Raw genomic sequence first — 72,089 nt, forward strand, 5'->3', positions numbered from 1 at the left:
ATCAACCAATTGAGCTTGCCAGAATCATAGAAAAATGCAATGAAGAATTAGGTAGAGACAGCTTGGGTGGAAAACCAGTAAAGCCCAAACTGCTCGAAAATCCTGAAAAATTATTTATTAAAAATAATTCAAACACTCCTAAAAAGAGTTGGGATGGAAATAAACAATCCACTCCCAAGGAAAAAGTTTTCCAGTCCAGAGGAAGGTCTCCTCGACGGAGGGAAAGAACTACGACTCGAGAACACCAGTCTCCCCAGAGGGAGCCCTCTGAGAAAAGATATAACCTTAGAAATAGGGATAATTTGAAAAAGCCTGATAGATATCAAAGTATTGATACACGTCCCTCTCGATTTTTTTCTCAGAAATCGGAAAGAAGAGGACGGTCAGACCCAGGATAGCACACCAAGTCTAAAGACAAGGAACCTGCTCAGAGTAAAAAATCTCAATTCCCAAAAAAGAAGGTAGCAAGTATTAGAGTAATCGAACATGCCGAGAATACTGAGGACACAGTTGAAAAACGGGGAGTGGGCACAGACAATGCTAGACAGTGCAGCAGAAATCAGTATAGCCCGCAAGATCCTGATGAGTCATCTGGAGACAGTGGACACGAATGAAAATACTCAGGTTGAAACTGCCGACACCAGAGTTAGCGAGCCCCATAAGATATACGAAATAACACTGCGTATAGAGGGTGATAAGACTAGGAAAATAAGGGGTCTATTTTGGGATAAACTCTCGAAAGGCTATGATATCCTGTTAGCTGAAAAAGATTGCCCCCCAGAGTTTGTCAGGGAGTGCCCTCGTGGCAAAGAAATGATTATGCCTGCCTTCTCGAATCACATTCCGATTCACAAAAAATATACATATGCAAGGAAATGGGCAGTAGCCCAGGCACCAGCATTATATAAAAATCATGTAGGATGGGATGAGTCTCTCCTCCTCACAAAATCCAGTTAAAAAGTCAACCGACTGCACAAAGGCAGTATCCCATTAAGCAAGAAGCTAAAAAACAAGTCAGGGAGATTTTAGATCAACTTGAATACCAGGGGGTGATTGAAACATGCACCTCTCAAATGAACAATCTTTTGTTTCCTGTCTCCAAACCAGACAATTCATATCGTCTTGGACTACAGACACCTTAACGCATGTTGTAAAACATTTGCAGTACAGAATTCGCATAGTGCTGCACTAATGAATAACATAGTTAGAAAAAATATAAAACGACATTAGACATATCTAATGGTTTCTTTTGTCAAAATATTGCACCAGAAAGCAGATATTTGACCGCTTTCTCAGTAATGGGGTCACAGAAAATTTCTGTAGGCTCCCACAGGGATTCAAGAACAGCCCAGGACTATTCTCAGCCAGAGTAACAGAGTTACTGCAAATGTATGATGATGAGGCATTATCTTACGTAGATGATATCTATCTCACAGACGACGACTTGGAGACTCACTTGAAAAGAGTGAACACCATTATACTTGGGTTCGCAGCAGAGGGTTACAAATTCAACTTTAAAAAGTCTCGAATTGCCCATCTGACAGTATTATTTTTAGGATACGAATTATCAAGTGAAGGAAAAAGCCTAGCGGACAACTTCTTAGAGAAGTGCGCTGTACTCCAAGCTCCAAAAACGCTGAAAAACTTACAATCGATTCTAGGCTTCATGAATTTCGGTAGAACTTCCATTCTAAATTACGCAGAGAGGGTTAAACCTCTCTACGAACTAATTATACCTAATTTTAAACCAATCACTTGGACTCAAAAACACACAGAAATTTTGAGATCACTGCAAACAGACATGTTACAAAAACAAAATTAGATACACGTGACAACACACAAAATCTTGTAATCCGAGTCATCCCAGGAAGATGCGGATTCACGTACCTAACCTCTAATGAGGGAGAAAAGGTACCAATTTAAATTAAATCTCACTTGTACACACAAGCAGAAAAAAACTTCAGTCTCACAGAAAAAACAGTGAAAGCAGTGGAAATTGCATTAGCGAATGAACGAGAACTAGCACATGGCAAAAGGATCAATATCCTCACAGCGAAATCCGCCTTCGAGGCGCTATTCAGCCCAGTAAACCTGCCTACAGTGTCACTGGATCCGAAATGGATACAGTGTGTAAATTCTCTTGGAGCGGAAGATGTGAAATACTATTTCACCCCGCAATTCGAAAAACTGAATGATTTAGAATATGAAGAAGAATATCCTCTGCCAATCGAACTTCTGCCTCTCCCACAGTACACCTGTATAATCTATACAGATAGATTTGTACAGCATTTCAACGTAGAGAACAAATCCTACGATGCAGCATACGCGATTGTTAAAGGTCGTTGGCTGTGCGGTAAATTCAGACCGAAAATAACAAAAACTGAATCAGTGAGGTACTGTTCAGCTCAGCGAGCTGAAATCAGATCTTTAAAGATGGTGCTTGAAAATGCAGAACGTGAATTCCCGACACTTATCGTGTGCGATTCGCATTTTTGCGTCAACTCTTACAATAACAAGTTACAGAGCTGGATTGAAAATGATTACAAAGATGACACAGGTGCCACAATAAAGCATAAAATGTTTTGGAAACAGGTAGCTCTTTTACAGAAAGAACTACAAAAGACTCACGTGATACACACTCTGAGTCATCAACGTGATGGCGTTCACGTTGCAGGGAATTCATTGGCTAATACAGCCACAGCGGAAGCAACTAAACCGGCTTCCGTAGCCACAAAAAAGCGTTCAGAAAAACACATAGACGGGGAAACCATGCTGGCAGTAAAAACTTCCGTAAAAGGCGACTGTGCATCACTACCCGTGAACTATCCACTCAATTAGGCATACGTAATCGATGCAAACTCCGTTCCTTTTGCTCGAATCCCTGGAGTGGGGGATAGGTTAATTCCAAACATGAACAGGAGAAGTTTCCTATTGCAGGAAGCACATATGGGGTTGGGTCTGAGACACCAAACAATCAGGGACTCTCTGAGAGAATTGCAATCAGAGTACTGGTGGCCGGAAATGAGTGAAGGAATTCATGATTTTGCAAAAAACTGTGAAGACTGCAACAGAGATCGCAGTGGAGAACCGGCCAGTGTAGTGTCAGAAATCCTAATAGAAAGCATAAGGCGATCTATCCGCGCAATCAAACAAGAGAAACGCGTCCCATTGTACATCATTAAGGCTAAATCCACTTAAAAAATGTGGCCCCAGCACTCGGCTGATGCCAGAACGGTTATAAAAGATCTGCGAGTCTTTATCGGCACATACGCAATTGCCATGTTCCATTCTGACCAGGGTCCTGCTTTTAGCTCTCGAGCTTATAAGGAGGCCATGGCCAGCATGGGCGTTGGCTTGCGGTATTCTTGTCCGTCACACCCTGAAGGGAACAGTGTGGTAGAAAGAAAAAACCAGGACATAAAGCAATCTATAACAGCGAAGGTATTAGGTTCGGGTGCTGGGTGGGTCAAACATTTAATTAGTGTCCAGTTAAGCCTAAACAACTTGCCAAGAAATTCTCTAAAAGGTTTCAGCCCATACGAACTATTGTTCGGAACTAGAATGCTAATTCAGGACTTAGATAGTCAGGTATCAGTGGTAGAAGATAAGAAACCAGACTTTGACATCAAAGATCGTTTGGCTGTTTTACAGGACTTGAATGAAACAAGAAAATCCTTAAGCAACATAAAGTTAAAGCAACAGCCAACTACCACTGACGAGGCACCTCCAGCCCCAGCAAGGCCTGTCTGGATTCCAAAGATTGGGGATCTAGTCAGAGAAAAAATAGCGGTGAAGAAGGAATTTGGGCCTTCTTACAGAAAAGCAGCACCTGTCTTAGCAATCAACGGAACAAGATCAGTAGTACTACCGCCCCTTGCTGGTAAAAAGGAGAACAGAGTTGTATCAATCGACCTGGTAAAACCACAAGCATGTGGCCTATAATCAACAGTAGGCCCAGTGGACTCCCGAGAAGCAACAGAATACCCAAACTTGCAACAATCCAAGAGGTTCAATCTGAAAGACTAATCACATTCGATCAGCCTGCAGTGCACAGAGAGGGACTACGCAATAATGCCATGGAACTCGTGCCTCTTGAAACACAGATTGAAACAGTTCGTCAAGAAACACCAGTCTACAATGATGTGGCATCAGAATGTGCTACCGAAAGACAAATTGAAAGATCAATCCCAACAATTGACAGAACTGCCTTTGGCTACTTCTTCAACTTCGTTAACTTTTCTGAGGATCAAAGCAACCCCGAAGTGATGCCAGAAACAAAAAAGACTTTTAAAGAAAAAGCAACAGAACTCTTTCATCAACTCAAGGAAATTTACCTTATTTCTCCATGGTTAAAGTTCTGGTTTGGTCTAGGTGTATTTTTTCTCCTGCTTTGACTCATCATGGTACTTTGTTTGGGAAAATTCATTGATGGAAAATATAGTACAATGGACACAGCAAGTCAGAACATCAACTTAGTCCTCAAACCACACAGATCATCCCACGTGAAGAAAAGAGAACTGTCAACAGTAAATGTCACAGCCATTCCAATACCCGGTGGGGTAGTATGGGAGAAAACTGACTATGAAATATATGGTCCGGTCGAAATCCTTAAGTATCCTCATCAATTCAAGGTTTCCTTAAGTGACTTTGTAAAACCTAGTACATTCTCTGATGATTGGGACTTTGAAAGTATTAATAATATGATGTCTGTTTTAGTAATGTCAGCTAGATTCACAGATCATGATTATTTACAAGGTTCGTCTAGTTATGAACAGATGTTCTGCTACACACACTATGGTGATCATTACTTGCATAAATCTGCACAGCCTAGAAATGTTTATAAGTATAACCAATGGGAACATTGTGCTACTCCACCTAAAAGCAGTTCTAAAACATTCTATGAGAAATGTCAGTACTTCTCAGGGTTTAACACCAGTGATGCAGAAACGTTTTATTATAAACTGTTAGATAAAACAGGGTTGAAAACAATGCTGACAAATACTAAATTGATATATTCAGAAGCATTTTATGAAAAAATTATGACATTTAGTTTTGATTATTGGAAAAATAACATTGAAACAAAAACAATCTGGGGTACAAAAGATTGGCAGGTACAAGGCATAGAAGCACTATTTCGAGCCTGCATGATCCCAGAACAAATAATGTTTTTAAATGAAACAATTCAACAAACAACCTGTCTTGGCCTAGCTAAGATCAAGGACCTTAACAAACCGTCTATTCCAAAGTCAATACCTGATATTGCAACCACAGATATTGAAATAGACGTATCTAAAATTTTACATCTAAACAGAACACATCCTGATTGGAAAAAGTGGTTAATCTGGCCTACTGACACAAACAACTGTCAAGATAGATTCCTGAATAAAACACAGGGGTTAACAATGTCCAGACCAGACCCTAGATACTCCCAGAGACAACATCCAGGGATAGTAACAACATTCAGTGCAGGGAAGCTGTGCCTTGAATGGCTAGAATCATCCACACTGGCTGAAATTAAGCAACACTTATCTTTACTTCAAGATGGTGCTGATTTGCGCGATTTTATTATGGGACCACGCAAACAGCGTCAAAAACGATTCATAGCGGCCAGCATCTATGCTGCATACAACGAGGCTTGGAAAGTCACACAAATTGAAACAGCTGAAAAAATACGAGAAATTAATCGTATTAATTTGGAAAAATCACTTTCTGTTGTGGACAATGGGTTAATGACTCTGTCCTCCAGAATATATTCGTTGGACAATATTGTATCATCTGCCAAAGATATAATAGATAAAGACTTGCTAATGTTACAGCATGGCCAGTCGCAATTGCGTTCTATTGTACAGTTAGGCTGGACGCTGCAAAATCTTCGTTCAGGCTATGTGCCTTGGCGTGTAATCAACACAACGTCATTGTTTTCCATCTTTAACCTTACTGATAAACAAATCAGCTTGGCACAGAAAGGAGCAGACTATACAATCCTGAGCATCGAAAAACTTGAGAGATTACCTTTGACAATGTCAGAAAGTCCTGTCATTGAATGGATAATACACAGGATTATCACAATTTCGATAACAACTTTCCGATGTAAAAATTGCCTTGAATACATACCTACTGGCCAGTATGAACGATTGGGTAAAGAATACATTAAGTCAGCAACAAAAATGTATTTCTTAGTGGTGAAAACTGTAAACATTCACTAAGGGGTATACTTTTGTGCCAGGGTATTAATTTACACGGAGCCTGTGAAGGAAATTCTAACAACCTTTCATGCCACCAACATGTCACACCTGCAACGCAGATAGAGCCTTTCTTTATGCAACTCGCAAATGGGAGTTACATTCTAATAATGGATCACAGATGTTGTGGCCTTTTGCCAGGAAAAGCCTATCTCGTAAGCGTAACATCCATGGTCAAATGCTGTATGCAAGCATTGTTTCCAAACGGCCCTGGAGACACTGAGACTCCCATTTGGCCTCGTTTGAATTTCTCTTCTATACGAATTGATTCTTTAAGCAGAATGAAGTCTGTGCTTTTGCAGACAACAGTGCCCATCACGTCATCAAAAGAGACGTATGATCTCCTAGTTGCAAGGACGGCTACAGAGATTCATGACCTTTTATCAACAAATTGCCCCGTGCATTTCACAGAAATGCTTAGCCAACTCCTTAACATGTCTAGTGCCACAGGCATCCCAGGCATATTTAGGACGATTTTTACGGGACTGCTAACACCATTTCAAGCAATTCTGGGAATCATTCCTAATTTTGTCCATTCAGTCTTTGGCGGCATACCGCTATTTTTGGGACTTGTAGCAGGCATTTTATTTTTGACCCTCCGGCTCCGATATGGCAAGCCAAAGCTCAGGCATGACTCCTACAAGGATGGAAGAAACGATCCTAGCAGTACGCTACCGGGACCGAATAACTAGAGTCCTTGGATTGGCCAGGCTGAGAGATCTGAACATGACCTGGTTTCTTTCATTCAGACCTATATGGCAGACCTGCATCTTACCTGTGCTTCGATGTATGCTATGCGGAGATGAGTGCGTGTTGGACATCTGTCTTGCACTTCCATCAGCAGTACCAATGGATATCGATACTTTGCTAAGTCCTATAATGGCCCACGCATTGTGTTGTCCCCAGCGGCTACCAATCCTGATGACGGCATTCGTTGAGACTCCTGTGCTACGACTAGGTGGTGACAGTGGAGCGAGAAATAAAAGCAACATCACCCAGGTACGACCTTCTGTGAGCATTGCTGATCCAGACTTTGATGATAGCAATCATTCTCACACCTGCCAAGTTACAGCACTATCGAACTTGGTCGAACTGTCACCTGATTTTGTAGACCAATTTTTTGAGAGCCTGTCTGATATGATGTTCTCACCCGAACAGAAACAATAATTTAGAAAAGCATTCCGACACACAGCGTTCCCATGAACTCTGAATTCGGCCTTCAGTTTTGATAAACAAAAACTGCTGAAAAGCGTTGGAACTCTATTCCCCCGTTCAACAAGAATTTTTTTTGAATTGAACACTTTTTAAAAATATTGACCTTTTCTGGCACGAAAGTCTTTGCTTAAAGTAGACCTATTCATAAAGAACAGAAGCTTCTATTTTTAGATAAATCTAGAGACATAATAACTTTACATCAGCCTCTAGCACATAAAAAATTATCTCGCCTTTCTTTTCTGTATTAAGAGATATTTCATGTGTAATTTTTTTCGCAAAATCGTTCACTGATTACATATGCTATAATTTTGAATGATTTCTATGCTTAAAGACGTACAGTACATCCATGTATTTCAAATACGCCATTTCAAATGCATATATGTATTTTGGGGTGGGTAATGTTACACATGCATCTTTTGCTATAGTTTTAGTAAATTGATGGACATAAATTCGTGGAGTGTGTGTCGCGTTCTAATCTAGGACCCCGATCAATACTGTGACCTTATGCCCCTATACGGCTATAATCCCTTTGTACCCCTATATTGGCATAACCGATCAAATGCAATATTCAGAAACTCGTCTCTGGCCTCACACGATCAGAGCCACATTTCAGAATCTCTTCCTCTGCAGCTTCCTCTGCAGCTCATTAGAGCAAATGACACAGCAGAAGCCACTATCTAAGATTCCTAGATTACACTCCAAGTTCTTCAACAAGATAAAAACTCAGCAACCTGGGAAAGCCCCGCTTGCTATGTTTTGATTAGTAATAGAACTCTAATGAGCACTGAGAGACGATCACTTCCTAGTGACATCTTTATTGACGTCTTATGTCCAAAAACTTACGTCAAACAAGGCACCTTTCAGGTATAAATATTACCAACGTTGCCTTAAGCAAACGCTGCCACGCTGATACTGATGCTATCGCTGCCTCAACGACATCGGCGAACGATGGTGTGGTGAACATAGGTGTCCCCTGCAAAGCCCAGCAGATACAAGCTGCCCACAGACGCTGCCCCTCCTCCTCTTCCTCGACGCGCTGAGAGAGACGCTGTCTTTTCTCCTGCCGAGAAAATCAAGCTCCGGCGTTTCCAGCTTACTCTTGCGAGTGACTGGGATATCGAGTCCTGGAAGGAGATACCAGACCTCCAACATTCTATTCCAGAGGTATGGTGTTGACTAAACCCTTAGAGAGAATTCTTGAAGCAAACCTTGGCAAAACCAACTTAACTTAAAGCTACTTACTTACTCCTTCCCAAGTATTAGGCTTAGGTCAGGTACACGGGGGTAGGCGTAGTTAGAAGCACCAGTTGAGTACGTTAGCCTAATGTATATATGAATGTATATATGTTTTATTCATTTTAAACCATTGTATGGCTAAGAAACCATATCAATGCTTTTACAGTATTATTTCGCAATCCTCATTTTACTGTACGCACTTTTTATAATAATTAGTCTTGCAATTGTGGCAATTCATTTCTCTTGTATGAGAAGAAAGACTGTTCAATAAATAATACCTTTTTATTGAAAACGCCCGTCTCTCTATTCTCTGCGTATTGGTGAAAGTAATCTGCACAAAAACTGACTGAGTAAAATAACTGTCTATTGTTTCACACGACTCTAGAGATTGACTCTTATTCTAAGGAGCAAAGTTGTCATGTTTATGCGGTTGTTGGAAAACTGAATCCCTTCTTGTCTGTACCAGGGAAGCTGATCACTTCCTATTCAGTCAAGAAAGTTTCCAGTGACCTCTGAGCTAGTTGGTAACAAACCCAATTAAGTTTATCATAGTCAGTGGAGACCTGGAAGATCCGCACTTCTACGTCCATACTACTGTTTATGTTATTCCAAGGCACAGGGCCTATTGGGAAAATAGGACCTACACTACAAAATAGCCCCGGAAATGCAGGCACTAGAGCGCTAACCGCTCCAGTGCTGAGAGCTGCCCTGAAAATACCGTCCCCCCCTCTCAAATCAGGTTAGGGAAGGTGTTTGGCAAGAGCGCGATTTTATATAGCGTGATGCAAGCTAGCACAGGTCAATTTACAGTTTCAAATTATTTCCAGTTTTTAAAATCACAAACAGATAACAATTTTTAAAATATCGTAGGCAAAGCATAGAGCACAAATTTAGGCACCTTGGGCGAACAAGCGGGTCGGATGCCTATTCCAAGTCCAGCGAGAGGCCCAACGGCCTAGCCAGAACGGGGTGCAGCGGGAAGACACAAGTCTTCCTCTTATTAACACGAAGGCCAGAAAGCTCAGCAAATTCCTCCAAGATACATAGTACCAATGGAAGTTTGCGGGTCCCATTTCCAAGATAGATTAGTACGTCATCTGCATAAAATGATACCATGTGGCATGTCCCATCTAGGGTCAGCCCCAGCCTATCTCCCTCCCGTTGAAGGCATTCTACTAATGGTTCCATTGCTAAGGAAAATAGCAGGGGTGACACGGGACATCCCTGACGGGTTCCTCTGTTGATAGGATAGATAGTTGACACCACAGTACCCGTTCGCACTCGAGCTCTCGGGTTTTCGTATAGGAGTTGAACCCAAATTAAACATCTCCATCTTCTCCATCACTGCCAGTAAAAAATCCCAGCGAAGGGAATCAAAGGCCTTTTTGAGGTCTACTGCCAGCACGACCGCATCAGGATAATTTCCTAGGTCTCTGTGAAACAGGACACTATATAGTCTCCTCAGGTTGGTAGACGTGGAGCGTGCAGGGATAAAACCGTTCTGTCTGCCTGAACTAAACGCTGCATGTGTGGTAAGAGCCTAGACGCTAATGTTTTGCTTAAGATCTTGGGTCTACGTTTAGCATTGCCAAGGGTCGAAATTCCGTCACTCCTCGTCACTCCTGCATGTTCTTTTTTAGTCTTAGGTAGAGGTATCACTAGAGGCTCCCTAAGAGAAGTCGGCAACTGCTTCTCTTTGAATGCTACTGCATACATGTTCTCTAATCTTGGGGCTAAAATGTCCACAAAGCACAGCTGAGTATGTATATATTATATAGTAGCTGTAGGTTTGTTCAAGCTTGAAGGCTTATAGTTCCCCACATTGTGCAAAACCTTATCTCTTTGCCTTACTATTACCTCCCAAAATGTCTGTCACGGGAGATGGCATTGCGAATGCAGGGGAAGAACATCAGGAAGTTGTTCTTAACATTACAGAAAATTGCAGACATGCAATTACTATGAAATTAATGGAATACGGCCTCCTGGCAATGGGTGGTAGTGTTACCTTCATGATTGAGACATACAAGTCATTCAGAACAGAGGTATTCAATTCAAATTCAAAGTCCCAGCTGCAGATGCACTTCCACATTTGTTTCATACTTACATTGAAGATGACAAACTTGAAGAAAACGTTCCATACATGGACGTTGAAGTCCTGTTAACATACCAAGAACATATTCATTGGTTTACAGGTGCCCTTTCCCACACAACAGAAAATGTGAGACTCGGTTCACTCAGCAGAGATGGAGTGACCTGGCCAGTCCTAGATGCTTAAACAACACATCCAAAGATAGATACACTGCAAGCAGCAGAATTAAATACACTTTACAGAGACGTAATAAAACTTTGCAGAAACCTTATCAGTTTGTAATGCGAACACTTACAATTGCAACCTGCAAGGGTTATTCAGGCTGGTCAACCTCAAAGGACTACAACAAATATCAGCCCACAAACGCTGAACGCAATTATGGGAAGAATGTCCACTAAACAACAGCAAATGCCGTTCTGGTTAGCACAGAAAATAGCACAACTTGAAGCAGTATTTCCCCATATAGGCACGCAGGAAAAACACAGAATTCTATCAATTTGCTAGCCCATGGGAATAGCTACCCCGATAGAAGGATTGTACAACGTGGAGTACAGTTTTCACTGCAATTTATACCAGAACTCGTGTTACCCCCTCAACAGCAGTTATACTAGATGTATTAAAACAAATACAGAATGAGTGCAGTGCAGATCCTGCCCTGGCTTTAGCGATGAAACTGATAGGCAATTTTGCCCAGGTATTAGCAATTATGTTAGGTAACATAAAAGGGGAGGCAGCAGCTGTGGATATATGCAAACACCTCAGGAGAGTCACTCCTACACAGCAGGAGCGAGAACTACCTAAGATTATCGAAGAACCTATGCTTCACTGGGTAGAAATAACTTTGGAGCTAAACCTGGGAACCATAAGTGACGGGTAATCCCAAAAAGGGTAACTAGATGCAAGCACCCGATTCTTCTAAAAATAAATGGGATATCAAACAATCAAAAAATAATAAGCAGAATGCATCACAATCACGGGGTGGGCCTCCTCAACAGGAGCCCTCTGAAAAAAGATATAATCTTAGAAACTGTGATAATATTAAACAGCCTGACAGGTATCAGGATACTGATACACGTTCCTCTTGTTCCTTTCAGAGTTCATCAAAACACTTGGCGAGGGAGAGACTGACAGAACACAGATCAGAAGAGCGAGTCAAGCCAAAAGACACACATCGCACTTCAGACAACATTATCTTTTTTTTTGTTTTAAATAGATTTTTATTGTTTTTTTCTTGACAAGATAAGGATATACATATAACAATCAGAAAGATTTGCAGTTGCATTTGGCATACATAAATTACATAAAAGCGTTTGGTAGCTGGTTGTTGAATGGCTGTTTGAATGTCCCGGTGGGCTAGCGGCCTTTATGGCTTGGTTGCATAGGACCCCTTTTCTTCCAGTCCTGTGCCTAGTTTTAACACATAACGTGAACATTAAACATATAGGCATTTGGCAGCTGTTTGTGGATCGACCGTCTAACACTGTGGATGGTTTTCGCGATTTTGCTTTCATCGGCTGTCTAAGGTGGTTTGTATGGGTCTAGGAAGCTATCTAAGGATGACCACATCTCTCTGTTGGGCTTTCTCCATTGTGTGTGTCTTAGTGTAGTACTGTCGGCTCCTCTTAGGTACGTTACCCAGTTCAGCCACCCTTTGAAAGCGACCTTGGTGGTATCTTTCCACTTGGCTAGCACTGTCTTTGTTGCACTAGTTAGGAGGAAGATGAGAAGGTTCCTGTCTTGTTGTGAGGTAACATCAGTATTGAAATGTGCTGTGGTTATAGTGCCGAATTCTTGTTTCAGGGTGCAGCCTAGGACCTTGTTAGTAAAGTCGAACACCTTCCTCCAAAATTTGCTGACCTTGCTGCAATAGAAGATGAGGTGGGCTAGGTCTCCTCTTTCTCTCTCACAGTTGCAGCAGCGGTTATTCTCTCTAAGACCTAGCTTCGCTAGTCGAACTGGTGTCCAGTATGCTTGATGCAGCAGCCAGAATTTTGTTTGGGCTAGTACCGGTGATGTCATGTTGCGTGTCGGGGACATCCACATGGTATGTAATTCTTGTTCTGTGAGTTTCGAGCCTATCTGTGTTTCCCAGTAGGCTGTGCTTTTCACGTTGAGCTGTGAGGAAGCTGGGCGGAGGAGTTTGTACAGGTGAGATACTTGGTGACCGGTCTTGTTTATGTTTACCATATATTGGAATATTGAGGGAGTCAGTCTGTTTTTTTAAATATTTATTTTATTGAAATTTGCAGGGTAAATATACAGCAGTTCTCACAGTAGTCAATACATATTCATAAGGTGATAATCACAGTAATATCAACTGCATTACATTTCGAAAGGATATGATATTTTTGTAAACTAACAACAAAAGAGGCAACAGTCAGCACAATTGAGAAACACAATCGATCTGTCCTGCACGGATAAGCAATTGAGGGAGTCAGTCTGTTTAGTTTCGCTTTTGTGATGGCCGATTTTATAGCCAGAAAGTTGTATAGTTCTAAGTCTGGGAGGGCGTCCTTTTCCTTCATGTTGTTGAACGTGAGGGGCATGCCCTCCTCCTCCAGCTGGGCTGGGTGCGAGAGGCCTAATTGTTTTCATGTTGTTATATCTAGTGGTCTGCCTCTGTATTTGATTTTGGGGTTTGCCCAGAGTGCTACCCACAGTGAGTTTTTGATGCTTACCTCTAACTTTTGGTCTACCTTGGCCTGTTTCGTTATTTTGAATATCGGGTTCCCTTTTAGTGGCTGTTTGTTGGTGGTTAGAAGGGTTAGTGGGTCAGTGGGTCAGTGTTGCCAAGGATGGCTCTCTCTAGTGGTAGCCAGCTAGGAGTATATTGCTGATTTTGGAGTATCCAGTGCATCCCTTGCCTGGCCACAAAGGCAGTCTGGAAGGTTCTCAGGTCTGCTACATTGAGGCCTCCTTGTTCTTTCCTCAATCTTCGTTACGGGAGGTCTATTCTCAGCTTTTTGTCTCTCCAGATGAATTTGTTAAGTGTTTGGTCTATTTTCTTGTGGAAGTCGTCTGTTAATGCTAGGGGAAGCATGCTGACTAGGTAGTTGACTATTGGGGTGATCATCATTTTAACTGTTTCTATTCTTCCCCACCAGGTGATAAACTTGGGCGACCAGTTTTCCAGCAGCCCTTTTATCTTGTTTAGGGTGTTTTTCTCGTTTTGTTCGAGGGTGATTCTTAAGTTCCTCCCGAAATAGATTCCTAGGTATTTGACCGATCCCGTTTGCCAAGCTAGCCCTGAGTCTCCCAGTACCTCTTTAGTTGTGTGTGTATATTCAGCGGCATACACTCTGATTTGTCTCTGTTTAGTTTGTAACCGGAGTGAGATGCGTAGGTGTCAATGGTGTGCATGAGAGCTGGTATGGACTTGCAGGATCTTTTGTAGTAATTAGCAAGTCATCCGCGTAGGCAGCTAATTTAGCGGTGGTGTTGTTGATGATTATGCCTGCTATGTTCTTGTTTTCCAGGATGTCCCTGATCAGTGGTTCTAGTGTTAACAAGAACAACAGTGGGGATAATGGGCAGCCTTGTCTAGTCCCTCTTTGGAGGTTAAAATGGGTCGAAGTCGTTCCGTTGATAGCAATCTGTGCTTTAGGATTTGTGTATAGGGCCATGAACTTCCTAGTGAATTTGTCACTCAGGTTGTATGCCTGCATGCATTTCTCTATGAAGTGCCAGGAGGAGACTCTGTCGAAGGCCTTTTCTGCATCCAGAGTGATTGCGACTGCTGAGTTATATGAATGCGAGCAGTGATCGATGACTTGACAGAGGAGTCTTGTGTTGTCACATGACATTCATTTTTCATGTATCCTACATGTGTGTTCCGTATTAGCTGTGGGAGCATTCTGTTGAGTCTTGTTGCTGGGATTTTGGCGTATATTTTGCAGTCTAGGTTTATGAGTGAAAATGGCTGGTAGTTTTTCGACCATTGTGGGTCTTCCCCTTCCTTGGTGATGACTATGATGTTAGCTGTGACATCGTCTCTGTTACTTCCCCTTCCCCCCGCAGTGATTACAAACTTTCATTAGGATTGGTTCTAGCTGATCTTGGAAGGATTTGTAGAATGGTGCTGTGTATCCGTCTGGTCCTTGGGCCTTGTTGTCTTTTAGGGCCTTAATGGCTGTCCTAACTTCGAAAGTTTTGATGTCTTGGCCTAGCACCAGTGCTTCTTCTGTCAATATCTTCGGTAATTTTAGGTTCTCAGGGTAGGATTTTGTTCCCTCTGTGTCTAGGTTGTCATCTTTGTTGTAGAGCTCCTTGTAGAATTCCATGAAGGTGTGAAGGATGTCTTTGTGACGGGTGTGCGTTTTGCTGTTATTGTCTGTGATTGATGTGATGTAGTGTTGCCTTTGCTTGTGCTTGAGGTATGACGCTAGAGTTTTCCCAGCTTTGTTTTCTTCGCATAGGTGGATTTGTTTATATTTCTCAATCCATAGCCCTGGCCGTTCACTGAGTATTCTGTTGAATTCGTATTTTGTCTTTGTGAGTTCTGTCAGTAAGAGTTGGTTTGTGGTGTCTCTGATGTGTTGTGTTTCTAGCAGTTTGATGTCTTTTTCCAGCTGTGACAGCTGAGCCTTCGCTTCCCTGTCCCTTCTGGCCTTGATTTCTATTAGTACACCTCTGATGGTTGCTTTGAGGGCCTCCCACAGAGTTTTGGGATCTACGTCCGGTGTGTCATTGTCTTTGATGTAGTCAGTAATGGCTTTCTGGATTCTACTCTTGTCTTCTTGTTTGGCGATGGTTGTAAAGTTGATTCGCCATCTACGGGCTGTATGTTCATTGTGTCTACCTGTGAGGTGTAGGCTGATGCAGGCGTGGTGCGATATTGTTCTGGCAGCAATGTTTGTGTGTTCTATTAGGTGCGTGTGGGTTCCTGATATGAGAATGTAGTCTATTCTGCTGTATGAGTTGTGTGGGCTCGAATAGAAGGTGTAGTCTCTGGTCTCTGGTATATGGGTGCTGTAGTCACCATGGGTCCACTAAGTTGAATCTATTGCATAAGTTTGTTAACGCCTTGTGGGACGTCGGGGTACGTGCTTGGGTTTTTGATTGCTTTTCAAGGGTTTGGTCTAGCACCATGTTGAAGTCGCCCGCCACAACCGTCATGTTGTGTGAACTGTTGGTCTCTAGTTCTTTAGCTACCCCCTCCTATTTATTTATTTATTTAATTTATATGGCGCGTTATAACCACCGGGGTCTCTAAGCGCTGTTTGTCCAGATTTACGTGGTGAGATATTACATTCACTTGAAACCACCTGTGCACCTAAGATCTGCTCCATGCTTGTTTAAACAGTACAGTTTTTAGTTTTTTTCTGAAGAATAGTAAGTTACTTTCCTTCCTGAGTTCTGGAGCCAGTTTGTTCCATAAGGCTGGGAGCGTGTTGGAAAACGCACGACCCCCCACCGTGGTCAATTTGAAGCGGGATTGGGACAAAAGAGTAGCGTCCGACGAACGCAAAGTCCTACCCGGTGTGTAGGGGGATAGTCGGGATTTCAGATATGTTGGTGCTTTGCCATACAGAGCCTTGTGAGCGATAAACAATCCTTTAAAGACAATCCTCTGGCGAATTGGGAGCCAGTGCAGCTCCTGCATCAGGGGAGAGGAATGAGCAGTCCTGGGTTTTTTATAGATCAGCCTCGCTGCATCATTCATAACCCCCTGTAGTTTGTCCAGCAGCCGCTGGGGCAAACCTATGTATAGGGAGTTCCCGTAGTCCAGCCTAGCCAGAATTGTGGCTGAGACCACGTGTCTCAAAGTAGGGAATGAAAGTAAGGCAGAGATCTTCCTTAGTTGTCTTAGAAGGCCTATGCAGGTACCCACTACCGTGGTAACTTGTTTTTCCATGGATAATTTGTTATCCACATATAGGCCTAAACTTTTGACTGCGGATGCTGGTTTCGGTGGTGTACCCAGCTCCATAGGCCAAAATTTCTCACTCCAAGGGTTGCCCGAGATAGAAATGGGCAACACTTCCGTCTTATCCGGGTTGACTTTCAAGGAGTTCTCGGACATCCAGTTGACCGTGGCTTTCAGTATGTCCTGCAGCCTAGTGGATGCTCCCCGGCCATCATCCAACCGGATGATTATCTGGGTATCATCGGCATAGTTGTACACTAGGCAGTCCATCCTATTCAGGAGAGCAATTAATGGCTGCAGGTAGATATTAAAAAGTAGGGGTGACAAGGCAGAGCCCTGTGGGACCCCGCAGGTGATCGGAGCAGAGGTGGAAAGTAGATCTCCCAGCTGTACTTGTTGTGTCCTACCCTGCAAGAATGATGTAAGCCATGCATGTGCTGTACCCATGATGCCAAAGGATCTCAACCGCGACAGAAGCTGTTTGTGACACACGGTATCAAACGCCGCGGAGAGATCCAGTAGTATCAGGGCGCTCGGTGTTTTTACATCAGCCCGAGTTCTTAGCTCATCTAGGATAGATAACATGACTAGTTCCGTGCTATGATTAGCACGGAACCCTGCCTGATTGGTCTCCAGCAGGTTGTTACTCTCTAGATGGCCCGAGAGTAGAGCTAACACATGCTGCTCAATCACTTTAGCCAAAAAAGGCAACTGAGAGATGGGCCGAAATTTTTTCAGACATTTCGTGTCCGAACCAGGTTTCTTCAGTAAGGGAATCAGACGAGCCTCTTTAAAAGCTAGAGAGATCTGTCCTGTACGAAGAGAAGTGTTCAATAGATGCAGAACCTCTTCCTCAATTCCTGGTATTGCCAACTTGAATACGTCAGGAGGGCATGGATCAACCAAGGAACCCGATTTAACTCGGCCTATGATTTTAAGTAGTTCCTGTTTAGAAATTGGGGAGAACTCAGCTAATGGTGGGATATTTAACGGGGCGGTAAGGTCCGGTAGGCAAGGACATTCGAGGGGTGTAGTTTCCGCAATTTCGTCCAAGATATCGGATATCTTCTTTACGAAGAAGTCCTGAAACCTCTGACAGTCCTCCTGAGTGAACTCGGGACTTTGCTCTTTATTTACCCTGAGCTCCGCCAGGACCCGAAAAATTTCCTTTTGCGGATTTCTTGCTGCAGCTATTCTTTCCTCGAAGAACGCAGCCTTCCTAGATTGTATGGCTAGTTTATAATGAGCTAAGGATAAGACGTATTCTTGCTTGGCAATGGCATCATATTTTTTACGCCATGCCTAGAATGACGTGTTGTCGGTGTTTGGTGCATAGATGTTAGTCACTAGTCACTAGTATAGTCTTCTCTCCTCTTTTCAGCTTGCCTTCGTTGCCTTGCTGCACATTTTCGATGGTTATGTTTGATTTGCTATTGGTCAGGGTAATGACCCCTCTCTTTTTGTCCACCGCCGGTGAGCAGGCGACCTGACCTATCCATCTGGCTCTGAGCTTGCCTGATTCAGCTGTGGAGAGTTTGGTTTCTTGCAGCAAGATAATGTCCCCCTTATTCTTGGCTAAGTAGTCTAGTACCTTTTTCTTCTTGATAGGGTGGTTAAGACCTTTAACGTTGAGGGAGATGATATTAATGTCTGCTGACAGTGTCTTGTTATTAGACTGTGTCATTTTTAATACTGCAGTGGGCTAAGCCTGGTTTGGCAGTGGATAAACTATCTCTGATGGTTCTGTGCTGTGAGCTAGCTTCTTGTTTAGGGTCTGGTGTTCTCAGTGTTGTCGGCGATCTATCCAATGTATTTGTGTTGGCAGCGGCGTAGACATGGACAGGACGTACACGACGAACAAGACATACCTGACAGACAGGACGAACACCCCCCCCCCCTCTCTTCTTACCCTCCTCCCATCCCTCCCTCTCCACCCCCTCCCCCTTCCATTACTACTTTGTACTGTGGGTGTGTGACAGCAAGGTCCTACTCACCCCGTCTTGACCCTGGGATATTAGGGACACATCGTCTTTCTAGAGCTTGCATCTTAAAGGATATAACGTTCTGTAGCGCAGTGGATTATCTCCGAGGTAGATTTGTTGTAAAGTCTTTCGCATTTATAGAATGAAAAAATTAAGACATTGTTTTTTATTTCCAGATCTTTGTTCATTCCCCTCCCAGTCAACAACCCCCAGCCCTGACGAAGGTGTGGCCCTTCTGGCCTGTCACCGAAAAGCGCGTCGGCTTGTGTTTCCAGAAATACGGCACACTGTTTTATAATCATTATAAGCCATATTAATGTCACCTATCTGGAATAACATTTTGATTTATGTAACAAATTTACCATCTTTGTGTTACATACGCCAAGACGATAGGAATGCATGAATGCATGGAAGAATGAAAGTTGAATGAGAGAATATTAGGTAGGTTATTTTGGAAATCTGTGAACATGAGAGTATGATTGAAGTATGTTTTGTTACTGGGTAGGCTCCAAAGCAAGATGAATTTCTCTTATTTTTATCCTCTTTTTGCACTAATGTATGTTGTTTGATACTTTGTGGATTTAAAATGTTATCTATTTTTGTACGATCTTTTTTACATCAATTCGAAGAATATATAAAAAAATAAAAATATATATATATTTTCTAAATATCTTTTGTTGAGTATAATTGGATTGACTAAATTTTGTCATGTGCATTGCTAAACCCCTAGATTAATCACCCCATATATATTGGGATCCTATTGTTAGGACCATCACATCATTAGGCGGGGTTGCATTCTTTGTTCTATTTTCTGTTTTCTCCCCCTCACGGCCTGCCTACATCCTTAAAAACCCACTGGGGAACCCCCTTCTTTCATTAATTTCGCATTGGTAGACTCTTTATGAGGTAGTCTTGTGCTTTTTTCTTTGTGAGTCATCTCTTGTGTCCGTGCATCGAATTGCTTGTGTTTTCAGACCACGGGTTCGGACAATATACTACTACTGCACGGTTTACCTTAGTCTGGGTCTTCGAATGTTAGCGTGACCCCCTTGTTGTATATTCTGAATCTTGTAGGGCCTGCAAAGGAGAAGGTGATGTTTTCTTTTCTCAGCCTGTCCCTCTGAGCTAAGGAGCCCTTTCTGATATCGACTGTGGCTTTTGAGTAGTGCTGCGTGAGGATGATCTTGTGCCTGTTCCACTGCAATTTGGGGTGCTTCCTCGCTACTCCGAATATGGCGTCCATTTGGTGTGAGCGTAGTGGTTTACATGAGGTAATCTAAATTTTATGGTCAAGTTGTGTTCCCTAGCGAGTACCCCACCGACTCCATGTACGAGTTAAAGTGCATGTAACTTCCCTCCTGTGTCAGCCATGAAGACGCAAATACATTTGCGTCCAACGTTAACATGTCCTCTTTCAGACCCACCATGAATGGGTCGAATGGTCCGTTCCTAAGTATGCTATGCCAACGTCTTTTCTTAGTGTACTCCTACGTTTTTCAGCTCTGGCTGAAGTAGGCCCTGAATCTCTGCCACCGAGCCTCTTTTCTGGCTTCTGACTCCGAGAAATCTCTGCCCAGGCAGCCCCTGTACTCGTGAACTCTGACTTACTTTCAGCGCGGCCCCTCGCGCTCGGCTCAGCCTGCTGCCTGCCAAGATTGACTATAACCTTCGAGTTATCTGTTTCCCTCCCCGAAAATACATTCCTGCCTGCTAGCTTCAGTAAACATCCTTCCTCAGCTACAGGGCTAAAGGGCCGACCTGTCTCTGTGCAAGTAATTCATAGCTTCGTTGCCATGCTTCCATGGAAGGCCCCATGCCCCCACGCTTCTCTTACAGACACCCAGGCGCTTATACACGCACTCACAGCCAGTATAGAATAGCTTCTGCTCTAGAGACCTTTCCGCCCAGATAGCTTAGTTCCTAAAACATCAGATATCAGATATGATAGAAGTCCAAGTTGATCTGACATGCCAGACTTTTGTCTCTTTCCGTCAGTGTAAATGTCAAGTCCCCTGCACCCCTCCAATTACACGTCATACAGCTGCGTGCGCATCCAAGCTTCCGATTTCTGCTGACATTGCCACATTTTCTGTTAGTGCCACCCCTTTGTGACACCTATCAGTGACGTTTCCAGAACACACCTCTAGTTCACGCCTCTTGATTACGCACATGTACCACGTGTATATTGTTATCTTGTCTTCTCTCAGCTGTTACGCCTTCTATACTATTTTCAAGACTTCTCCCGTTCCGCCAGCCCCGCCGCTTCCTGTACTAAAAACTGACCTACCGAAACCACGTTTGCCTGATCCACCTAAACGACAAGTTCAAGTTCAGCTACAGACTCCGCAGGGAGGTAATGCACAAGCGTCCGCTTCAGGAGGTGCGACCGCGGGTCCTCAGACCCCGCCACCTACTCACAGATTCAATATCAGAGGTATGCAGAGTCCTCTTATGTACAGATCTCCCCATTCCTCTAATTCATCCCGCCTTGACGCATTAAAAGAAAACATGTCAGTTTGCAGATATGATCCAGTACCCGGAAGGGACGATTTAATGATATTGGCATCATTACGGTTAAGATCTGCTACTGATAGCTTGTTATGCTATGCAGGAATGAAGGAGCGTCTAGACAGAATATATGAGTTTGTTCAGACAGGAAAGGACCCTGACAGTATTAAGGATGCCATGGAGAAACAGAAAGTTGGCATGCAAGCGCTGATACTACGATTTTTTATAAATTGTCTAATAAGAGAACGAGACAGGCCCGGAACAGATCAGAGTGAATTAGATGCATTGAACAAGTGGGGTCAAAATATAGCTGATGGAAAACATGACAGACAGAATTGCATAGACTCTATGTACAAGAAAATTAGGAAAGCAGTGATAGCCGTACACCAGAAAGAAAAAGAAGAGGCTCCCTCCGAGGAGGAAGAAGAACAGGAAGAACCCGAAAGAAATGTAGGCACCATAGCATATGTAGGTAAGGGAACTTACCTTAGGAAGGGTATCCGTCCAGAGAGCAAGAGAGTTTTCTTCTCTGCCTTGACAAATCCGAATTCTGCTGAGCATCAGTTCCAGGAAACTGATAAAAGACTCCGAGACCGAGTTGGGTACCATGTACTCAATTCTATGGATGAACAAGAACTAGCCCGATCGGCTGTATCATGGGCCGAAAATGCAGACATATATAATGATGACACAATAGCACAGACATTTCTGAACCTCTCCCCCGACGAACAGAAATTGGCAGGTGTATACATGATTCAGCACCTTCTCATCAAATACAGAAAACATTATTCTGATCCAGGTCCCTTACACGAGACACTAGAAGCACTACTGATGGATAGATGGAGAGGTCTAAGCACTAAATTAATTCAAATAATTCTAGAACAGCGACACAGATATGATACCTTTGTAAGCTCTGAATATGTTCCCGCCCCACCTCCAGAAAGGAAAATGTACCACATGCAATGCGAGGGTGGTATTGAAAGTCAGAACCCCTTACGAGAAGTGCACCCTGTTATGGGTGAGGATAAAACTTTGAAACGCGTGTATGTACACACGCCTCTGACTAAATTAGAACTGTTAGAAATGAAGAAACTAGTACCATGCCATGATAAAGACCCTGCAGGTTTTCATAGAGAGCTTAAAGACATGTTATTAATGGGGGATTACACGTATGATGATATCATGAAAATGTTGAAAGTATTATTGCCTACGGGTATATTCGAGAAATTAAAGGAAAAGGAATGGGAGGTGGGAGACACAAAGATTGCCTGGGCAGAAATAGAGGAAGAAGAAAAGAAACGGGTCCCAGGGTTAGGCCTTGGGGACAAAACTAAAGCATTACCAGGTTTGATAGTACAGGTCCTGCCCAGATTATTGACAACTAGAAAGGAGGATTGGGATGCAATATCGTCCTGTAAACAGAAACATGATGAAGATACTAGTGACTTCTATTCAAGATTCGAGAAATGTTTTATTATTAATAGTGGCCTCCAGCCAAGTAGCGAGTCGTACCCGCATCTTTTTGTGTCAAAGTTAGTTGAGAATTCCTTACCGTTAGTTAAAAATCGAGTGTACAAGGTCGAGAGTACATGGCAAGCAAATACGCCATCCCAGATGTTACAAATGTTACAATATCATCAGAACAGAATCAGAGAAGAACAAGATCAGGAACAAAAACGCATGAAAGACACAAAGATGAAAATGTTAGTAGCTCAGACGGTCCCATCCGATGGTCACAGAAAGGGTGGGACCCAGACAAGTCACACTGCAGCTCCCGTTAAAGGGACATGCAATTATTGCAAGCAGCCAGGTCACTACGTACATGAATGCCCAGTTCTGAAACATAACATAGCGACAGGTAAAACTAAAGAAAGACCGCATCCGCCTAGACAAGACCATAACCAGCATCAGTCTTCACAGAATACACAGGGTACACAGCCTATGCATGCTTCCTCGATTCCAGCACAGACCGTAGCAGTACCACAGCCACAGCCTATTGCCGCAACTCAGCAAGTTTCACAGCAGATGTACCAGTATGCCCAGTCCGCTTACCCCGAATATTCCCGATATACATGAAACAGCCTAGAGAGGGAAGGTGGCTTGCCTCTTATTGAGATTCCTGTAGATCAAGAAGGTCCTTATGTACACAGTCAAGTATTGGGAAAAGACAGAAAGTTTTTAATCGACACAGGGGCAAGTCGCACTACAATCAGCCATGATGAAGTTCCAGGGGCACCCCTCTCAGGCTCACAGAATGTTTCCCTGGGTTTTTCAGGACAGCCTATTGTAAATGAGGTATCAGAACCAGTTCCCCTGGCCGTGGGTCCATTATCACGTGTTACAGACCTGTTACTCACGAAATCATGTCCAGAAAATCTGTTAGGAATTAAAACATTGAAGGCTCTAGGAGCTATAATATGCTGTTCCCCGGAGGGGGTTAGACTCTTTTTGCGGGACTTCAAGGGTCATTATGTTCTGCGTGAATTTGATGTCAGATTGAAAAATGTACCAGATTACTTGTGGGCAAAAGGCCCAACTGATGTAGGCTGTATGCACATTACACCATACCGCGTTACACTCAAGGCAGGTGTTGTATTACCCAGAATCAGACAATACAAGTTACCATCCGATGCTGTAGTGGCTTTACTGAAAATCATTGAAGAGCTCATTGCCCAAGGAGTGGTCGTCGAGACCGACTCCAATATCTGCAATTCACCCATCATTCCGATTCTTAAACGTACTGATCCCAATGCACCGCCAGTATATCGGCTGGTGATTGATCTTCGAGAATTGAATAAATGCATTATTCCACAGTATCCTGTGGTCCCCAATATCTCCTCTCTATTGACTGCTATTGATTCAGAAGCAACGTTCTTTACTGTAATTGATCTCAAGAACGCCTTCTTCAGCGTGCCTATCGATCCAGAGAGCCAATATCTCTTCGGATTCAGTTTAAATGGACGCAGCTTCAAATTTTCGCGCGCACCTCAAGGATTCACAGAAAGCCCCAGCATCTATAGTCAAGCACTGAAAAGACAACTAGATTGTATTCAAATGCCAGTTAACACCGCTTTACTGCAATACGTCGATGATCTGCTGATCACCGCACGAAGTGAGCCCGAATGTGAAAAAGCATCACTGACAGTTTTACACTTCCTGGCCGACAAGGGACACAAGGTGTCCCCTTCGAAGCTACAATTCTGTGTTCAGCAAGTTGTGTACTTGGGTCACTTGCTGTCCAAAGTGGGGAGACAGCTCACTCCCGATCGCATTCAGTTAATTGCAAATATGCCACAACCCCAGACACAAAAGGAAGTGCGGGCCTTCATAGGCCTCACCTCGTACTGCAGACAATGGATTCCCCAGTATGCATTTCTAGCCAAGCCACTCATCCAGTTAACGACACAGGAGGCAGCGACTTCGACTGCCCTCCCTTGGACTCAGGAACATACACAAGCTTTTGAAGACTTAAAGAAAGCCTTATGTCAAGCACCAGTTTTAGCGACACCATGTTACAGCAAACCGTTTACACTTTTTGTTACAGAACGTGATGGTACAGCGTTGTCTGTCCTCACCCAAGATCAAGCAGGTTCACATAAGCCTTGTGCTTATTTTTCTAGTACATTGGATTCAGTAGCCCAAGCACTCCCTGCGTGCTTGAAGTCAGTAGCAGCAACAGCATTAGCAATTCGACAGAGTGATTCAATTGTTTTAGGTCATCAGTTAACAGTTCAAGTACCACATTCTGTAGAGGTTTTGTTAAACAGAACCCAGACTCAACACTTGACTATAGCACGACTGACAGGTTATGAATTAACACTATTCCAGCCACACATAGAAATCAGACGCTGCAGTATCCTGAACCCCGCAACACTATTACCAACAGTTATGACAGATCCAGCCCCACATGATTGTATAGGAATCATTAATGCAGTAACAAAGCCTAGACGAGATTTAACAGATGTTCCATTGACGAATCCAGACCTGACACTTTATGTGGACGGTTCATGCATGAGAACAAGTACAGGAGAATTAGTGGCCGCATATGCCGTGACCACTGAAACTGAAGTTAAAGAAACACATCGTATTGACACACTGTCTGCTCAAGCAGCAGAGCTCATCGCTCTGACCCGAGCTTGTATTCTAGCCAAGAACAGAAATGTTAACATATACACTGATTCCCGTTATGCCTTCGGGGTTGTACACGACTTCGGAGTCCTCTGGCAAGAACGAGGTTTCCTGACCTCTCATGGGGCCAAGATTCAACACGGTCCCCTCATTCAAGCGCTGTTAGAAGCAATACATTTGCCCTCGGGCATATCAGTCATGAAGTGTAAGGCACATACTAAAGTTACAGATTCTGTTTCCCAGGGTAACGACCTGGCAGACCAGACAGCAAAACATACAGCACTGACTCACATCCAGATTACTGATGTGACAAAGACAATAGTACCGATAAAGTGTATGGCAGTTAGAGATCCCGCCCTAGACGTAATCGACATTCAGACACATGCTACGCCAGATGAAATAAAGAAATGGACTGAACTAGGAGGGATTCAGACAGATCAAGGTTGGATAACGAAGGAAAAATCTATATGGTTTCTCCCTGACTCAATGGTTCAAGTCATGATAAACACAGCACATAGCCCGGCACATCTAGGAGAGAAGGCGATGTTAGACAGTTTACAGAATCTCTGGTACAACAAACACTTACGAGCAGCAGCAAAACAGAAAGTGCGTACTTGCATGATCTGTTGTCAGTTCAATCCAGGTAAAAGTGTCCCCGTAGAACAAGGTGGATTTCATCCTCCCGATCACCCGTTTGAAGTCCTCCAGATGGATTATATCCAGATGAACAGTTGTCGAGGTTTTAAATATGTCCTTGTAGTTGTTTGTGCTCTGTCCCGCTGGACCGAAGCATACCCAGTTCCAGACTACACTGCTCCGACCACTGCCCGACAGTTGGTTCGTGAATTCTTCCCACTGTACGGTTTGCCCCGTGTCGTGTATTCAGATAACGGACAGCCATTCTCGTCCGAGTTGATGAAACAGGTTTCCCTTTTGCTAGGATATCAGTGGAGGTTCCACTGTGTCCGACATCCCGAAGCAGCAGGCCTTGTAGAAAGGCATAATCAGACACTAAAAATACGCCTTGCAAAGATCTGTCAGGAAAAGGGGGTCGACTGGATAATCGCCCTGCCCGTGGCACTATTCTACATGAGAATGGTCGCCCATTCAAGATCAGGGCTATCCCCGTACGAAGTGGTCTTTGGCAGACCACCGAATATGTGGGGGACGCCCATTCCGAAGAAAATAACTGATGTTGATTGCAATATGTTGACAGATTACCTTGCTTCCTTGATGTCTGCACTCCAATCATGTCGTTCACAGGTTGCCGCAGCCTTCCCTGACAACACCGATGTAAAGGCGCATGAGGTCCGTCCTGGGGACCTGGTACTCGTCCGGAATTTCGACCGGAAAAGTCCGCTGGAGCCCCGCTGGAAGTCCCCGAAGACCGTTCTTCTTACAACCAGGACCGCCGTGAAGATAGAGGGGAGAAAGGGGTGGGTCCACACGAGTCACATCAAACTTTGCAATGAACTAAAAAACGGACTAAAACAGGACTCTGACTCGTCCACCCCCACCAAAGACTGTGTTGAAAGAAAAGACGTTACAGTGTCTGAACGAGAAAAGACTCCCCAAGAACTATATCGTATGAAACTCCGATCTAGCAAGTCAGACAGTTTAATTGTTTAAGTCCTCCCCTAGGTGAATCGGTTAAATAGTTTCTGACATGTATCCCCTAGATCGAGATAGAGAGAGAGAGAGAGAAGCAAAGAAACGTACATACTGTAAATCACTGCGTAGTCACTGTATAGTGACGTTGTTAATAATGTTTTTTCTAAGTATTCTAATTATTATTGCCAGCATTCTGCTACCTATATATTGGCCTATTTTCAGGCGTGAACAATCTGTTTACAATGCCTCTGCTGAACACACTTTTAGTGAACTTCCTGCACATGAACTCTCTTACAGACTTGCGCTGCGCAACAATACATTCATTAGTATGTTACACCACTCCCATCAGACAAATAATGCTACCGACTGCTGGATATGTGGCCGACTCCCTCCCTACCAGAATTACAAGGGAGCTCTGCCCCTCTTTCCGTACCCGTTCACTCACAATGGCTCCTGTGGGGCCTGGTTTAAAATAATTAATTCCTTAGATCCTGATATTGCTGTTTTCGATGGGGGCTGGGTTTGGGGAAACTTGAACTTAGTCCTGCTCGACGTCTGTTATCCCGATAAAGAGGGACTTCCCACTCGAATAGGAACTGATCTAGAAAATGAAGTATATGGATTAGGTAATTACACAATTAGCCTTATGATCCTTACTGTAGAATCCGAGGATGCTCCAGTTCTGCCCCATATGTTAGTATTACCAGTCACAGGTGAATTATGTGTTAGCAAGAAAGGTTCAGTACACGTAGGTCATAGTAAATGCACTACTGTGGTCGAATTCAGTGATCATGGTAAATCGTCTTTCAAAGCTATCAGTCACTCCTATTTTGTTTGTGGTCATACCGCATACATACGTTTACCTCCAGATTGGGATGGTACCTGTTACATTGCATTCCTTCTGCCACCTGTTTTTCTAGCTCCCCCAGATTACCATAGAAATACGAATCTAGTACCGAATAGACCCAAAAGAAATATTCCACTTGTCGACTACACAGAAACGGCATGGGAACAGTACACTGATTTCAATAAAGGATTCTTTTTCTTTCTAGGACCTGTCCAAAACAGTAAACTAATACGTAGATTAACTAGAACACTTGAAGCAGTAGTACATGAAACTGCCTCCGCCTTAGGTAACTTAACAGAGGAGCAATCTGCTATGCGGGTTGTTGTCCTTCAAAATCGTCTTGTTATTGACGTCATCTTGGCAGATAGAGGTGGAGCCTGTAAGGTCATCGGGTCAAGTTGCTGCGTTTTCATCCCACAAAATGCACCATCTGTCTATGAAGCTATTACCCGTCTGCATAAAATTGCGAATCAGATACATCAGAATCCAGGCACCTGGACTTCGTCCGGTTGGTTCTGGACAACGTTAACAGCTTGGGGTTGGAAGATCTTATCCTTCCTAGGCATTGGTCTTGTTATAGTATTCAGCTGCTGCCTGTGCCTACAGTGTGGGCCAGCGATATGTGGACTGTGTGCCACATCGTGTATTGAACATTCCAGTTGTCTCTCAAATCGTCAAAGAAAGAAAGATGAACATATAATGTTACAAGAACAAACCGATCGATTTATGAGGATCGATATATCATGAAGGGTCCGTAGGGAACAAGGAGGGAATGAGGTAATCTAAATTTTATGGTCAAGTTGTGTTCCCTAGCGAGTACCCCACCGACTCCATGTACGAGTTAAAGTGCATGTAACTTCCCTCCTGTGTCAGCCATGAAGACGCAAATACATTTGCGTCCAACGTTAACATGTCCTCTTTCAGACCCACCATGAATGGGTCGAATGGTCCGTTCCTAAGTATGCTATGCCAACGTCTTTTCTTAGTGTACTCCTACGTTTTTCAGCTCTGGCTGAAGTAGGCCCTGAATCTCTGCCACCGAGCCTCTTTTCTGGCTTCTGACTCCGAGAAATCTCTGCCCAGGCAGCCCCTGTACTCGTGAACTCTGACTTACTTTCAGCGCGGCCCCTCGCGCTCGGCTCAGCCTGCTGCCTGCCAAGATTGACTATAACCTTCGAGTTATCTGTTTCACCCTCCACGAAAATACATTCCTGCCTGCTAGCTTCAGTAAACATCCTTCCTCAGCTACAGGGCTAAAGGGCCGACCTGTCTCTGTGCAAGTAATTCATAGCTTCGTTGCCATGCTTCCATGGAAGGCCCCATGCCCCCACGCTTCTCTTACAGACACCCAGGCGCTTATACACGCACTCACAGCCAGTATAGAATAGCTTCTGCTCTAGAGACCTTTCCGCCCAGATAGCTTAGTTCCTAAAACATCAGATATCAGATATGATAGAAGTCCAAGTTGATCTGACATGCCAGACTTTTGTCTCTTTCCGTCAGTGTAAATGTCAAGTCCCCTGCACCCCTCCAATTACACGTCATACAGCTGCGTGCGCATCCAAGCTTCCGATTTCTGCTGACATTGCCACATTTTCTGTTAGTGCCACCCCTTTGTGACACCTATCAGTGACGTTTCCAGAACACACCTCTAGTTCACGCCTCTTGATTACGCACATGTACCACGTGTATATTGTTATCTTGTCTTCTCTCAGCTGTTACGCCTTCTATACTATTTTCAATGGTGTACAATAAGTATATAAGCTATGTACTGTTAATAAAATGTGAGCGCGCTCATCTATCCCTTCTGACACCCTGTGTGGTGGTCAGAACATGATATCTTGGCCATGACCATTCTTTTTTAAGGAATAAAACCCTTAGAACTCTAACACCACGGACTCTGTCTTTTTTCACCCGATCTGAGTTATTATTGATTAAGTACTTACCTGCATAGAAATTAAGAGAGTAAATTAATTATTTACGTCATACATATCATTGATCTCGGGCCCGCTCTTCCCGTTTGTCTGTTTGCTGGAACTATGTACTCCTTGTCTAGCTCGAATGGACCCTCGAACTTTAGGTCTGTCAGGTTTGGGATAAGGTTCTGTATTAGTGATCCACATGAGCCGGTCTTGTCTTCTTCTCCTTCCGGTACTCCTAGGAATCTTATATTGCCTCTCCTGTTTCGGTCTTCGAATTCTGCTGCTTGCCTGCGGAGCTCGGTGGTTGCTTTAGCGATATTCCCAATGGCCTTCCCTGTGAGTTGTGATCTGTCCTCTATATCGCTAACTCTTTGTTCCACTGCTTCTAGCTTATTGTTGGTTGCGTGGCTGTACGCTCTGATGGCAGCAAGTTTCAGTTGTATCGTGTCTGTTTTTTACTTTGTGGTCTTTGCCAGATCATGGACTTCAGCTAGTTTTTTTAGGATGCTGTCCAGTGTGCTACTGATGTCCGCTCTTTGTTTGATGGGGGAGTCTGTACTGTTCTCCGATCTGTTTTTCTTTTGCTGTTGCGACAGTTTGCCATCGCTACCAGCCATTTCCTTAGTTCTTTTATGGCTCGCAGTGTTTTAGACTTCTTGTCGTCGAGCTCTGGGTGACTTTTTTTTTGTGAGTCTCTTGTTTGGCTTTTCCGTTTATGGGCTGGTATTGTGATTGCAGCCTATGGGCTCGTTCACTTTTATTTGCCCATGTCTGTTTAGTCCTGGTCCACGGTAGTTGCTTGCGGGTCGCTTTTCTTTTCTTTTTGCTAGCGTGGCCGGATATGGTCTCTGGTCCTGTTTGGTCACAGCCGGTGTCTTGAGCTAACATGCTTGTTCTCTGTTCTGTGGCTTCGTTTCTTATTGTTTTGCTAGTCTTGATTGTCTTTGTTGTATTTTGACTTATTGCGGTGTAACTGCTGTGGTTGCTTCCTGGTTATTGTCTCGTGCTAGTGTGCCTTCTGCTGGGCTTGTCTTAACCCCTTATTTGGCTTAACACAGTCTGTCTTGAGACACTCTTGCCACTATGGGCGTCCCTCGGCTGGAATGTTCACTTTGCGAGGTTGCTCGCTCCTCTTGTGCACTTCACCCGTTTGATGTATCTGCTGTTGTTCTCGAGGCACTCTTAGGAGGATGGCCACGTGTCGGATGTTATCTTCGCGTGGTCTTGTGCACTAACGCTCTCTCTCTACCCTCTTGTGCGCTGCAGGCGCTCTTGGTACGGTTATTCTGAGCGGCTGGGGTACTTTTCCCCCCTGGTATATGTTTGTTTTCTTTCTAGCACTCCCGCTTGTTATGGCCGCGTAGCGTCTTTTGCCCCTCCCGCAAGATGGCGGCGCCCCGGAGGACATTCGCTTTTGGAATCGTTCGTTTTGTTTGGGCGGCATTATCAAACAAGAAGATAAACCCAAAATTAAAACTCAATTTAAAACAACAGAAGGCAGCTGGCCTTAAAATTAGAAATGCTCAGTCTACTGAGGACTCTACTTCAGAACGGGGAATGGGCTCTGGCGATACTAGACAGCACAGCAGAAATAACAATAGCTCGCCAGAACCTGATGGAATTTCTGGTGACAGTAGCATTGAATGAACATATCACAGTGGAACATTAAGGATAATGGGGCAACTCGGTGTCCCTCAGAACCTGGGTTTTGTTTTTGTAGAGAAAACAATTGGTTCTGTTAGTAGATACAATTGCTGTGATAAATGTATTCAATACAAGAGAAAAGGTGTTTCACACTTCCTTTTACACAATAAATGAAAAACAATTTGAATTGAGAACACAGGTAGAGTTGATTTACTCTTATCTATTTCAAAAAGAATTGAATATTAGATGGCTGTCACAAATACAAGTAAACGGTCTCGTCAAGAGAACTGTGTAGACATGTATAATGGGTAGAGTGACACTCTCCCATCACACATGTCTACACAGTTCTCTTGACTGATAGTCAATCAGTATTGGGTCTTGCATCACATGTGTTCAATAACGAGACAGGACACAAATTGAACAATTCTTTTAATGTTGGTCACATAGGTATGTTTTGTATTTAGTGCACTGTCAGCTTCACTAGTCACCATGTCACCTTCTCACAATAGTCATCTTTATATTTTCGCAATTTACTTGTATTTGTGACAGCCATTTAATATTCAAAGCTGCTGTGGGAACGGGTGGCAAGCTGAAACAATGCTTCCCACGGGCTCAAGTAATTCACACATTGAGTCATGAGCGTGTTGGCATGCACGTTGAAGGGAATTCATTGGCTGAGGAAGCAGCCCAGGGGACAGTGTGAACAGCTGCCGCTGCTGCAATCCCTCGTTCAAGCTTGAGGATAGAAGGAGAAATAATGATAGCTGAAAATGCTACACGCAACAGCTCAACCTTGCCAAAAGGTTTTCCACTCAAATACTCCTACAAGTTAGATGCACAAAATATTCCGTATGCTCAAATTCCAGGAGTGGGGGATAAAGTAATACCAAACATGGATCACAGATTAGGATTAATACCAGCTGCACTCGAGGGCCTGGGTACAGGACACGCAGGTATCGCTGTGACTGTTTCACTACTCAAGCAGCATTATTGGTGGCCAGGTCTTACCAAACAGACCAAGGGCTTTGTCCTTAAGTGCAACATCTGTCAGCAGTTGAAAGATTCCACCGTAGCACATCCACCTCAAACACCACTACTGATATCTGACAGACCTCTTGCATGTGTCAATTTGGACCACTACAGCCCCCTACACTCAGAAGGGGATTATAAGTACATCTTGGTGGCAGTGGATGCATGCTTTAGATTCCTGTGGGTTTGGCCTCGGCAGTCGGCTGACACCTGAACTGTTATAAAGGATTTGTGAGTCTTCATAGGGACATACACAGTTGGCACATTACATTTAGACTGTGGCCCTGCATTTAGCTCATGGGCTTTCAAAGAAGCCATGTGATGTTTGGGTGTAGCATTATGGTACTCCTCTCCATATCATCCCGAAGGAAATTTGATTGTGCAAAGGAAGAACCGGGACTTAAAGCAATCCTTAACAGCGAGGGTATTAGGCTTGGGTGGCAGTTGGGTCAATCACCAATACGGGTTCCAATGGCAACTAAACAACATGCTAAGAAGTTCCCTGAGGAACCGTACTCCATATGAAGTCCTGTTCAGGATAAGAATGTGGATACCTGGACTTCTGCTGTGGCAGTACATTGGCGAATGAAAAACCATTTGACATCAATGATCGCTTGGCTGTTTTACAGGAACTCAATGAATTCCTGGTATTATAAAGCAACATTCAAGTAAAACGCACCACCACTGGAGAAGTGAAAGCTGTTCTGACAAGACCTGCCTCGGTCCCAAAGATTGAGGACCTGCTCAGAGAAAAGATTTTGGCCAAAAAAGAATTTGGGCTGTTTTACAGAGCTCCCGGACCTGTCCTGGCTGTCAAAGGTACAAGAATAGTACTTCTTCCGCCTCCTGCTGGCTGAAATGACAAGAGATTAGTCTCAATTTATCTGTTCAAATCACACTATTTATTTTATTTTATTTTATTTTATTTGAGATTTTTATTGCGCAACAATTACCCGTGGGTGTCTCGGCGCATGTGGTTAATCAGATAAGGACCAGATACACACCGGCTTACTGGTCGAATAGCCATGTTTTAAGGAGCTTACGGAAACCTACCAAGTTGGGGGCGGTTTTAATGATGAGAGGGATGGTGTTCCATAGCTTGGGTGTAGCTACCATGAAGCGCCTATCTCCCCAGGTCACTGTTTTAGTTCGAGGGACTGGGAGCATGCATGTATTTGCAGATCTGAGCTGTCTTTTTGGAGTGTACAGTTTAAAGGCCTCTCTCAGAAACCTGGGTCCTGTATTATGTATGGCTTTGTAGGCAATACATAATGCCTTAAATTTGATGCGGTTTTCCACTTTTAGCCAGTGAAGCTGTCGAATTGCTGTGGTTGTCGGATGGCGTCGGGGGATACCAAGCAGAATTCTGGCTGCCGCATTCTGTATAGACTGAAGTTTCATTAGGACTTGTTTTTGAGTATTCAGAAAGAGGGCATTCCCATAGTCCATCTTCGAGAATACCAGAGTTGTAATGAGGGTTTTCCCTGCTGATACTGGGAGATAGGGCATGAGTTTCCTTATTTTCTTCAGGACATAAAAGGCAGATGATACTACCTTGTTTACATGATGATTGAAAACCAGTTTACTGTCAAAGATGACTCCCAGGTTTCTGACCTTGGTAACTGGAACAGGCGGGGGACCCATCTGGCTGGGCCACCATATGGGTGACCATTCCGGGGATAGGCTGCCAAAGGTCATGACCTCGGTCTTATCTGAATTAAGTTTCAGACAATTTGTTGACATCCAAGCGCAAACGACCAGCATTGCTTCTTGAAATTTTGCTGCCACAACTGGACCATCTTTGTGCACTGCCAGGACTAGTTGGGTGTCGTCTGCGTAAGACGTCAGACGCAACCCATGAGTTTTTATTACCCTCGCTAAGTCCGCTACATAGATATTAAACAGCGTCGGACTTAGCGAGGAGCCCTGGGGGACCCCACATGGGATTGCGAAGACAGGAGAGTAAAAATTGCCCAACCTCACTGTCTGCGTGCGATTGTTCAAAAAAGATGAAATAAGGTCTCTTGCCACGTCGACAATCCCTAGGGCTGTGACACGGTCGATCAAGATTGCATGATCGACCGTGTCGAAGGCCGCGGACAGGTCCAAAAGTATAAGGACTGCTGCTCCTCCTTGGTCCATGATGGATCTAATTTCATCAGATGCTTTTATAAGTGCAGTCTCAGTCCCGTGGCCCTTTCTGAACCCAAACTGAGTATCGTCTAAAAGATTATGAGAGTCGACGAACTCAGAAAGTTGATGGTTCATTAAAGCTTCACAGACTTTTGCCGGGAAAGGAAGACCCGCAATTGGTCTGTAATTGGCCGAGACTGCAGGGTCCAAAGATGGTTTTTTTAGCAGAGGTTTTATAACCGCATTCTTCCAGCCATCTGGATATATGCCAGTTTGGAACATGGCATTGCATATATCCGTGAGAGGGGAAGAAATTGCCTCATTTATGGCGTTCATCACCATCGGGGGACAGGGGTCAAGCGGGGAGCCTGCCTTGGTGGTGGCAATGAGCCTGCTAACCTTGTCAATAGTAACTGGCTGAAAGGAGGGGAAGGTGGCATATCCACCGTTAGCTTGATGGCTTGCCTCCCTGTTCTCTCCTCTAGGGTTTACGGTAAAGGATGAATAAATGTCCGCAACCTTAGTGGAAAAGAACATAGCCAAGGAGTCACATAATGTTTGTGAGGGTTCAATCCCAGGTCCTGAAGGGGGGTTGGACAAAGTGTTTACCACCGAAAACAGCTCTCTGGCTGAATTATGCGCGGTCTCAATTTGAGTAGAAAAGAAAACACTTTTTTGCGCAGCGATGGCCTTTTTATAAATTGCAAGTGCATCTTTATAGGATTGCTTTGCTACGGGGCAATACTGCTTGCGCCACCGCCTCTCCAAGTTCCTACAATGTTGCCGATGTAGCCTAAGCTCCTCAGTAAACCATTTTGCAGAAGGAGAGGTTCTGTTAGAGAAAATAAATTTCTCCGGGGCCACCTGATTAGCCGCATTCTGGATCCAGTCTTGGAACTGGGCTGTTAATACATCCGGGCTATTGCAACCTGTGAGTGGGGAGGAGGTCAGAATATCCATGAACCGTGGAATATCTGCGTTTTTCCATGGCCTAATTCCTATCCTACTTCTTGGTCTACGTTGAGGGGGGTTGGGGGCACGTGATTTTATGGTGAAGATGATAGCTTTGTGGTCAGACCATGCTAATGGCAGAACATCCACCATCATGATGTCGGGGTTGTTAGTAAATAAACCATCCAACGTATGTCCGGCTTGATGTGTTGGGCCCTTCACTAGTTGCTGTAGTCCCAAGGTTTGTAGATCATCAATAAGCTGCACAGTATCATTGTTCTCCTGATCTTCAAGGGGAAAATTAAAATCACCCAGAATTAAATAGTCTGGGGATCCTATAATATGAACATTAAAATCGGAAAGAGTGGCTAGAAATTTGTTCCGTGTGCCTGGGGGTCTATACAGGAGAATCCCTTTAAGGGCTTGCTTGTGGTTGAGATTAATAGTGAATGTTGCAGATTCGCAATCTGGGCTCTGGATGAGGTCAAGTCTGGAGCGGTATGTATCCTTATAAATAATGGCTATACCGCCCCCTCTTCCGGTTGTTCTATCTTGCCTCGCCACACTATATCCTTCCGGGATTGCCTGACAAAAATCGGGACCTGAAGCATCGTCCCCCCAGGTTTCCGTGACAAAAAGTATGTCTAAGTCCTGGCCGAGGATGCATTCCCTGATGTGTAAACTGTGGCAAGGAAGGGAACGTACATTAATGAGTGCTGCCCGATATATAACTTTATATGGCAGTTTCGATCTGTGGCAGGGAGGTTTACCTGCAATGCCAAGGGCAACGTTCTGAGCAAGGCTAGGGCGTGGCAGTTGGTAGGTGCACCCAGGGCATATATCAGGGGTATGGTTTATGTTAGTGGAAAGGGGCCTGCGTTTACATCGCCAACTGATGGTACCAGGATTCAGATCCCTCAATTGGGAGGGCGAATAACGTAAGGGACGGTCGATGGCATAAGAAGGGATAGTACCAAGGGAGGTGGCCCTAGGCCCGGGCCAGGCGCGGACGGGTGCAGACGGGCTGGTCTTAGGCGCGTCTTCGGCGCGCGCCCGCTGCGCACGTCCGCTGCGCATCCTTACGAGCGAGGGCTAAATAGCTGCCTCTCGTTCTGATTGTCAGAGGTTAGAGCGCGTCCCGAGCCGTCCCAATATGGCGGCTGTGCTCGTGGGCGGCTCTGAATACCCTGACTCCCTCCTCTCTAACGGGACTTCCCACGGCGGCAGGGAGAGGGTTGTGCAAGTGGCAAGTGCAGTCACAACACCAGACAATGAGCACAGTGAGTGAGCCAAGTTTAAAAAACACGTATCAATCACGTTTTAAAAATACTCTTAGCAACACGTATTAAATCACGTTAAAAATGGATTTTAGCAGCAACAATGATTTTTAGCAGCAACAAAATATTTAAAATTCTAACAGCAGTGGTGTGTGTCTCCTAGCAATCAGGAAAGACTACAAGTGTAAGCGCGATGTGCATGGGTCGGAAAAGTCACTATGTGGCCGATACTCAACAGTAGGCCGCGTGGGCTCCTGGGTAGCCACAGATCTCTTCATGGTACCATACAGAAAGTTCAGATGGAAAGATTAATATCTTTTGAAGACTCTGCTCCACGAAGTGAAGGAGTTTACAACAATGGAATGCAACTTGTACTTGTTGAAACTGAACAACATCAAACTACAAATAAAACACAGATCTCAATTCGGCCTAACACCAATTAGGGTGACCAACCGTCCGTAAATTTCACGGACAGTCCGTAATTTTGTCCGTCTGTCCATTGTCCGTGAAGGTTTCTTTAACAGACACCATTTGTCCGTAATTTTACCTGCTGTTGGGTGACAGCCAATCATGTCCCTTTCTTCACCAACCATTGCTTCAGAGAACAAACAAAGCGATCTAGGATTGGTTTGATAGCCATCAGCCAATCCTAGAGCTCGCTGGTACACTGCAGGAGTGTTCTCCTTGGCCCTCATTCAGGGCCAATGAGAACAGCTTTGGGGTACCCAGCCGCTGTACTTCTGGACGTGCAGAGCACGTTTTGGGCCTTTCCCTTTTTACATTTTTCGGGACCCGGACTCGACCTCTGACCTGTAGGCTCCTGTGTGCCCCTACTGCCAGTCTGCCAGAGGAGGAAGACCCGGACCGGAATCACCAGTCTACCGCGGACCCGCCGTTACCCAGCAAACACCCCCGCATTCCGATTTGGTGATCAGTAAGTTCAAACACTTGTTTGAATTAAATGTTCTATAAAATCAGAATACAAAGCGCAAAAATAGATACAACATGTTTGTTGACTTTTACCATGAAGGTATTTTGATTGTATTTCAGTGCTACTGTTTATGCGAACATTTTTTTAAATGTGGTATTGGCGTATGTACTTTTTTTTCTAGAAAAAGCATCTGCACAGTTTCTCCATTTGTTTCCAGTAAAATGATATTGGAGTTTAAAAGCACACCCTGCTCTCGATTAATTTAATCTGACTGCTTGGTGTTAACGCTGGGGTCTGAATAACCCCTTTAAGTGGTGACGCCTGTGATAGCCCCACTTGCTCTCAGCTGCATGGCTAAGTAAATGCATGTTGAATACAGCCGTTAAATTGTGTTTTTCCTCATTTAGGAGAGTTGCAACTAAGCTCTTTTTGCACTCTTTATACCACCAGCATGGCTTGCATCTGATTCACTGTGCGCCCTCCTAGGAATGTTGTACACTCATTTCAGGCACCTTTTCTTTTACTGATATGGAAGATCCGATCTTTGCACCATTTGTTTTCCGATTTGTAGCCTAGTTTTGATCTCCCGACTACGACGTTATATAGTTTTAAAAAATTAAGTTAGAGGATCTCTAAGTAGTCCTCTGGGTCACTTGTATTTATTGATGAATTTTAAGTATTCTTCGGATATTCTATTCTGTTAGTCGCTCAATGAATCAACTTTGGCTCTTGTCAAAATCCTCCTATCAACTTGCTGAAATTAAGGGCCAGCGAAAAGGTCACGTTTAGGTCTGTGACCTTTTGGTTTATCTGTAAAACTGAGGCCAGGCAAGCATACGATTTCCTGTCACATGGAGTGAGAGTTTCCATTAGACAGCAACACGGCATTCTTAAGAGAGGAAATATTTCTTATTGACAAAACCAGCGTCAGGCTTCGTAATCCAGTAAGAAAGGCAAAGTGAAGTGCAGCAACACATTGCTAAAAACAGATGCAATAGGATCATTTTGGATAGGGATAGATTCCCCTTCCCTAACAATTTTTTTGTCTACGAGGCCTTGAAATAGTTGTGTGCCGAAATGACGTCTTACTCTTCACCCAACATGTTTCCCAGCCGGTGGCTGTCTCCCAGATTCTGTGTGCACCACTTCAGCGCCTCAGCTGCACCAGTATTCAGTCCAACTTGATAACATCACACTTTGAACCCCAGGTGGGTATTGCAGAACCACTCTAGAGGTTCACGGATGGAATGGGGGCATTGCCTCTCCGGTAATGGGGAGCGGAGGGGCAGACGCAAGGAGGTCATTCATGCAAGCATCAATGTCCCTCCCCAAACACCCAAAAGTATGTTACTACTGACCTCGTCTCGCCCATAGCCCTTACAAACAGAGCAGTGGACTGAGTCCCTTGCTGAAAGGCAGCTGACAGTTTACTGTGTTTAGAGACCATTTCCTTCATGTTGGCACATTGACAATAACTTATTGCATCTGTAAAAAAAAAAAGTGCAACGCCTATTGAATTTAGAGTTGCAGAATACAAAGCTGCTGGTCTTGATTCCATTTCCTGCCTCTTTTTTCCACCCCCCTACACTTCCTGTCTGTCTACTCACACTTGAATATTCTTTTTAATCCCTGCTTTCTACCTTTGTCACTGCTTTCCTGTTTTTCCCTTCCTTCTTCTCCCGCCCCTTTTCTGCTTCTCTCTCTTGCTCTGGCACAAAGTCTGATGATAAATTATAATAAGTCCTGGTCCCTGAAAATGACATTGCAGCGGATCAGAATTTACCTTCAGTGAGCAGCGCAGAGGTTACAAAGAGAGGAAACTCGATTACCACTCATTTTTGCTGCTCCACCGCCTAGCTGCATGTTGTAAATGAGAGGTCCCAGGTGCAGATCACTTTATAAATACACAACCCTTCTACAGAGATTAAAGTGCCCCTCGTGGTATAAATATTTAGGAGAAGGTATATGTTTGGAACAAAATGAATAAAAGACACAGGTCCATCCTGCAGGTGAAATGGACTCATGCCTTGCCACAATGTTAATGGGTTGCTTTCAATTTCGTAACCTGCAAAGCAGTAATATGTGTGATTAGGACAACACCATTTTATAGGCTGCATCCTTAAAAGGTCTACTCCCTAAAGAACGAGAACCACCCCCCTCTTCAACATTTTTAGTAAATACCTCCTATTAATATTTGTCTTATTATTTAAATGCTAGGAGGCTGATAACACAGAGGTTTTATCCAATCTGTGTTAGCACTCAGTATGGAAAAAAGCACTGCCTGTACCTGCACTAAGTCACAAAAACAAATTGCACATGCCCAGGATCAGACAATGTATGCAGAACTCAGGCAGGTTTTTATAAATAAAGGAGGTAGTGTTCAATTAACAATATTTTAAGATCTGGCACAATTTTACAAATGCTGTGTTTCTCCTATGCCTCAGTCTCCTGTGACCAGATCATCCTAAAAACGTCTGACTCTCCGGTCACAGTATTATGTTTAGGCCTAATCATGTTGTGTGATAGTAGCATGCACAAGTTGTCATCTCAACCAAAAATAACTGCACATACTGAGTGCCTAAAGTAAGGCAACTCAGTACTCTAGTCAGCGCAATGTAATGAGTTTAATATAGGATAGCATGGCTTTATCAAACTCATTACATTGTGCTCACTAGAGTGCCAAGTTGCATTACTTTAGGCACTCCGTATGTGGAGATATTTTTGGTTGAGGTGACACGTTAAACGTTGTTGGTGATGTTTAATTCTATTTTTTATTTACTTAGGTTGAGTTGCAATACGTTCGTTTGAGATTATTTTTATTTTCATATGCTGTCATACTATATTCTCCTTTGTGCAATTCCAAGTCACATTTTAAGGATTTGGGGGGGCCACTCTTCACAACACCTTTGAATTTTTATAAATTTCAGCTCTTTGATGCCCTATTTGGCGAGGTCACTGAAACAGGCAGGCTGGTACAAATTGTAAATGAGTTTACAGCTACTGTTCAGGCCAGGATAGTGATGTGTGTTTTCAATAATGTAATTAGGCAGCGGGTCACTAATGTTACATGTGAACATGCCACTTGCAACCCAGCGTTACACTGTTTTCCTGAATACCTTAATTTATTTGCCGTGAACCCAACATACATACTCCTGTGGTGAGGTGCACTACGAGTGGATGTTATTTTTGGATTGCTAAGTTTTCAGAAAGTTGCATTTTTGGATCTCAAAGATGTATTGTGGGAGAGCATGCTCTTCCTTTGTGCAGTACTGTGTCTTGCCCTGAACTTTTCTTCCTTATATCTAAGGATGTTTTTTCTTCCTGCTGCTTGTCGACCTCACGTTAACCGCCGTGATTCCCTCCAAACTTCAGGGCATAGCATCACACAATATTTTTTATTGTGGACTTGATGTAAACATGGGGCTGTAGTCCGTTTTCCATTCGCTCAATCTATTTCATGCCATTTACTAAATCTGGCCCACAAAAGGTGATGCGGGTGATGGGAGGTTAACGGAGCCTGCAAGGTGGACGTTTGTGGGGTGTTTATTTTGAGGGGGTGGCGATTTATGAAATGTGCAGTAGTACTTTGGCCTCAGGCACTCAGCAGTGCACACAAGCAAGTGCAGAAAGGGCTGCTGGCCCAATCCCTCTTTTATACTGCGGGTTTATAGGTAGGTTTAATACCCCTACCCTATAATCTACTAGGGATTTATAGGGTAGGTCATGCCAAATGTAAGTGCACCCTTTTATATAGTTTACCCTAATGCATGTGTGTTTTCACTTGAGCTTTCAACTTAACACTGGCGCTGGTTAGACAGAGCCTTTAAGACTTATTTGGCTTCTTTGAAGTCCTATCATTCCACTATGGCCAGGATTGGTGAGGGAGCAGTCCAGTGAGTGAGAGAAAAGTAAGCGCTGGATATGTTTTATTTTTTTAATTAAATACAGTATGAATATACAAGCAAATGTGTTGCGTATTTTACAGTACTTTAAGGAAAAAAACACAAAGTCTGATTACAAGTCAGTCGAAGGTGCTGCAGAGAAATTCTTCACAACGGATAGCGAGCAATATTCGGATGCACATCTACATCGCAGACAACTCCATGCAAGAGCCACCCAAGATACGAGCAAAAAAGAGCTTTGTGAAATACAGATTAGAAAGGGAACTTTCACTCCGCAACATCCACAAGGTGTCAGAAGATGTGTACAAGGCCAGGTGCAACCTCTGCAATAAAGTCTTTTCCATTGTCCACGGAGACGAACGTTATATCAAAAACCATCAGGAAGGAGCACAGCATAAGAAAAATGTCTCAGGCAGGGCGAAGATGGCCTTAATTTCATCTTATCTGCAACAAAGCTTCCAGCCAGAAGTATCCAAAGTAAGTCATTGCTGGCTTCATGTGACATAGGTTTTATGTAATTCTTGTACACTCTTCTTGCTTTGTCACACTCTAAGACTCCCAAACTGAATAGGCGAGCCATCTAACAAATTTCTGTTACTTTCTTTAAATGTGTAGCAGTGTATACCAAGTCAGGTTGCCTTTCCCACGTTTCTCACTCTGTTTATATTAAGAGCACATCATAATTGCTTTTGGGTAATCAGCTGACACTTTAGTTTACATTTGCAGTTCTAAGCGCCATTGTGGCCACTGTTTTCTTCACCAATGGAGATTTTCTTTGTGTACTTATACCTTTGTGTATTCTTTTTTTTTTTTACATTTTAGGTCACAGCTGCTGAGGTCACTCAAGTGTACCATGCTGTGAAACATCACATCTCACAAGCTAAGCAAATTAATGTATCCCAACTCATCCATTGCGATGAAAGCATCCTGTGGCCGCACAAAGGCATCCAGCATCACTGTGAATGTGCTCGCACCTCTATCGTTGCAGCAAGCACAAGAAGACTTAAAAGATGGATATTTTTTCGTTTGCAGTGATGCCTCAAACAAAGGTAACATTAAACTCTACCCAAGCACTTTAATTTCACCTCCGGTGAGGCCTACACTCTGCTGGATTTCTACGAGGATGCAGCAGAGACTGCTACAGCTATTGCACAGCATATCGCCACAAAGTTAAATAACCATGGTTTGAAAATGGAGCATGTCGCGGCATACAACACAAGTGTCAACTATGGACAACATCATTCTGTGTTCCAGATCTTGAAGGGAGCAAATAGAGACATTCTGCCTGCAAACTGTTCTGTCCATATCCTGCATAACTGTGCGAAACATGCTATTAATGGACTTTCAAAAGATGTAGAATTCTTTGTTCTAAAAGTCTACAGCCATTTTTCTTCTTCCGCAAAACGGACCGCTGAGTTGAAAGAGTTTTTTGCTTTTGTGGACCTTTGTTTAGGCATGTCCCAACACAGTGGCTCGCGTTGTTCCCAGCCAATGCACGACTGTTGAAGTGCTAGGAAGCACTAAAATCTTATTTCCTTTCCCTTGGGCCAGAAAAAACACCCAGAGCAATATGGAATTTTCTAGGACTTGAAGGTGGGGAGGCCACTAAGTCAGAAGGCGAGGTTTACCTTTTCTTTGTGCACGACATTTTGTTCATTTTTAACACGTGTATCCTGCAGCTGGAGAAGGATGAGCTGAGCACCCCAGAGGTACCAGGAATCTTCAGAATATTAAGGAACAACTTGAAGGACAGAGTGGAGAATCTGTTCTTTGATTTCCAAATACACAGCTATTTAGTGTCCCATTACTCAGAGTTGAGCGCAAGCATGAAGGGTGATTTTTTGAAATTTTTGGAGCGCTCCTTAAAGTACTTAGAAAAATGGTTTGATTTTTCAGAGAGCCATTATTTGTCAGCAATAGAACCATGCTGCTTAAGAGAACCTCTCACTTTCCAGCAGCTCTGCAAAGCTGCCGATGCAGTTAACTTGACCCAGCATTTGGAACTGCAACATTTATTTAATGAGTACAGTGTAATTGTTCCCGCTATGCGAGCTGTGGCAGGCACAGACTTGCCATATGCGCCGAAATGGCTGAATGCTTTGTCCAAGTTGCCTTGTGATGTCCCTAACATAAAAAATAATATCATTTATACTTAGCTTGCCAGTTGAAGTTCACCTGGACTGACACACAAAATAGCTGTGAAGTGGATCTTATTAAGGCAGAATTGCAGATCCAGGCGAACATGAAACATTCGTGTGATGACTTCTGTGAAAGGTTGGCCTGGTATATGATGATCACTATTCTAGTGAGCACCTTGCACCAGTCCAAATGACCCTTATGGTGATTGGTTGTAAGTCAACCTTATAGACCAGATATCCTAGTGGTAGCATGGACAAAAGCAGTCTTAGGCTAAACTCAATCGGGCATGTGAAGCCAGCTGTTTTACCATATACAATCCTTTTAAATACCAAATGAAAGGACACCACATAAGTTCTGTATTACAAAACATATGTATTTATTTCTAGAATAATCCCCTATACTCTTTATGAGCACAGAAGCACAAGCGTTAAACAAAGAACACAGTATAACATACAATAAGCTGCACAATTATGGATAGGCCAGGTGGCCACTCAAACCATATATTAAGAAAGTGGTATAAGTACCACGTCACAAACAATGAACAGGTCTAGGGCCTTGGGAATCACTGGGCCTACACTGGACTAACAAAGGTTAGGACATAGGAGGCCCACAGGATGCGGGTGCAGTGTGTATAGGCAACCGCGTTTACAATACAAGTCAATGGTGCATAAAAATCAGAAAGTTATAGGTTTGAGAGTCTTCCGACTTGACTAGAACTTAGCCACTTAAAACTAAGACACTAGAGGTGTAACCCACTACAGGAGCACCAGAGTTATATTGTTACCTCACCCACAGGAAGCGGGTGCATAGGTGCCAAAGTGTGGCGGGTTTCGTCGTGAAGTTCTATAGAGCCTGGAGAAAAAGATGCTGCAGGCGGCCAGGAGAGAAGAGTCTGGTTGGATCCAAGGGTGGATCGAAGATGTAGAGGACCTGAAAGCAGAGGGGACAGAGTCTGGGTCACTAGCCAGTGACCAGGATGGAACCAGGATGGAACCAGGCAATGTCGGGTTGCGATCAGGAGCTGTCAAATAGTTTGTCTCCGCTGCCACGTGGACCAGGAAGGATCGAGGATGACCAGCTGGTGAACACGAGCTGTCCCTCAAAGGCTCTTGCTGTCGGCAGTGTCGGTACTCGAATCGGAGTCACCAAGCCTTGGCAAAGGCAACCCACGCAGGACTCGAAGATGTCTTCTTGATCGGACCTGGAAGGTCAGATCAGTGGCTCCTTTTCAGGGGAGCTGGGGCCAGTCTGGAGCAACCAGACCAGCAGTGTAGTTTTGATGGATCATTTTCACAGGGGACACTAGCCAATGGGCAAGCGACCGGACAACGCGCCAAGCAGGAAAAGTGCAAAAGGGCCCCACGCAGCACTCGGAGAGTGTGGAGAGGTGATCTTTGGAGCACAGGCTGCTCGGGGCTGGGGCTTCTCAAACCCCAAAGCACAGCATCAAGGGAGCCTCGGGAGCTGCACAAGAAGCACTTTGTTGACTTTTCAAGATGGCCGGGGCCACGTCTCACGTCGCCTCCTTGGGTCTAAGCATTCCTAGGACTGTGGATCGGGCTGTTGGAAGTCTGGGAGTGCAGGTGTTGTTGGTCTCTGTTGTTCGAGCTCCGGCAGGAGCAACGGCAAAGAAAGTCTTGATGCTCTGATGGTGCCTGTTTGCACAGGGTGGCCACTTCTTGGCCACAAGGTAGATTCTTCAGTCTTCTATGTTGAGTAGGATGTCGAAGGGTCCAGAGTTTCATATCAAAGTTTCAGTCAGGATGATCTGATGTGCATTGGCACAGCTCCTACCTTTATTCCAAATCAAGGGGCTGGATCACTTGCTAGGTCCTCCTATATGTGGGACCCAGGAAGGGGGTGGTTACACCCCTTTCCCTTTGTCCAGTTTCATGCCAGAGCTGGGGCTGGAGTGCCCCAGCACCGGTTTGAACTGGGCTATGCATGGAACGCCTTGTGCGCCTCAGGCAGTGTCTAGTTTCATTCAGCCTTCCCTGCCCCAATCCACTATCTCCTGTCTGGGGTGGTGTAACACCTCCCTGTGACAGGATACCATTTGTCCAGGCCTCCCCTGCCAGAGTTTCGTGAGTCCCATGCTCTCCACACCCCTGGAGTCAAGCTATCCTGGCTGAAGACGGCTGATAGCCAGAAACCGGTCCTAGGATGCTTGATTCCGGTCCAGGAAAGACATGGTTTGAGAGTTCGGGCTGGACTGTTCCCATGAGGCACAGGGTCAGACTGATTTGCATATGGCCATATCTGAACTGGGGTGGTGTGGAGTGCAAAAAAACCATGGCATTAGGTCCAGATCTCTGTACTGGGGTGAATGTATGACATTGTTCTGCATTCTGTCCATCAACTGTGGTTTTTAGGTCTTGCAGAGAGACCTATTGCGGTGAAACCACAAAGTTAAACCATCCGGATTGCGAATGCGGATTTTCAACAGTTCACGTGAAATCACGTGACCACAAGCACGCGCATTTCCCGAGTGCGATCTGTAGCTGGTAGGCCATGTTGTCTCAGTAAAATTCCTCCCTGCAGCAGCAGTGTCGTAACCTGCTAGTTTACCACCGGTGCGATGCTGCGCTTTGATAACTTGGCATATCCCTTTTCGGGCCTGCTGCTGGAAGCTGCATTGCTGTGACATTTTTCTCATATCTAATTCGCAGTGCTCAGCTTCCGATGAGTCATAGCCGCTGGTACAGGCGAGTGCAGGTTCCTGTCTGATGATTTCTTGCTGATGCTAAATGGGCTGGCTGCTCGGCCAGTCCAGGTCACTGGCAGCCCAGACTGTGCCGTCCGCATAAACAATGTGCATGGGAGCCGGCCGGGCTGATGGCACTAGTGCACACAGGCCGTGGAAGATTTACTGTTTGTAGGAGAGTTAGGCTTTTGTTTAAATATTTAAAAATATCAAGTAGCCTAACATCTACTTGAGGCACCTAATTAGCAGAAAATAAATGTGCTTCTGCACTTGGGATTAATGCAGCTTTGTAATGGCCCTGACAAGTGTGCAAGGAACCGCACGTGCTAGTGAACCACAGATGGTCTCTGTTGTTGGTGCAAACTGCATATAGTTCAAGAAATGTGAGGTAGATTTAGAACGCTAGTGCAGAAATATCCTGAATCGTGGGTAAATGTTGACCATTGGCACAATGTTGTGGCAGAGGGAGGAATGGTAGTGAACAAGTTATGTCCGATATTGGAAATGCAATCGCAGTTCATCACTTGCGGTTGTTGAATGAAGGCATCATGTGGTACATACGCTAAGCTGGTCAGTCGTATAGTATTTAAGTTTTAATATTTGCATTTTATGTGGAAAACCTTATACTGTATACGTCCGATATCAATTGCCCATGTCTTTGTGCAGTGGAGTAACTGTGTTTTTTAAAGTAAAATGTGTGTTTATCAGCACGTTTTTAATGCAAAAATCTGCTATCCTTTTTGTGGATCCGTCTTTTCAGTTGTCTCAGGCCCTCGCCTCGCCTGTCATTTCCTTCCGTTCGCCATAGCACCCCCCCCCACTCTCTCTCCACATCGCTTTGGATTTCCTTTCCTTTCAGCAGCCATTTTACGTAATTTTCCTGCAGGATCATTGCCGCTTTGCCTGATGATGGCAAGAGCGGCGCATTCCAATTGAAACATTGCATCTTTAACATGAACGCTTGTTTTTCTTTTTACAAAGTAAGCACTGCATTACTCCTGTCTCCCTCCATTAGCCTGCCTCTGTTCCTTACTCCTTTCCATCTTCTTTTCTCCTCCTTCCTTTCTGCTGCCTCAGGTCCTCACCTTCCCTGTCAGTTCCTTCCGTTCGCCACAGCCCCCCCTCTCTCCACCTCGCTTCTGGTCTCCTTTCCTTTCAGCAGGCATTTTACATATTTTTCCTGCAGGATCATCACCGCTTTGCCTGAGACAAGAGGCCTATCAAAATGCAGTGCTAATCATTCGATACTTCACAACATCGTGCGCTTACCTACGGTGCATTGAGACTGCACTGCAAATAAATCACTACTTCTCACCAGCATCCTGTTCATGCAGGCGCCTAGAGGCCGCTCAGTATGCAGTGCTAAAAAATTACTTATCAGCATCACACAATCATCATACAAGTGCTTAGCGAGACCTCTCACCAGCGCCCTGTTCATACAAGCGCCTAGAGGCCACTCCATATGCAGCGTTAACAGCAATGCAAGCTCAATGACCTATAGGCGCTTGCACTCCCCCACACACAGTGCTGTTGTTGACACACACCTCACTAAGCACTACACCAGTTACAAGCACCCTCACACACCCTCTCACCCTCACACCCCTCACACCCCCTCACCATCCCATCGCCTCACCCTCCCTCACCCCCTCACCCTCACACCCCCTCACCCTCACACACCCTTTCACAATCACAATCACACACCCTTTCACCCTCACACACCCTCTAACACACCCTTTCACCCTCACACATCCCTCATCCCCACACACCCTCACCCTCACACACACCCTCACCCACACTCTCACCCTCCCTTACCCTCGCACCCTCACACACCCTCACACACCCTCTCACACTCACACTGCCTCACATACCCTCACCCTCCCATCCCCTCACCCTCCCATCCGCTCACCCTCCCTCACACCACCTCACCCTCACACACCCTCACCCTCACTCACCCTCTCACCCTCACTCACCCTCTCACCCACCCTCTCACCCTTACCCACACTCTTACCCTTACCCACCCTCTTACCCTTACCCACCCTCTCACCCTTACCCACCCTCTCACCCTTACCCACCCTTTCACCCTCACACACCCTTTCACCCTCACACACCCTCTCACCCTCACACACCCTCACACCCCATCACTCTCACAACCCCTCACCCTCAAACCCCCTCATCCTCACACACCCTCACCCTCACACACCCCCATCCCCACCCTCACAACCCCTCATCCTCACCCTCACACCCCCTCATCCTCACCCTCACACCCCCTCACCCTCACATCCCCTCACCCTCCCTCACACCCTCACTCTCACACCGCCTCAACCACCCTCACCCTCTTACCCCCTCACTCACCCCCTTACCCCCTCACTCACCCTCACACCCCCTCTCACCTTCACACCCCCTCTCACCCTCACACCCCTCTCACCCTCACAACCCTCTCACACTCACAACCCCCTCACCCTTACACCCCCTCACCCTCACACCCCCTCACCCTCACAACCCCACCCTCACACACCCTCACCAGCATAGCATAACAAAACATAGCATAGGATAGCAAAACAAAACCGAGCACAACACAACAAAGCATAGCATAACAAAACATAGCATAGCATAACAAAACATAGCACAGCATAACAAAGCATAGCATAGCATAACAAAACATAGCATAGCAAAGCATAGAATAGCATAGCATAACAAAACATAGCATAGCGTAACAAAACAGCATAACAAAACACAACACAACACAACATAACAAAACATAGCTTTGCCTGAGACAAGAGGCCTTTCAAAATGCAGTGCTAATCATTCGGTACTTCACAACATCGTGCGCTTACCATACAAGTGCCTACGGTGCATTGAGACTGCACTGCAAATAAATCACTACTTCTCACCAGCATCCTGTTCATGCAGGCGCCTAGAGGCCGCTCAGTATGCAGTGCTAAAAAATTACTTATCAGCATCACAAAATCATCATACAAGTGCTTAGCGAGACCTCTCACCAGCGCCCTGTTCATACAAGCGCCTAGAGGCCACTCCATATGCAGCGTTAACAGCAATGCAAGCTCAATGACCTATAGGCGCTTGCACTCCCCCACACACACAGTGCTGTTGTTGACACACACCTCACTAAGCACTACACCAGTTACAAGCACACACTTGCCCGGCCTGCGCTCCTAGATTTCCTTTACTCCCACACTGTGCATTTAAAAATATTTCAACAGAGCACTGAAGAACTTTGGCGAGAAGGGACGGGGCTATCAGAATTCGCATCAGACACTTCAAAGGCTGGCGCTCCCCCGCCCCCACGTGCACACGTCACACCACCATTTGTCTGTGCCTCGTATCAGACACTTCAAAGGCTGCCGCCCCTTGCCACCCCGTGCACATCGCGCACCACCATTTGCCTGCTACCCGCCTTCTTTGCTGCTTTAGATGTCCCACCCAGTCTCCCGCTCTCTGTTGCTACTCTTCCCACGTCCGATTCTGCCTCACCCGTTTGCCCTTTCCTCTCATCCCCTTTGTCTCTGTGCATCTCTCTTCTGTCTCTGTTCCCCTGCAGACGTTTCTTCCGCCCCCTTAGCTCACTCTCTCCCGCTCACCCTCACTTACCCTCTCACCCTCACACACCCTCTCACCCTCACACACCCTCTCACCCTCACACACCCTCACACCCCCTCACCCTCACACCCCCTCACCCTCCCATCGCCTCACCCTCCCTCACCCCCTCACCCTCACACACCCTCACCCTCACACACCCTCACCCTCACACACCCTTTCACAATCACAATCACACACCCTTTCACCCTCACACACCCTCTAACACACCCTCTCACCCTCACACATCCCCTCACCCCCAAACACCCTCACACACCCTCACCCTCACACACACCCTCACCCACCCTCTCACCCTCCCTTACCCTCGCACCCTCACACACCCTCTCACACTCACACCGCCTCACATCCCCTCACCCTCACATCCCCTCACCCTCCCATCCGCTCACCCTCCCTCACACCCCCTCACCCTCACACCCCCTCACCCTCACTCACCCTCTCACCCTCACTCACCCTCTCACCCTCACTCACCCTCTCACCCTTACCCACCCTCTTACCTTTACCCACTCTCTTACCCTTACCCACCCTCTCACCCTTACCCACCCTCTCACCCCTACCCACCCTTTCACCCTCACACTCCCTTTCACCCTCACACACCCTCTCACCCTCACACACCCTCACACCCCCTCCCTCTCACAACCCCTCACCCTCAAACCCCCTCATCCTCACACACCCTCACCCTCACACACCCCCATCCCCACCCTCACAACCCCTCATCCTCACCCTCACACCCCCTCATCCTCACCCTCACACCCCCTCACCCTCACCCTCACACCCCCTCACCCTCACACCCCCTCACCCTCACAACCCCACCCTCACACACCCTTACCAGCATAGCATAACAAAACATAGCATAGGATAGCAAAACAAAACCGAGCATAACATAACAAAGCATAGCATAACAAAACATAGCATAGCATAACAAAACATAGCATAGCTTAACAAAACATAGCATAGCATAACAAAACATAGCATAGGATAGCAAAATATAAACCTAGCACAACATAACAAAGCATAGCATAACAAAACATAGCATAGCATAGCATAACAAAACATAGCATAGCATAACAAAACATAGCACAGCATAACAAAGCATAGCATAGCATAACAAAACATAGCATAGCAAAGCATAGCATAGCATAACAAAACATAGCATAGCGTAACAAAACAGCATAACAAAACACAACACAACATAACAAAACATAGCCAAACACAACAAAACATAGCATAGCTTAACCCTTTCCTTGCTGCCGTCGGGCATTGGCCGACGGCAGCACTACCTCCCCAGTGCTGCCGTTGGCCAATGGCCGACGCGGCCCCGCCCGCGCACGGAAACGCCCGCACCGCGGCAGAATTACCACCGCGGTTAACGGGTTAAATAAACACAACAAAACATAGCAGAACAAAACCTAGCATAACAAAACATAACAAAACATAGCATAACATAACAAAACAAATCATACCATAACAAAACATAGCAAAACAAAACATAGCAAAATACAACAAAACATAGCATACATGGCAAAACATAGCATAGCACAACAAAGCATAAGATAGCAAAACTAAACATAGCATAGGATAGTAAAACAAAACAGCATAACAAAACATAGCATAGCATAACAAAACATAGCATAATGTAACAAAACAGCATAACAAAATACAACAACACATAGCATAACAAAACATAGCCAAGCACAACAAAACTTAGCATAGCTTAACAAAACACAACAAAACATAGCATAGCAAAGCAAAACACATGATAGCATAGCAAAGCGTAGCATAACAAAACATAGCATAGCATAATAAAACACAACAAAACATAGCATATCATAACAAAACCTAGCAGATCATAGCAAAGCATAGCATAACAAAGCATAGCATAGCATAACAAAGCATAGCATAGCATAGCATAGCATAGCATAACAAAGCATAGCATAACAAAGCATAGCATAACAAAGCATAGCATAACAAAACATAGCATAGCAAAACATAGCATAGCATAACAAATCAAAGCATAACATAACAAATCAAAGCATATGATAGCAAAACATAGCACAGGATAGCAAAACATAGCATAGCATAACAAAACAAAACATAGGATAGCAAAATAAAACATAGCATAGCATACAGCATCACTCAGCACCACCACAGCATCAATCAGGGGCACCACAACATCACTATGCGCTACCATAGCATCACTGAACGCTACAGCATCACTCGTTCGCCATCACTCAGCGCCACCCCAGCATCAATCTGTGCAACCATTCAACAACAACTAGTTCAAATATGTTCTCTCAATGTTTCAAGTTTTATTATAAATGTAACAAAAAGATGTTCATATTTTACTTCTGTTCTTGGATTTTCGTCACAATAAAATACACAACATAATCTTTACAAAAGTTTAAGCTATTGCCATTGTGGAGAAGTGTGGCTCAGGGGTTAGAGGCGGCAGACCCAGAAGCTGAGATCGGCCCTGGACCAGAGTTCAATTCCCCGCCTCGGCGGGTCTTGGGCTAAAAATTCCACGGACTCGATAATTCTCGCTCTGGTGCCTTCTCGACTCACGGGTTCACACTCTGCGACTCTGGGCAATAGCTTGCTTAATTTCCACAATGGCCCCTTGCGGCGGGATGCCTGGCTTTCACCTTGTGGATACCCTGCCGGGGTTATCTCACAGGGGAATACCAGGACGGGTTCCCTAAGCAAGCGCTGGGAAACCCACTGCGGGTAGCTCAAATATACAATACAATTATAAATTACAATAACTTTTATTTAAGTATTATTATTAAAAAAAATTAAAAGCCATTGTTATTTGTAATATCAAGACATGCAAGTCACGTAAATACAACACATATTGCATTACAAATGCTATAGGTGACACATTTGCAAAAGTTAAAATTATTGGAATTGTAAATGACAAAGCTATTAATTTTGCTATTTTCAAAAACAAAACATAAATTAAAAATGTGTCAATTACAATACCAATAGCTCAAACGTTCCTAATGCGAAACCTATTGCATTGCAAATGCTTGTTGCATTTGTCACCCCAAGTGGGATGGGTATGCTCAGACGTGCATGCACTCCACACCACTGGATTCAAGCAAGCCGGGCTGAAGACAGCTGGAATGCCAGAAACAGGTCCTCGGAAGCTTGTTTCCGGTCAAGGGAAGGCATGACTTGGCAGTTCGGGCTGGACTGTTCCCATGAGGCACGGGGTCAGACTGATTTGCATAGGGCCATATCTGAACTGAGGTGGTGTGGAGTGCAAAAAACGATATATTTAGGCCCAGATCTCTGTACTGGGGTGATGGTTTGACATTGCTCTGCATTCTATCCATCAACTGTGGTTTTTGCATTTGTCGCCCCGAGTGGGATGGGTATGCTCAGACCTGAGTCCCATTTATTTATTTATTTATTTATTGCATTTGTATGGTGCTCAGCTACCCAACAAGGGTTTCCCGGCGCCTTTGACATTAACTTGGTCAAAGGAAAATGCTGAGTAGGTAATTTAGCACAGTTGTTTCTGAAACAGCCAGGTTTATACATATTTACGGAATTTGGTGTAGCTGTCCTCCTTCCGGATATGAAGGGGAAGTGAATTCCATAAAATTGGTCCTCTGACAGAAAAGGAGTTCCCTCCAGTTCTTTGTAATTTGAATCTGGGGACGGCGAAGTTCGAGGCCGTTTGGGAGCGAAGGCTTCTTGTTGGCAGGTAGGGAAAGGCTAAGGTTTGTAGATAGGAGGGAGCCGTTTTGTTTTTAATCTTAAACATGTAGCTCAGGGTTTTAAAGCTGATCCGATGTTCAACCCTGAGCCAGTGTAATTCGTTCAGGTGTTTTAATACGTTTTCGGACTTTTGAACCCTACACAAGAGTCTTGCAGCAGAGTTTTGAATCATTTGGAGTCGATTGATTACTGCTAAGTTGGAGCCAAGGTAGAGAACATTTCCGTAGTCAATACGCGAAGTTACTAGTGCGATAAGTCTACGGTTTTTTGCGTGTCAGGGGGCAGCATCCAAATGATTTTTTTTTACCATTTTATTATGGTGAAACAGAGTCCCGCGATTTATTTGCTTGCTGTTTCATAGATAGGGTATTGTCTAAAATAACCCCTAGGTTTCTCACGTGAATAGCTAGCGGGGGAATGTTACCCAGCTCAGGTGGCCAGTGGGAGGTGTTCCACAGTTCCTTGATTCTTCCCAGTAGAAGAACCTCAGTTTTATCCCCATTTAGCTTCAACTGGTTGGTGGTCATCCAGTTGAAAATCTCTTGGAGTCCGTTTTTCAGTAGGGAGGGGGCTAACTGGTTTGACTCGGAGAGGGAGAAAATAATTTGGGAGTCGTCGGCGTAGGTCATTAAAGTCAGGCCTGCGCTATCGGCCAGGTCTGCCAGTGGTCTGAGGTACAAGTTGAAAAACAGCGGGCTCAGAATGGAACCTTTTGGTACTCCATGTGGAGCGGGGAAGATGTCTGAGCTTGCGATACTGGATTTAATCTGGAAGGTTCTTTCAGAAAGAAAGGACTTGATCCACTGTAAGGCGTCATTGCGAATGCCATTTTTCTCTAGGGTAGCCAGAAGAGTTTTGTGTGATATGGTGTCAAACGCCGCACTCAGATCTAAAAGAATGAGTGCGACCGTTTTTTTGCACTCCACACCACTAGATTCAAGCAAGCCGGGCTGAAGACGGCTGGAATGCCAGAAACCGGTCCTCGGAAGCTTGTTTCCGGTCCAGGGAAGGCATGGCTTGGCAGTTCGGGCTGGACTGTTCCCATGAGGCACAGGGTCAGACTGATTTGCATATGGCCATATCTGAACTGGGGTGGTGTGGAGTGCAAAAACGACGGATTTAGGCACAGATCTCTGTACTGGGGTGAATTTATGACATTGTTCTGCATTCTGTCCATCAACTGTGTTTTTTGCATTTGTCACCCCGAGTGGGATGGGTATGCTCAGACGTAAGTCCCATGCACTCCACACCACTGGATTCAAGCAAGCCGGGCTTTTCTCGAGCGCGATCTGTAGCTGGTAGGCCATGTTGTCTCAGTAAAATTCCTGCCTGCAGCAGCAGTGTCGTAACCTGCTAGTTTACCACCGGTGCGATGCTGCGCTTTGATAACTTGGCATATCCCTTTTGGGGCCTGCTGCTGGAAGCTGCATTGCTGTGACATTTTTCTCATATCTGATTTGCAGTGCTCAGCTGCCGATGAGTCATAGCCGCTGGTACGGGCGAGTGCAGGTTCCTGTCTGATGGTTTCTTGCTGATGCTAAATGGGCTGGCTGCTCGGCCAGTCCAGGTCACTGGCAGCCCAGACTGTGCGGTCCGCATAAACAATGTGCATGGGAGCCGGACGGGCTGATGGCACTAGTGCACACAGGCCGTGGAAGATTTACTGTTTGTAGGAGAGTTAGGCTTTTGTTTAAATATTTAAAAATATCAAGTAGCCTAACATCTACTTGATGCACCTAATTAGCAGAAAATAAATGTGCTTCTGCACTTGGGATTAATGCAGCTTTGTAATGGCCCTGACAAGTGTGCAAGGAACCGCACATGCTAGTGAACCACAGATGGTCTCTGTTGTTGGTGCAAACTGCATATAGTTCAAGAAATGTGAGGTAGATTTAGAACGCTAGTGCAGAAATATCCTGAATCGTGGATAAATGTTGACCATTGGCACAGTGTTGTGGCAGAGGGAGGAATGGTAGTGAACAAGTTATGTCCGATATTGGAAATGCAATCGCAGTTCATCACTTGCGGTTGTTGAATGAAGGCATCATGTGGTACATACGCTAAGCTGGTCAGTCGTATAGTATTTAAGTTTTAATATTTGCATTTTATGTGGAAAACCTTATACTGTATACGTCCGATATCAATTGCCCATGTCTTTGTGCAGTGGAGTAACTGTGTTTTTTAAAGTAAAATGTGTGTTTATCAGCACGTTTTTAATGCAAAAATCTGCTATCCTTTTTGTGGACCCGTCTTTTCAGTTGTCTCAGGCCCTCGCCTACCCTGTCATTTCCTTCCGTTCGCCATAGCACCCCCCCCCCCCCCCCACTCTCTCTCCACATCGCTTTGGATTTCCTTTCCTTTCAGCAGCCATTTTACGTAATTTTCCTGCAGGATCATTGCCGCTTTGCCTGATGATGGCAAGAGCGGCGCATTCCAATTGAAACATTACATCTTTAACATGAACGCTTGTTTTTTTTTTACAAAGTAAGCACTGCATTACTCCTGTCTCCCTCCATTAGCCTGCCTCTGTTCCTTACTCCTTTCCATCTTCTTTTCTCCTCCTTCCTCTCTGCTGCCTCTGGTCCTCACCTTCCCCTCGCTATGACACAATAAAATACACAACATAATCTTTACAAAAGTTTAAGCTATTGCCATTATAAATTACAATAACTTTTATTTAAGTATTATTATTAAAAAAAATTAAAAGCCATTGTTATTTGTAATATCAAGACATGTAAGTCACGTAAATACAACACATATTGCATTACAAATGCTATAGGTGACACATTTGCAAAAGTTAAAACTATTGGAATTGTAAATGACAAAGCTATTAATTTTGCTATTTTCAAAAACAAAACATAAATTAAAAATGTGTCAATTACAATACCAATAGCTCAAACGTTCCTAATGCGAGACCTATTGCATTGCAAATGCTTGTTGCATTTGTCACCCCGAGTGGGATGGGTATGCTCAGACGTGAGTCCCATGCACTCCACACCACTGGATTCAAGCAAGCCGGGCTGAAGACGGCTGGAATGCCAGGAACAGGTCCTCGGAAGCTTGTTTCCGGTCAAGGGAAGGCATGACTTGGCAGTTCGGGCTGGACTGTTCCCATGAGGCACGGGGTCAGACTGATTTGCATAGGGCCATATCTGAACTGAGGTGGTGTGGAGTGCAAAAAACGATAGATTTATGCCCAGATCTCTGTACTGGGGTGATGGTTTGACATTGCTCTGCATTCTGTCCATCAACTGTGGTTTTTGCATTTGTCGCCCCGAGTGGGATGGGTATGCTCAGACCTGAGTCCCATTTATTTATTTATTTATTTATTGCATTTGTATAGCGCTCAGCACCCCAACAAGGGTTTCCCGGCGCCTTTGACATTAAGTTGGTCAAAGGAAAATGCTGAGTAGGTAATTTAGCACAGTTGTTTCTGAAACAGCCAGGTTTTTACATATTTTCGGAATTTGGTGTAGCTGTCCTCCTTCCGGATATGAAGGGGAAGTGAATTCCATAAAATTGGTCCTCTGACAGAAAAGGAGTTCCCTCCAGTTCTTTGTAATTTGAATCTGGGGACGGCGAAGTTCGAGGCCGTTTGGGAGCGAAGGCTTCTTGTTGGCAGGTAGGGAAAGGCTAAGGTTTGTAGATAGGAGGGAGCCGTTTTGGTTTTAATCTTAAACATGTAGCTCAGGGTTTTAAAGCTGATCCGATTTTCAACCCTGAGCCAGTGTAATTCGTTCAGGTGGTTTGATATGCTTTTGGACTTTTGAATCCTACACAAGAGTCTTGCAGCAGAGTTTTGAATCATTTGGAGTCGCTTGATTACTGCTAAGTTGGAGCCAAGGTAGAGAACATTTCAGTAGTCAATACGCGAAGTTACTAGTGTGTTGACTACTGTTTTTTGCGTGTCAGGGGGCAGCATCCAAATGATTTTTTTTAACCATTTTATTATGGTGAAACAGAATCCCGCGACTTTATTTGCCTGCTGTTTCATAGATAGGGTATTGTCTAAAATAACCCCTAGGTTTCTCACCTGATTAGCTGGCGGGGAATGTTACCCAGCTGAGGCGGCCAGTGGGAGGTGTTCCACAGTTCCTTGTTTCTTCCCAGTAGAAGAACCTCAGTTTTATCCCCATTTAGCTTCAACTGGTTGGTGGTCATCCAGTTGAAAATCTCTTGGAGTCCGTTTTTCAGTAGGGAGGGGGCTAACGGGTTTGACTCGGAGAGGGAGAAAATAATTTGGGAGTCGTCGGCGTAGGTCATTAAAGTCAGGCCTGCGCTATCGGCCAGGTCTGCCAGTGGTCTGAGGTACAAGTTGAAAAACAGCGGGCTCAGAATGGAACCTTGTGGTACTCCATGTGGAGCGGGGAAGATGTCTGAGCTTGCGATACTGGATTTAATCTGGAAGGTTCTTTCGGAAAGAAAGGACTTGATCCACTGTAAGGCGTCATTGCGAATGCCATTTTTCTCTAGGGTAGCCAGAAGAGTTTTGTGTGATATGGTGTCAAACACCGCACTCAGATCTAAAAGAATGAGTGCGACCGTTTTTTTGCACTCCACACCACTAGATTCAAGCAAGCCGGGCTGAAGACGGGTGGAATGCCAGAAACCGGTCCTCGGAAGCTTGTTTCCGGTCCAGGGAAGGCATGGCGTGGCAGTTCGGGCTGGACTGTTCCCATGAGGCGCAGGGTCAGACTGATTTGCATATGGCCATACCTGAACTGGGGTGGTGTGGAGTGCAAAAAAACGACAGATTTAGGCCCAGATCTCTGTACTGGGGTGAATTTATGACATTGTTCTGCATTCTGTCCATCAACTGTGTTTTTGCATTTGTCACCCCGAGTGGGATGGGTATGCTCAGACGTGAGTCCCATGCACTCCACACCACTGGATTCAAGCAAGCCGGGCTGAAGACGGCTGGAATGCCAGAAACCGGTCCTCGGAAGCTTGTTTCCGGTCCAGGGAAGGCATGGCTTGGCAGTTCGGGCTGGACTGTTCCCATGAGGCACCGGGTCAGACTGACTTGCATATGGCCATATCTGAACTGGGGTGGTGTGGAGTGCAAAAAAACGATGGATTTAGGCCCAGATCTCTGTACTGGGGTGAATGTATGACATTGTTCTGCATTCTGTCCATCAACTGTGGTTTTTGCATTTGTCACCCCGAGTGGGATTGGTATGCTCAGACTTGAGTCCCATGCACTCCACACCACTGGATTCAAACAAGCCGGTCTGAAGACGGCTGGAATGCCAGAAACCGGTCCTCCGAAGCTTGTTTCCGGTCCAGGGAAGGCATGGCTTGGCAGTTCGGGCTGGACTGTTCCCATGAGGAACAGGGTCAGACTGATTTGCATATGACCATATCTGAACTGGGGTGGTGTGGAGTGCAAAAAAACGATGGATTTAGGCCCGGATCTCTGTACTGGGGTGAATGTATGACATTGTTCTGCATTCTGTCCATCAACTGTGGTTTTTGCATTTGTCAACCCGAGTGGGATGGGTTTGCTCAGACGTGAGTCCCATGCACTCCACACCACTGGATTCAAGCAAGCCGGGCTGAAGACGGGTGGAATGCCAGAAACCGGTCCTCGGAAGCTTGTTTCCGGTTCAGGGAAGGCATAGCTTGGCAGTTTGGGCTGGAATGTTCCCATGGGGCACAGGGTCAGACTGATTTGCATATGGCCATATCTGAACTGGGGTGGTGTGGAGTGCAAAAAAACGATGGATTTAGGCCCAGATCTCTGTACTGGGGTGAATTTATGACATTGTTCTGCATTCTGTCCATCAACTGTGTTTTTGGCATTTGTCACCCCGAGTGGGATGGGTATGCTCAGACGTGAGTCCCATGCACTCCACACCACTGGATTCAAGCAAGCCGGGCTGAAGACGGCTGGAATGCCAGAAACCGGTCCTCGGAAGCTTGTTTCAGGTCCAGGGAAGGCATGGCTTGGCAGTTCGGGCTGGACTGTTCCCATGAGGCACAGGGTCAGACTGATTTGCATATGGCCATATCTGAACTGGGGTGGTGTGGAGTGCAAAAAAATGATGGATTTAGGCCCAGATCTCTGTACTGGGGTGAATATATGACATTGTTCTGCATTCTGTCCATCAACTGTGGTTTTTGCATTTGTCACCCTGACTGGGATGGGTATGCTCAGACTTGAGTCCCATGCACTCCACACCACTGGATTCAAGCAAGCCGGGCTGAAGACGGCTGGAATGCCAGAAACCGGTCCTCGGAAGCTTGTTTCCGGTCCAGGGAAGGCATGGCTTAGCAGTTCGGGCTGGACTGTTCCCATGAGGCACAGGGTCAGACTGATTTGCATATGGCTATATCTAAACTGGGGTGCTGTGGAGTGCAAAGAAACTATGGATTTAGGCCCAGATCTCTGTACTGGGGTGAATTTATGACATTGTTCTGCATTCTGTCCATCAACTGTGTTTTTTGCATTTGTCACCCCGAGTGGGATGGGTATGCTCAGACGTGAGTCCCATGCACTCCACACCACTGGATTCAAGCAAGCCGGGCTGAAGACGGCTGGAATGCCAGAAACCGGTCCTCGGAAGCTTGTTTCCGGTCCAGGGAAGGCATGGCTTGGCAGTTCGGGCTGGACTATTCCCATGAGGCACAGAGTCAGACTGATTTGCATATGGCCATATCTGAACTGGTGTGTTGTGGAGTGCAAAAAAACGATGGATTTAGGCCCAGATCTCTGTACTGGGGTGACTGTATGACATTGTTCTGCATTCTGTCCATCAACTGTGGTTTTTGCATTCGTCACCCCGAGTGGGATGGGTATGCTCAGACTTGAGTCCCATGCACTCCACACCACTGGATTCAAACCAGCCGGTCTGAAGACGGCTGGAATGCCAGAAACTTGTCCTCGGAAGCTTGTTTCCGGTCCAGGGAAGGCATGGCTTGGCAGTTCGGGCTGGACTGTTCCCATGAGGAACAGGGTCAGACTGATTTGCATATGACCATATCTGAACTGGGGTGGTGTGGAGTGCAAAAAAATGATGGATTTAGGCCCAGATCTCTGTACTGGGGTGCATGTATGACGACATTGTTCTGCATTCTGTCCATCAACTGTGTTTTTTGCATTTGTCACCCCGAGTGGGATGGGTATGCTCAGACGTGAGTCCCATGCACTCCACACCACTGGATTCAAGCAAGCCGGGCTGAAGACGGCTGGAATGCCAGACACCAGTCCTCGGAAGCTTGTTTCCGGTCCAGGGAAGGCCTGGCTTGGCAGTTCGGGCTGGACTGTTCCCATGAGGCACAGGGTCAGACTGATTTGCATATGGCCATATCTGAACTGGGGTGGTGTGGAGTGCAAAAAAAACTATGGATTTAGGCCCAGATCTCTGTACTGGGGTGAATGTATGACATTGTTCTGCATTCTGTCCATCAACTGTGGTTTTTGCATTTGTCACCCCGAGTGGGATGGGTATGCTCAGACGTGAGTCCCATGCACTCCACACCACTGGATTCAAGCAATCCGGGCTGAAGACGGCTGGAATGCCAGAAACTGGTCCTCCGAAGCTTGTTTCCGGTCCAGGGAAGGCATGGCTTGGCAGTTCGGGCTCGACTGTTCCCATGAGGCACAGGGTCAGACTGATTTGCATATGGCCATATCTGAACTGGGGTGGTGTGGAGTGCAAAAAAACGATAGATTTAGGCCCAGATCTCTGTACTGGGGTGAATGTATGACATTGTTCTGCATTCTGTCCATCAACTGTGGTTTTTGCATTTGTCACCCCGAGTGGGATGGGTATGCTCAGATGTGAGTCCCATTCACTCCACACCACTGGATTCAAGCAAGCCGGGCTGAAGACAGGTGGAATGCCAGAAACCGGTCCTCGGAAGCTTGTTTCCGGTCCAGGGAAGGCATGGCTTGGCAGTTCGGGCTGGACTGTTCCCATGAGGCACAGGGTCAGACTGATTTGCATATGGCCATATCTGAACTGGGGTGGTGTGGAGTGCAAAAAAACTATGGATTTAGGCCCAGATCTCTGTACTGGGGTGAATTTATGACATTGTTCTGCATTTTGTTCATCAACTGTGGTGTTTGCATTTGTCACCCCGAGTGGGATGGGTATGCTCAGACGTGAGTCCCATGCACTTCACACCACTGGATTCAAGCAAGCCGGGCTGCAGACGGCTGGAATGCCAGAAACCGGTCCTCGGAAGCTTGTTTCCGGTCCAGGGAAGGCATGGCTTGGCAATTCGGGCTGGACCGTTCCCATGAGGCACAGGGTCAGACTGATTTGCATATGGCCATATCTGAACGTGGCCCTGATTAGCAGGGTCCCAGGCCAACTAAGTTGAAAACCAGCTAAACACTAGGCAAAACATCTGGGGTAACAATGGTCAAGTATCCACCTTCCTACAACTTCTAACAATTAGCTCTTAAGAACAAAGAACTTTTGAAGTGTGATAGTTCAGAGAATAATATAATTTCAAACACTAGCACCAAAACTAATATTACCGGTGTCAAACTCTGTTATTTCCGTGGTCAAATTTTGCATGGTGTGCTGTACTACTTTTTAACCTAATATAAACTTATTTTGACTTGTTGTATATTTACTTACATACTATTGTACAACCTAATGTGTAGTGTCGGTAAAACTTGCCCTTTGTCCTGAATTTTTACCCACCGTCCTGAATATTTGTCCTGAATTTTGACCCTCTGGCCTGAATGTTTACAATCACCGTCCTGAATTCACACCCATGCCAGTTGGTCACCCTAACACCGATGTTCATGTGAGTATGTCTCAAACTTGAGGCCTCTGCCAGTTCCATAAACCTGCTGAGCTACCAAAGATAGGTCGAACTACGCCTGGCTACTTCATCGATTTTGACGATTTCTCTATGGATCCAGGTGAACCTGAGGTACCTCCGCCGCCTGTTCCCCAGAAACAACAAATTTGTGATTTCTACTTTTGGCTGTAAAATACTTACTTTGTTTTTCCCTGACTACAGCTATGAATTGCAATTGGTCCACTGCTCCTAGACCTTTGGATTTGTATAGTGACTGTCCTTTTCTAGACATTACCTTTCAGAACGCTCTGCAGTACCACATGTGAACTTGGTCCTGAAACCACATGCATCATCACACCATGAACAGAGAGACCAATCCTTAATGAACATTACAGCAGTTCCAGTTCCTGAAGGAATAGTTTGGGTCAGAGTTTCTTATGAATTGCATGGTCCTAGTGAACTTTTAAGAATATCTCATTTATTCAAAATTGGCGGCAGTGATGTTGCGTCTCCCACACAGGACACATAAACATTTGGCTCTCCTTGTGGTGGGAACAATTGAGCCTTTTTCCAAAACAAGTCAAATTGGAATGAAAAACATCGCTTTGTTCTATTTTTTTGCTCTCACTGAGCACCATGGCTTTCAATGTGCTCAGTCAGTCTGATCATATATTAAATCATTAGTGGACTTGCAGAGGTTCTGAATTTTAATAGCATCCTTTTTAAATATAACATGTTTTTAGATCTTTTTAGACTCTGGTTTAATGACAATGTGTTAATGCTTTTTATTAGGCATATTTTAACATTAGTTGACCTTGTTGACCTTCGGATGAGGAGTGGGTGATATGTTCCCCAACCTAGGCCTACGTAGAAAAGCGAGCTTTTACGTAGATTTACCCTACCTTGCTCTGAATAAAGGTTCTAGCACTGACCTTTTAGCAAGTTATGTGCTGAATAAATGTCGATCAGTTTCCTTGGAAAGAGCCTAATTTATTATGTATGAGGATACTTAGTAAAGTACCCTGCACATGACATACATAACAGGATTAACATACTCAGTATGAAAGTCATAGCTATCTTCATTTTAGGGTGACAGAACTACTTTGCATAGTTGCAATTATTGATTTAAGCTCATTTCCTTAATCGTACACACAACATATCGATTGTGGTAGGATCCACAAGGCTATCTTTGTGGTACAAAAGAACCGCACCTTCACTAGGTAACTAAAGGAGACTTCCACACTGACACAAGACATTGAAGTCCCTGCACGCTGAAGCTTCAACACATAGTGGTCTGACATCCCTTGTAAGGGGGTCCAACTCGTGACCAAGACAGGGTCCTTCATTCTATCCCATCAGGTAATGGGATTACCTTTTCCTAGGGGATTCTTGGCTTTACACCCACATACATGCTAGGTACACTTAGGTCATATCTGCATAGTAGAAGTACGCTTCATTACTGTCATGGTTCTATGATTGCACATATTCACTGTTTTAGCAACATGGTAGAATTATACCTTCTATTTACTCTGTTGGTGCTTTTAATCTTTTACATTAGTTTCTGTCTTATGATTGTCGTAGCAAACGTGTTTTATACTAGAATGACGCAGGTTCAATAAATGCTTATTGAAAACATTTTTGATATTATAGTGCTTCAAGAGCTCTGTCCCTTTGATGAGAGGGGCCTCTCTCATAACATTTTCATACAACACATCTCCTGCCTCTATATATATATTTTTTTTCCCACACTTCTGGAATTGCCACTGGACAAATCCTTTCTGGTACCATTGAAAAACCAATCCCTGCAAGCATTCCTCAAACATTCATCTCTTGGCATATCCAAAAAAACGCCTGCAGTATGTTTATCAGAGGATACAGCCTTGCCCCTGAACAACGAGACTCTGATAAGATTCCACACTCCTCCACCATCTACACTTACAGCATTCTTAAAAGCTTCAATGACATGTACTGGATTAGACTAATTAGGACATTTTTGCCCACCGTGGTGCCTTTTTTTAAACGCACAATATTGCCCATTTGCAGCACTTGTTTCCCTGGAACACCCTCCTTTTCTTTAAATCTTTCTTCATCTACAATTTGTATGCTTCCATTTTCCCTTGAATTTCCTTAAAGTCCATTTCATCAATATCTCTATGTGCTATTTTCTTGACCTTTAACCACCATGGGACCAATCTAGTATCAGGTTTGCGTCCTCTTAATAGCTCAAATGGGCTTACCAAAGTGACAGAGTACAGAGAAGTCCTATAAGGCCAACAGCATAGACTGTAAAGGGTTCCTCCAACCAAAAGCCCCCTTCACAGACAGTTGGTTGGCTTCTTTAACCACACGGTTGAATCTCTCAACCTGACCATTAGCTGGGTGGAAAACAGCACTTCTCTAGTGAACAACCCCACATTTCTGCAGCTAATTCTCCATTTGTTTACTGACAAAATGGGGTCCATTGTCAGTCACGGGTTCCTGGTGCATGCCCTCTCTGCAAAACATTTAATCTAAAAACTCTATAACAACATCTGAAGTAACATCTGTCACCATCTTAATCTCAGGCCATTTACAGTAGTAGTCTATCAGCACAATTACAAAAGCTCCTTGTCTTGGTAAAACGGCAAATGGACCAATAATATCAAGTCTCAATTTGTGCCCAAGGCACTACAGGTAAATCTACTGGTTGGTGATCAGTGGTCAAGGCTTTATCTGACTTGTCACTATTCGCAACTTTGACACAATACCTCACTTGATGTTCCACGAAGGAGTCAATGCCCAGCCAACAGAAGTTCACTTTGAAAGGACTTCTCATGGCAGAGATGCCAAAATGACCCTCTTAAGAAATATCTATAATAGTCTTCCTCAATCTGAAAGGAGAGACAAACTTGTCACCAAGTACCACAAAACCATTTTCTACTGCTCGTTCCTCCCGTACCTTAAAGTAACTCATCAATTCACCTGGAACTTTTTATCTCCTCTGACCAACCTTTAAAAATGCAGTTTTTCACTTTGTTAAGTTCACCATCTCTTCCTGCCATTGATTTTCTTCCACAATGGGAAACTCAGAACCTGGGTAAATTGACATCACCACTGTGAATGCTACTTCACATTCATCCGCCTCAAGATTATCATGGCCTTCTACCGGCAAAGACAATCTAGACATACAATCTGCATGTAAAGTGATCTTGCCAGAAACATACTCAAATTGGTACTGGAAATTCTGCAATTTAGAAGCCAATCCATCTAATCTAGGAGACATGGCACTTCTCCCACTGGGTGCTAAGTATCCCCAGGCACAATACTTCGCTATGCCAGTGGAGTATGTAGAGTTGTGCCAATTCTGCGTTCAGCTGGGAACACTGAGTTTAGCAAAAAACTGTGACTACATGGCGTAGCGGAGTTTGCCCTGCCATCCACCCTGCTTTCTGGCTTACCGGGTCACGCCGAGGCTTCCGTGCCCTGCCGGGATGTCCTCCTCCTCCTGGCTGTCTCCAGTCCTCTCCACTCCAGGCTCCTCCGACTCCCCAGATGCTCTACGTCACTCTTGGGAGGACGGCGCATGCGCGCACATGCGCAGTACTCCCAAGAGTGACGTTGAGCACAAGTGTTTCGTTTTGCCTGGGGAGTTTGATGAGCCTGGAGTGGAGAGAGGAGACTGCCAGAAGGACAGCCTGGGCAGGGCATGGAAGCACCAGCATGACCAGGTAAGTCTTCAGCGGCCTCTGGTGGGTAGCTGCAGGGTGTGGTGCGAGGTGGAATTCCAATAGAGTTTTAAGCCATCTCCGTGGAATTCTGCAAAGTGGCACTCCGCCAACTCTGCTCATCCATAGTGCCAGCATGTGCACAAGAGACTTACGATCAGTTTTGATTGTAAACTTAGTTCCCCACAGAAAATACCTAAAATGTTCAGCACCCCACACAGAGGCAAATAACTCTCTTTCAATCACAGAGTAATTCTTCTCTGCATCCCGCAAGGCTCTTGACGCATACACCACAATCCATTCCAGCCCATGTTCTTCATGCATTAAGACTCCACCTAACCCACAATTGCTATCATCCACCATGACAATGCAATGTTTACCAACCACAAAAGGTTTGATACACGGTGCATTCCAATTAGGTTTTTCACTGTATCAAAGGCAGTGGACATGACCTTAGTCTATTCGAATTTTGCATATTTCTTTAGCAGACATCTACGAGGATCAACCATGGCTGCATAGTTAGGCATGGATTTTGCATTGAATTCAGTCAACCAAAGAAAAGTCACCAATAGTTTTTTGCATGTAGGGACTGGTGCCTTGCTGATGTTTTCTACACGATTCCTCTTAGGTTTAATACCAGCTCCACTGATTCAATTCCCTAACTATTCAACTTCGTGTTCTCTAAATCTACATTTGTCTGAGTGTAAAGAAAGAATGTTAGCTACTAAAGCAGCCAAAACATTCTTCAAATTCAAGTCATGTTCCTTTACATCCTTTCCATATACCAATATATTGTCTTGGCTACGACTGCCCAGTGAGACCATTTAAGTTTGCTTTCATTAATCTCTGGAGCACTAAAGCAGTGCTTGCCAAACCAAATGGCTTTCTACAGCATCTAAACAAACCCTCAGGAGTGAAAAACACAGTCAGATTTTAAATTCTTCATGCAACACTACTTGATGATATGCACTGGCTAAATCAAGACACGATAACACTTGCGCTCCTGCTAAGGTGGATACCATCTCATGAAGATTTGAAAGTGTATGAGCATCCACTCTCTCCCCCCCACCCAAATAGCCTTATTAAGACTGTGTGGATCAATGCAGAGGGGCAATTCCCCAGTGGGTTAATCTGAAATCAGTACTGGAGAAACCCAGGGAGGAGTTTCCACTGGCTTAATTATATTTTTCTCACACATGTCCTGTTTCAATTTACTTCTATATGACAGAGGTACATCTCTCACCCTATGATGACCAGGTATAATACCATCCTGCTACCTGATGTGATGTTTGAATCCCTCGTACATTCCCAATTTATTGGTGACATGCTCAGGAAATGTATGTTTCAATTCCTGCATGAAGTCAAAATCATTCCCAGAATTCACACTACATGTGACCTCATTGAAAACCCATATAGAAAATGCAGGAGGATCACCTTGTAGATTGGAGTTAAGTGGGGTACATTGGGATGGGGTAGTTTGGAGCGGATTGGAGAGGAGTGGGGTAGATTTGAGCAGAGTGGGGTAGATTTGAATGGAGTATGGTAGATTGGGGTAGAGGGGAGTGGGGTTGATTGGAGTGGGGTGGGATGGGGTTGATTGGGTTAGATTGAGTGGAGTGAGGTAGATTGGGGTAGATTTTAGCAGAGTGGGGTAGATTGGAGTTGAGTGCGGTGGGTTTGATTGGATGATTGTATTGGAATAAGTGGAGTGGATTGGGGTAGGTTGGAATGCAGTGGGATTGACTGGGGTGGTATGAAGTGGGGTACAATAAGGTAGGGTGGGTGGGATGAAGTGGAGTGTGGTATTTTGTGTGTAGATTGGGATGGGTTTGAGCAGAGTCGAATAGAGTAGATTTAAGTGGAGTTCAGTAAATTGGGGTAGATTGGAGTGGAGTGGGGTGGGGTTGATTGGGTTAGATTGAGTGGAGTGGGATAGATTTGAGTGGAGTGGATGGGGTAGATTAGAGTGGAGTGGAATAGACTGGGGTAGATTGGAGTGGGGTGGGATAGATTGGGATGGGGTGGGGTAGATTGGAGAGAGGTGAAATAGGGTAGATCGGTTTAGATTGGAGTGGAGTGAAGTGGGGTAGATAGAGTGGTGTAGCGTAGATTGGAGTGGAGTGAAGTGGGGTAGATAGAGTGGTGTAGCGTAGATTGGAGTGGAGTGGAGTGGGGCAGATAGAGTGGTGTAGCGTAGATTGGAGTGGAGTGGAGTGGGGTAGATTGGAGTGGTCAAGTTAGGCTTCGACCTCAAAAGACTGGCATAGGAACCAATGGAATAGTTTTAGTGGGCGAAGAGATTTCAAGGGGGAAGCAGCATTCCAATTGAGTGCAAGAAGAAGAAGAAAAACAGTAGTTCCTGGAATATGCGCAGTGAAGATAGATTCCTGCTTTCTTGTAATAATTATCAGCAAGTGGAGAATACCATCTTATCAGCTGACTGTAAATAAATAAAGTTCAGACTCATGTATATGTATAATCATGTTGCAGAGATTCTTATCCATTTAATTAACTACTTAAGTAGCAGTTCTTGCATGGGACCGCCTTTCGCCCTGTATACTGGTACGGATTTTATAAAAGCCTGACAGGTATTAATTAACACTTAAGCGTTCAGTTTCAAAGCACCGTAATGTACAGATATTATTTGTTACTCCAATTCAATAATACATATTCTATCGACCTCAGAAAGGTAAAAGGCAAAGAGCAACAACCCCCAGAATTAAAATCCATGTTTAGTAGAGATCTAAGCAGCAGCAGGCACATTTATCCACGGGTCTAACTTCCCCGCTCGTGGGAACTTCTGTCTGCCAATCCAGTCTGAACCTTTTGACGGTGCAGTGGCTGTTTTCAGCTCTCCCTCGCCGTCTCCTATTTTACAGCTCCCTTTTCCTTCCAGTCATTTGTATCCCTCAGCGATAGATTGACAGCAGGAAACATGATCATAAATTCACCTGGCAAACGGTTCCAGAGAAAATAGTCATTGCAATGAGTTGGAACAAACTGTGTCCCTCGGGTGCATTTTCCTGCGGCCTGTTCGTGCTTTAGCAGTCTGGTCGCGTCCAGCGCTTGAGATGAAAACTGTAACTATGGGCGCGTTGCACAAGACACTCTTGCCGTGATAACACCCCTCTCCACTCCGTCTTGATGACCTTACCTGTGCTGACCTAATTTGCGCGCGCCCTCCCTGCACAGACGGGGCATGTGCTGATCTGTGGTGGACTCGGCCGCACTGACCCTGCCTGTGCAGATGGTGCCTGTGCTGACCCTCGTTTTGTTTGCTCTGGATGTGCAGACCCCGACTGCCTTGGTGACCTTTGCCGAACCCATTCTCCATTTGCACGTCTGGTTTATAACCACACATCTCATGCCCACCTTTTCCTGTGCCAATTGGACTGTGCTAATGTGCCTGTGTTAGGCCTGGATATGCTGTGCGACCCTCCATTTGACGACATGTCCAGTGACAACACTGCTACAGAGGATGCTTCAAACTAACTGTTCCATTGTCATTCATGGGGCTGAATTAATATTTCAAGGTCATAGAAGAAGAAAAGTTGTAGAAAAAAATAACATCTTTGATGACCCTGCCTACACTTGTTGCCTGTAACACTCCTGCCTGGCTGCCTTTCCACTAGCCTCCTACCTGTGCTGACCATCCTATGAAAAAACCACCACTGGGTCAGGGCTACCCACAGCAAGGCTTAGTCACAAGCAATTAATAATCAAAAGAAGTGCCAATACTGTATGTGAATTCGAAATCAATAATCTCAACACATTTGAACTAAACACATTGTCTTGATCTCACATAAATGAGAAGATTTAATCTTTTATTTAGTCGATGCTTTTTTTGTTCATAAGTTTGGTTTATGATTTCACCAAATTTCCAATTTTTTAGACCTTATATACACAACATATACATTGATCACAAATAAAAACCACAAATGTTGTATACATTATCAATCAAATTTCACTCACAACTCAATCATCCTATCTAGGATACACCCACAGACAACATATAATCATAAATTTACACTGGAATATCAATATTCACAGAAAGCCATATAATCATTTTCCTTTTATACAAATCAGTTTTGTAGATTTTTGGCTATAATGGTTTTGGCTACAATGGTCTACGCGTTTCGAACTCAAGTTGTTGTAGAGTTCTCTTCAGGACCAAAATCTCTGCAGTTCAGAGTTAGTGTGACGACTTCCGGTTCCGCTTAGGATTTTTGGGCCATAAATTCTAAGCGGAACCGGAAGTCGTCGCCAAATTGCCCGCAAGTGATTGACGAAGGCTAACCACAAGACTGGGCGCTGCCCAAATGGATACAGGAAAACAGCAGCTTTCAACGAGACTAGATTAACCCATGCTGCTGACTGAGGAAGGACAACTATAAGACTGGACGTTACCTAAATAGAGACAGGCAAACAGCGGATTACAACGACAATAGATCAACACATACTGTCCGGTTCCATGGGGAGTCAAAAAAGCTCCCGCGTTGTCGTTCTGACAACGTCCACAAATAAACAAATTTGACTGAACGTCGGGGAGCACTTTTTCAGCCACACGAACTCTGAACTGCAGAGATTTTGGTCCTGATGAGAACTCTACAACAACTTGAGTTTGAAAGCGTAGACCATTGTAGCCAAGACCATTATAGACAAAAATCTACAAAACTGATTTGTATAAAAAGGAAAATGATTATATGGCTTTCTGTGAATATTGATATTCCAGTGTAAATTTATGATTATATGTTGTCTGTGGATGTATGCTAGATAGGATGATTGAGTTATGAGTGAAATTTGATCGATAATGTATATAACATTTGTGGTTTTTATTTGTGATCAATGTATATGTTGTGTATATAAGGTCTAAAAAATTGGAAATTTGGTGAAATCATAAACCAAACTTATGAACAAAAAAAGCATCGACTAAATAAAAGATTAAATCTTCTGATATATGTGAGATCAAGACAATTTGGTTAGTTCAAATGTGTTGAGATTATTGATTTCGAATTCACATACAGTATTGGCACTTCTTTTGATTATTAATGACCATCCTATATAGTCACTGCTTACCCCCTCCCTTCTGTGCTCACCCTTAGGTTGGGCGCAATATCGGCAAAACGAGACATTCTTACCGAAAAACAGTATCTATGAAATGCATTCACAAACATTTCTAAAAGATCACTTTTCCCCCAGGTAGGTCTCATTGAGTTCAAATAAGTCTTGTCTGTTACTAAACTGTGACACTTGATAGTTTTGGCCTTCTAAGGGAGAAAGGATCAACTTTGTTACTATCATTCATTCTGTCCTACTGTTGCCTTATCTCTCAGTGTCTGGCGGAAATCTCCTGTTAATGCCACTTGAATCTGGATCTTCGTGCTTCACCTGCAATCCTGTGGTTACAGGGTCCACCTCTCACCTCCACTCTTGCATTAACATACGGTTGGTTCTACTGAATCTGATCAACAATTCAGGAGCTCGGTGCCTCTACCACCAAACATGCGAGATGATCCATGGGTAGGTTTATAAATAAAATAAATACCCTATGTTTGACAAAAAAAGACCACCCAGGACACCTGATGGAACAGAGCCCCTTTCAATGTTCAACGAAATCTCAACTCTGAGAAACTGTCTCATACACACAACTTTCTGCATCTTCTGACCATTCACACTCCGATCCTGTTTGTTAGACGGACCGGGAGGGTCGGCCGAGGTACGGGGAGAGGTCTCCAGGGAGAGCCGTCTCCAACGACTGTACAGATGAATAACTTCCCCCCCACAGACGGACACCACACAAGACTGAAGGTTACGAGACTTTATATGCAATTCTTAGGTTACGATGATATGGTACAAGGAGGTCTGGACTCAGGGGTCCCCTCTAGCTTAGTCTTTGGTTTGGGGAAAAGGGTAGCGGGACAGTCTTTAGTT

The 72,089-nt window shown here is 44.7% G+C and overlaps 1 pseudogene; it reads left to right on the forward strand.

Annotated features, from left to right (window-relative positions):
- The first annotated feature begins 41,560 nt into the window (after window positions 1–41,560).
- On the forward strand, window positions 41,561–43,019 carry LOC147733406 (uncharacterized; annotated as a pseudogene).
- Window positions 43,020–72,089: the final 29,070 nt, after the last annotated feature.

This window comes from Lissotriton vulgaris, chromosome 2_1 (assembly GCF_964263255.1).
Source record: "Lissotriton vulgaris chromosome 2_1, aLisVul1.2, whole genome shotgun sequence".
Classification (NCBI taxonomy): domain Eukaryota; kingdom Metazoa; phylum Chordata; class Amphibia; order Caudata; family Salamandridae; genus Lissotriton; species Lissotriton vulgaris.